General features: G+C 42.0%; 2 protein-coding genes across 5 annotated transcripts in view; one reads left to right on the top strand and one right to left on the bottom strand.

Moving 5' to 3' along the window:
• TLR2 (toll like receptor 2) overlaps positions 1–8246 on the top strand; it is a 10535-nt gene extending 2289 nt beyond the window's left edge. For all 4 annotated transcript variants that reach the window (XM_041737808.1, XM_041737809.1, XM_041737810.1 and 1 more), the window contains exon 2: positions 5859–8246. In XM_041737808.1, coding sequence (XP_041593742.1) covers positions 5859–8232 — 2374 coding nt within the window. In that variant the 3' untranslated portion in view covers positions 8233–8246. The remainder of the gene's footprint in view (positions 1–5858) is intronic.
• A 4675-nt stretch (positions 8247–12921) lies between these two features.
• Positions 12922–66142, bottom strand: RNF175 (ring finger protein 175). The gene is made up of 11 exons (XM_041738733.1): positions 66055–66142; positions 65414–65572; positions 65092–65354; positions 50136–50173; positions 46809–46950; positions 30652–30806; positions 26565–26672; positions 23679–23799; positions 18710–18843; positions 15562–15663; positions 12922–13042 (listed from the first exon to the last, which is right to left on the bottom strand). Exons 1-11 carry the CDS (start codon positions 66140–66142, stop codon positions 12922–12924), a joined length of 1431 nt encoding a protein of 476 aa, XP_041594667.1.
• Between the last annotated feature and the right edge of the window lie 5947 nt (positions 66143–72089).

Here is a 72089-nt window from a genome sequence, read left to right as displayed (position 1 = left end):
GTAGAATTTATGATTAAAACAGAGTTGTGGGTATGATCTTTTTATAAAGATTTCCTAATAGATGTAAGTTGTATTTACTCCTCATCAAAACACTTGCTTGGGGGATCCCTGGGTGGCCCAGCGGTTTGGTGCCTGCCTTTGGCCCAGGGCGTGATTCTGGAGTCCTGGGATCGAGTCCCCCGTCCGGCTCTGCACATGGAGCCTGCTTCTCCCTCTGCCTGTGTCTCTACCACTCTCTCTCCTTCTCTCTCTGTATCTCACGAATAAATGAATAGAATCTTTAAAAAAGGAAAAACAAATTTTGACTTGCTTGTCAAAATTCTGTTTACTCCCACATCATATAAAATTTATATTCCTTTTTCCTCATACTGAAAAGAAATGCCTGAGCCTTTGAATGCTGTCTTCTTTCTTATTAATTATTAAAATTAAAAAATGCAATCATTGCTTCTTGCTGCCTACTCTTACCAGGTTTATTCTGCAAATTGCTGAAGAACATATGTTTTGGGGTACTTCTTTCAGTGATAGACTAGGGCTAAAAATTCTTTTTTTTTTTTTTTTTTTTGTTTTTGAGTGTCTGAAAATGCCTACCTCACTTTTACTCTTGAATAATAATTTCAGTGGGTATTGCCATCTAGATTGGCAGGTGTGTCTTCTTTGCCCTTGGAGAATACCATTACATTATTTTTTGGCAAAGTGAGGAATTTTTTTCTTTTTTTGCTGGAGATTCAATATTCATTTAAATTTAGCACCTTATTTTTTTCCCCAATTTAAAAAAACTTTGAGTTACTCTGCCTTTTGATAGTTGGACCCGTTGCAGCATACAAGATAGGCCTGGAGTTTTCATTTCTTATGGGGGATTTCTAGTAGGTTGGCTTTCAGCCAGGGCCAGAGGGCAGAGATTTTTTTTTTTTAGATCCTTATTCACATTAGGGGCAGCTTTTTCCCTGCCTGTGTACTTTCAGTTCCTGACTGCGCATTGGGCCCTGAGTCCCTTCTCCACTCCTGTTTCACCCAACCATCACAGCCCCAGCCCTGATGTGGGTATCTGGTCGTGGTTTTGCTGGGGGCCACAGGGCTTCAACTTCCTGTCAGTTCTCAATCAGTAGATGTGCACAGCACAATGCCAGGCTTACCGGTCAGACTGCTGTCTTTTGCTGTCTTTTCCTGGATCTCAGACCAGTAATGCCTCAGCATTTTGTTACTTTTCTGAATTCTTTTTTTTTTTTTTAAGATTTTATTTATTTACTCACAAGAGACACAGAGAGGCAGAAGGAGAAGCAGGCGGCTCCTTGCAGGGAGCCCAATGCGGGACTTGATCCCAGGACCCTGAAATCATACCCTGAGCTGAAGGCAGACACTCAACCACTGAGCCCCAAGGTGCCCCAATTTTCTGAATCTTTAAGCAGATGATTTTATATTTTGTCTAGACCTACCACCCTCATTAGGTATGACTCCATTCAGTCTAACTGGAGCCATTGCTCTTCTGTTTCTCAGTGCCATGCCACTGCATAGAGGGGAAATGGCAGGAGAGAGATAAGACTCTCATCTTCAGTGTAAGATTGGTAGTGGTAGTTTTAATATCATTAATAATTAATATTTACTGAAAAGTTACCATGCAGTAGGTACCATGTAATATGTGGATGAACATAGCCCAAGATCCCTACTCTGATTAATTTTACAGCTTAAAGACAAAAGGCTAGGAAAAATTTAAAAATAGATTTATCTGACCTTTAAATATTAGCTGGAAGCTTGTATAGATTTCTTAAGATTTGTGCTATTTATTACAAAATGATCAAGTAAATTTTGGTTGCCCAGTACAGTAATACTAAGATGATTTTTTTTTTCAATAATGGATTCAGCAGAAAGACAGTGGGATAAATATAGTACCAAACAGTATTCTTATCTCATCTTACCCCTGTCACTTTTAGAGGTGGGGACAATGTTGGATCTATGTTCTTTATGGGTTAGTTTCCATTGCTTGCTATTTTTTGCTCTTCTCCTGGTCATTATTTTGCTTCCTTGGTTGGTTTTTTTTTTTATGGTGTACCGGACATTCACTTTGAAACATTTTTTGTAGGAAGAAATTTGAAGCCTCAAATAGTAGTATTCTCTTCTAGAGAAAATTTCCCTTTGTTTCTGCAGGTATCTGAGCACTAGAATTCCAGAAATCATCCTAATCCTTTTTCAGAGCCTGAGACTGCCTGAGCCATCCAGATAAATCAGAACTGTGCTACAATCTGTGTAAGGGCTCGGTTTCCCTTGGTTCAGTTCTGCCTTTCCATCTGTGATTGCCCCAGACCTTAACCTTACATATACTCTGTGTCCTTCAGCCTGTCAGAGTGTTGTATGGCCTATTGGATGAGGCTTACTATATTCAAGGTGGTGGAAGACAAGATTGAAAATATTGGCTGAGAACTGGAAACTATAAAAAATGACATACAGATGGAGAAAAGAACCAAATAGAAGTTAAATAGGTGAGAATGGCAGTAACTGCAAAATATAAATGCTGTGGCTGGATCTAACAGTAGATTAAACACAGCTGAAGAGAGGAGAATAAACTGGAAAGTAGATCAGAAGGAAATATCGAGACTGAAACTTGAAGAGGTGAAATATAGAAAGAACAGAAGAGAAGGAGGCCTGGAAAATAGAGCTAAACTAGAGCTTAGATGAAAATTTATGACCTTAAATGTATATATTAGATATGAAGAATGGCTGACGATTAATGAGCAGGTGTCTACCTTAAGAAATTAGAATAGGAACAATAAAATAAATCTAGAGGAAGCAGAAGGAAGGGAATAGTAATTTAAGAATAGAAATTCATGGAATAGAAAGAAAATAGAGGATCTATAAAATGAGAAGCTGGTTTTTGAAAATGCTAGTAAAAAATGATAAACTGCTGACACTGAAGACAATCATAAGGCACAAAAAACTCATCTAAGTTACAAGATAGGACATTAAAATAGTAAGATGAAATAAAATAAAATAAAATAGTAAGATGATATTCTAAGTAACTATGTCAGTAAATTTGCAAGTTTAAAAGAAAATGTTCAATCCCTTGAAAAACACAATTTACCAAAGCTGACAGATGATGAAGAAGAAAATATGAATAGTTTCATAGCTGTTAAGTATATTTAATGTATTTTATAAAAACAAGATAAATATACAAATAATAGCAATACATCTTGCAGGTTCAGAAAGTGGCATTGGTGAATTCTACCCACAGAAAAGAAAGGTAATGTAATTTTACTCTGAATATAGATGCAAACATTCTAAAGGAAATATTAGTAAACAAATATACCCAGTAAAATATAAAAAAGGAATAATATGTCCAGACTAACTTGGGTTTCTTCTAAACAATTCAACATTGTCTCAACACTAAATTGATTAATGTGAGGAAACCTGTGTTATCTCAATAGATATAGGAAGAGAAAAAAATTTAATAAAGGTCAACATTCAGTAATCAAGAAAACAAAATAAAGGTATACGGATTGGAAAAATAATAAAGAGAATAGCTTCATGATAATATAAAAAAAGGCTTTTAAAACAGACCACAAAATCACTACTAAGAAACAAAATAGAAAATGTTTAAGAACATCTGTTCATCAAAAGATTCCACCAAGAAAGTGAAAAGGAAAGCCACACAGTGGAAGAAGAGAGAGGCATACCTTTTTTTATTGCATGTGGCAGATACTGTGGTTTTTTGTTTTTTGTTTTTTGTACAAATTCAAGGCATGTGGTGACCCTGTGTTGAGCAAGTCTGTTGCTGTCATTTTTCCAACAGCACTTGCTCACTTTGTATCTCTGTGTCACGTTTTGGTAATTCTGGCCGCATTTCTAACTTTAGTATATTCATTATGATGATCTGTGATCAGTGATAATGACTCACTGAAAGCTCAGATGATGGTTAGCATTCATTAGCAATAAATCCTTTTTAAATGAAGGCGTGTACTTGTTTTTGGACGTTGCACATTTAACAGACTACTGTGTAGTACAAACATAGCTTGTGTGTGCACTGGGAAACTAGAAAATTCATTTGACTCTCTGTATTGTAATAGCCATTTTATTGTGGTGGAGCCAGACTCACAATATCTCTCAGCAATGCCTGTATTTGTAACACATGTATCTTCCGTTTTGAGAGTATACATTTTTATTTTCATATGTATGTAATATCTATAATAATTATTATGTTATAATAGCGACAACCCAATAGAAAACAGTAGGCCAAAAACTGAAAGAGGCACATTACTACTGAGAATTCCAAATGATCATACGCAGTATGATCCTATGTGCAGATGTTCAGGCTCATTGTCCAGGAAATGAAATTTAGACAACAGAGAGATTACACTACCTACCTACCAAAATCACTAAAATTAAAAAGACTGGCAGTACTAAGTGGTAGCAAGATAAAAAGCAGTTGGAACTCTCATACAGTGCTGATGGGAATGCAAACTATGGTTTATCCATACTAGGAAACACTGTGATCCATTGGGAAAGAATCAGAAAAGTCTCTATATGTGAACGTAGAAAGATGTCAAGTTACATTGTTAGGTAAGAAGTGAAAGTCTAGAATAATTATGCATGGTAGGTATGGCCCCATTTATCTAAAAGAGACAGGAGGGGTGCAAAGCAGTTGCATTGGTGTGGCCATAAAGATTCTGGCTGCAAGAGCTATTAAATTTCCAAACCAAGTATGTATTAATATTATTTGTGTTTTAATATCTGTTCCTACAAATTATACAGCCTAGGCCTTTATAACCTCAGATTCTGTGGGTGTGGGAAATTAATTTTACCCATAAAAAGTTTTGTTCTTGGGGTTACATTTTTTTAAAAAAAATTTGTACAGTTTATGTAGTGAGCAAATACAGACAAAGGAGTACAAAGCATAAGGAATGAGAGAGCTGAATAGAGCCAAAGAGGGATACAGGGCCCAGAAAGAGGGCAGAGTGAGCGAGCGAGCAAGCAAGAGAGCTGGATTCATGACTGGAAGGAAACCAGCAGTGGTGGAGAGCGTGCAAACAGCTTTATCTCCCCCTCATTCATCTGAATAGCCCATCCAGACCGGGGCACTGCTTTCTGCACTTCTCTGCAGGAAGAGAAGGTTCTGATGGTTGGTCTGATTGTCCCTCGGCCCAGCAAACCACCTTGCTCTCTCTGGAGTTCCCAGCATCCCTCCTGCCTGCTAGTAGTTAAGTGTCAGACAAGCTGGAGGAGCACGGGAACTTTTTCTTTTGCCACTGGAGCTGTGTTCAGTGAATAGTTGTCCTGCAAAAGCTGTGGTTGGGCTCTGTGACATCTCTAACTCATGGGGGCACCAAGGCAGGGAAAGAGTATGCTTATATCCAAGAAGGCTTGAAGCGCAGGAGTAGGTGATTGTAAATCCATACGGTTAAGCCTAGCTCATTTTTTTTTAGATTTATTTATTTATTTATTTGGGAGAGGGAGGGAGAACATGAGCATGAGTGGGAGGTGGGGCGAGGCAGAGGAAGAGGGAGAGAAGCAGACTCCCCGCAAACCTGGAGCCCAGTGCAGGGCCTGATCTCAAGACCCTGAGATCATGACCTGAGCCAAAGCCAAGAGGTGGATGCTGAACTGATTGAGCCACTCAGATGGTATAGGGCTTCTAGGTCTTGGCACAGGAGCAAGATCTCTGTGCTCATGTTGCTGGATGCACCAGGGAATCCATTTTTTAATCCCCATGCATACATTCCATTTGCCTTTCTGTTATTTCCTGGTAGGTAGGTGTGTGTGTGTGTGTGTGTGTGTGTGTGTGTGTGATGCCTTACAGAACATTTCTCAGGAACTGGAATCATGATAAACTGTCAAACACAATCACTCATTTGAACCTCTTTTATTTGTAGGTTGGATCACTGGACAATGTCACGCGTTTTGTGGACAGTGTGGGTTTTGGGGGCTGTAACCAACCTCTCCAAGGAAGAGGCCCCTGACCAGTCTTCTTCTCTGTCCTGTGACCCCACTGGTGTCTGCGATGGCCGCTCCAGATCTTTGAACTCCATGCCCTCAGGGCTCACGGCAGCTGTGAGAAGCCTTGACCTCTCCAACAATGAGATCACCTACATTGGCAACAGTGACCTTCGGGGCTGTGTGAACCTCAAGGCTCTGAGGCTGGAGTCTAATAGAATTAACACAATAGAGGAAGATTCTTTTTTTTCCCTGTGGAGTCTTGAACATTTGGACTTATCTTATAACCTCTTATCTAACTTATCATCCTCCTGGTTCAGGCCCCTTTCTTCCTTGAAGTTCTTAAACCTACTGGGAAATCCTTACAAATCACTTGGGGAAACACCTCTTTTTTCTCAGCTCACAAATCTAAGAATTCTGAAAGTAGGAAATATCTACAGCTTCACTGAGATTCAGGATAAGGATTTTGCTGGGCTAACCTTTCTTGAGGAACTGGAGATCGATGCTTCAAATCTCCAGAGGTATGAGCCAAAGAGTTTGAAATCGATTCAGAACATCAGCTATCTGGCCCTCCGTATGAAGCAGCCTGTTTTACTGGTGGAGATTTTTGTAGATCTTTCCAGTTCCTTGAAACATTTAGAACTGAGAGATACTCATTTGGACACTTTCCACTTTTCAGAGGCATCCATCAATGAAACACATACGTTGGTTAAAAAGTGGACATTTAGAAATGTGAAAGTCACCGATAGAAGTTTTACTGAGGTTGTGAGACTGTTGAATTATGTTTCTGGAGTGTTAGAAGTAGAGTTTGAGGACTGTACCCTTTATGGGCTCGGTGATTTTGACATACCTGATGTGGACAAAATTAAAAATATAGGTCAGATAGAGACACTAACAGTACGGAGGTTGCATATTCCAGACTTTTACTCATTTTACGATATGAGTAGTATATATTCACTTACAGAAGATGTTAAAAGAATCACAATAGAAAGCAGTAAGGTCTTTCTGGTTCCTTGCTCACTTTCACAACATTTAAAATCACTAGAATATTTGGATCTCAGCGACAATTTAATGGTTGAAGAATACTTGAGAAACTCAGCCTGTCAGCATGCTTGGCCCCTCCTGCAAACCTTAATTTTAAGGCAAAATCGTTTGAAATCCTTAGAGAAAACTGGAGAAACTTTGCTTACTTTGAAAAACCTGGTGAACCTTGATATTAGTAAGAATAATTATCTTTCTATGCCTGAAACTTGTCAGTGGCCAGAAAAGCTGAGATGTTTGAACTTATCCGACACAAGAATGCAAAGCATAACCCGTTGCATCCCCCGGACACTGGAAATTTTAGATGTTAGCAATAATAATCTCGAGTCATTTTCCCTGATTTTGCCACAACTTAAAGAACTTTCTATTTCCAGAAATAAGTTGAAGACTCTACCAGATGCCTCCTTCTTACCCACCTTACAAATTATGAGAATCAGCAGAAACACAATAAACGCTTTCTCGAAGGAGCAACTGGATTCCTTTCACAGGCTGCAGACCCTGGAGGCCGGTGGCAACAACTTCCTTTGCTCCTGTGAATTCCTGTCTTTCATCCAGGAGCAGCAGGCCCTGGCCAGGCTCCTGGTCGGCTGGCCAGAGGACTACCTGTGTGACTCCCCTTCCTACGTGCGGGGCCAGCGGGTCGGGACTGCCCGGCTCCCGGCTTCTGAGTGCCACCGGACAGCTCTGGTGGCCGCCGTGTGCTGTGTCCTGCTCCTGCTGGTCCTGCTCACGGCTGGGGCGTGCCACCGTTTCCACGGGCTGTGGTACCTGAGAATGCTGTGGGCCTGGCTCCAGGCCAAAAGGAAGCCCAGGAAAGCCCCCTCCAGGGACGTCTGTTATGACGCCTTTGTGTCTTACAGTGAGCATGATTCCTACTGGGTGGAGAACCTTCTGGTCCAGAAGCTGGAGCACTTCAACCCCCCGTTCAAGTTGTGCCTTCACAAGCGGGACTTTATTCCCGGCAAATGGATTATTGACAATATCATTGACTCCATCGAGAAGAGCCACAAAACCATCTTTGTGCTTTCTGAAAACTTCGTGAAGAGTGAGTGGTGCAAGTACGAGCTGGACTTCTCCCATTTTCGCCTCTTTGATGAGAACAACGATGCTGCCATCCTCATTCTTCTGGAGCCCATTGAGAAAAAGGCCATCCCCCAGCGATTCTGTAAGCTGCGGAAGATAATGAACACCAAGACGTACCTGGAGTGGCCCACGGATGATGCTCAGCAGGAAGGGTTTTGGTTAAATTTGAGAACAGCAATAAAATCCTAGATTCCTTCATGAAAGGCTAGTCTGGGCCTGGCCTTCATATCACTGGTTGTAGCTAAGTCCGCCCTGACACAGTTGTCTCTCAACTACATGAGCGCACTGTCCTTTACAGACTTGCTTACTAAAGCCACTACTGCTGTTCATATTTTGTCTAGAGTGCTGTTTTATAAAAACTACCAGATGGGAAAGAAGAGGTTCTTGGTTTTATCCTTATCCTATGAGATAATCATGATCCAAGTCCACTGTTGACATCAGAATTATCTGTAGTCATTGGCTTAGTTCATCAGGAAATAGCACCAATCAGCAGCCTTGCTGATAAGATAAACAGCCGATTAACACACATTTTGTATATGATTATATATGGTATTCTTATTTAGTCAGCTAGAGAAAAGAAAATATCATTAAGAAAATCATAAATCTGGGGATCCCTGGGTGGCTCAGCAGTTTAGCTCCTGCCATTGGCTCGGGAAGTGATCCTGGAGTCCCAGGATCGAGTCCAGGGATTGAGTCCCACATCGGGTGCCCTGCATAGAGCCTGCTCCTGCTTCTCCCTCTGCCTGCGTCTCTGCCCCTCTCTCTCTCTGTGTCTCCCATGAATGAATAAAATCTTAAAAAAAAAAAAAATCAAATCTGCATAAATAGGCCCATGCGGTTGAAACCAGTGTTGTTCAAGGGCCAAGTGTAAATAAAATACTCAATTTAAAGGATTTCCAAAGAAGCTCCCACATCCCTGAGCCTGATCTTCCATCAGCATTTAACTCCATGTGAAGTTCTGATTAGTTTTGTTACCCCGTCTTCTAATCTATTTCCTCTGAAGCATCATGCTTCTTCTGAAAAAGTCTTATTTGATTCTAAAAAAGGCTCCTTTTCTCCCTCTGAACATTTACAAAAGCGCATGTGGGCTAAATAAATTTTTGGACGAATATATACCCAGTGATTCCTCAAAATGACCCAAAAAATAGTGGATACACAATAATTTAAAGATAGATAGTACTTCCACGTGTTAATCTTTATGATCTAGAGTTAAAACTACATTATATTTAATGCAATTAATTAGGCTAGAGCTATTTCCTGATTCAACGCAAATTTCTTCTTAAGCTGGGAGCCACCCGCGACAGGACTGGAACTTCCTCTGACCTGCTCAGTTTGTAGACAGAACTGCGTCTGTGTGGTTGATTGGCCTCTCAGGTCAGAAAAATCTGGGTCAGTAGAAGCATATCTCTGGGCAAGTCACTTAACTGACCCCAAATATTTTTCTGCCCTTACAGCAGGAACACTAATATCTACATCATGTGGGTGTGAATGTACAGTTGTGTAGGCTAACCACTGAGTGCGTGCCCCTCACTTACCATTCCCTCTGGATGGGTGGGGAGGGCGGAGGGACCAAGCCTCTGAGAATAAGAACCGTGGATGATGCTCACGTGGGGTAACAGCAATGCCTGTAGTAGGTGTTTGCTATTATTTTTTTTCCTGAGATGCGATTCATCTTTTTATAGATCATAGTCTGTGAATGTAGAAATTCCTATTAGGGGTACAAGCTTTGCCACAGGGACCCTGTTTTTCACAGAAAAATATCCCAGGGAAATAAGCGCATAGTTTCTGGGGAAAGTCAAAGAGTGTTTCTTCTCTCTCATACCAACTCCTGGGAGAGTGTTATGGAGGAGATAGTAGCCAGCCTAAGAAAAACAGTGGACGAGTTCAGGGGAAGGAAATGAGGTGCTACAGAAGCAAACGACAATAATGGACTTTTTGCTTTATTTCTCTATATCCTACATTTAAGCACAATGTTAATTACCATGAGAACCAGACAAATTTAATATGAATTTGGTCCGTAGATTTAATTTAAATAATTTAGACAGCAAGAGAAAGAGCTCTGTAGTTGGTTGGTAGATTGAAAGTAATGTTATAAAAATAATCTTTTTCTCATCACAGATGTTTTCTTTTTAAAAGATTTATTTATTCATGATAGAGAGAGAGAGGCAGAGAGAGAAGCAGGCTCCATGCCGGGAGTCTGATACGGGACTTGATCCCGGGTCTCCAGGGTCACGCCCTGGGCCAAAGGCAGGCACTAAACCGCTGAGCCACCCAGGGATCCCCTCATCACAGATGTTAAACACATTCACTGTAGACATTTTGGGAAAGAGATAAGAGCCTATAAAGAAAGAATTATTCTTATCCCTTCACCTTGGGATAACCACTGGTAACTGTAGTATATAGCTCGCCATAATTTTTCTACATATATATATATATATATATATCTTCACGAAATTGGGATTAGATTTTAAATACCTAAACTATAAATAACATAGCATCTTTATTTTGCGTGTTTGAAGTTGTTTAGGGATTATCCAACATTTCTGAACTCCAAGGGTCATTCAGAACTCCATGCAGATACATACTGGTTTACCTGCCCAGAGTTCTAAAGGGTTCTAAAGGCTACCCTCATGCAGTTGCCGTCCATAAAAGATAAATGGGGAGGGGTGTCTGGATGGCTCTGTTGGATAAGCACCCAACTCTCGATTTTGGCTCAGGTCATGGTCTCAGGGTCATGAGATTGAGCCCCATGTTGGGCTCCATGCTCACTGCAGTCTGCTCGAGATCCTCTCTCTCTGTCTCCTTCTACTCCTCCCCCCATTCTCTCTCTTAAAAAAATAACTGGGAAATACATCAGAGATCAATTTAAGGGCTCCTTCTTTTATAGAAGAAAAAACATGTTAGCTCATACTTTAGCCAACAATGAGGTCTTTTGTCAGTAAACTATAAGCTCAGGGATCTTGTTTTATCTCCTTAAACCAGGGTTAAATCTAATAATCTAGATCGTGAACCAATCATAATACTGAAGCATTGAGCAGTTTCAGGAAGGCAAATTACCAACAGGTAAAGATCTTAGCATGAGTTTTCTTCATTACAACTGTGATAAGGCTTTGAATAGCATTAAGTGCATTGCCTGTGTTTTTGACAATAGGTGTGCTTCCTTGTCTACTTCCTGTAAGTGTAATGTCTCCAGGTAACGAGAACAGATGTCTGATATTAGGCATACAGTGGTGGCTGTTTAGTAACTCGCCAGCAATTAAAAACAAATACTTTTGGGGGAGGCCAATGTATTGTTCTTAATTCTTTCTGACTGTTCTTTCCTATTTTATTAATTTTGTCCCTTCCTGCTGGATTAATTAATCAATCCATTCTCTTTTTTAAAAAGATTTTATTTATTTATTCATGGGAGACATACAGAGAGAGGCAGAGACACAGGCAGAGGGAGAAGCAGGCTCCATGTGGGAAGACCGATGCGGGACTTGATCCCAGGACCCCCAGATCACAATCTGAGCCAAAGACAGATGCTCAACCCCTGAGCCAACCAGGCGCCCCTAATTCATTCTTTCAACAAATATTTATTGAGTGCCTATTAGGTAACAGGCACTACTCTGAGTGCTGGACATAAAATAGGGAACTAAATAGATCAAATCCTCTGCCTTCATGGAGGGGAAGACAAATAAAAAAATAAATGTATGATATGATTTCAGGTAATGATAAGTGCTATGAAGAAAATAAAAGCAGAGTACAGCAAGAGAGTGATGTCACGCATGTGTGTGTGTGTGTGTGTGAACGGAGTGGCACAGAAGAAGAGAGTGGTTCTCCCCTTCTTTAGTGCAGCCCTTGGATGGGTCAGGTGCACTTGGCAGGCCCAGCAAATGCAGTGCACGTCTGGCTCATTGAATGGGCTGTGGCACCTAATGCCAGACATTTCCAGAATAACACCCTCCATGCCAAAGGGCTTTATGTCACCAAAGCTGCCACGCGGTGACAAGCAGAGAGCAGAGAAGACCTTATCCTTAAACTGTAGTTTACATAACAACTCTGCCTACTTCTTTTGAAGACGTTGAATTGATCAGAAGATCCTAGTTATAGCTAAATGCTGGAGTAAGAAGTACCTTATCAGCCACATTAGAGATAGCAGGTCCATGGTGGGTTTAACAAATGGGCTGTATGCCTGGATTAGAAAACGATCACAATGGGAAAGATGCAAAGGTTTATGCTGTTGCTCACGTTAAAATCAAACACAGAGACCAGACTTAGAAGTCCCAGAGCAGACAAAACCAGTTTTTAGTCTCACAGGCAAAGCTTGATTTAGCTTACTTTGCAAGACAAGTGAGGGTAACTTGCCCCGGGTGCTTTTTGCTTACGCCTCTGAAAATCATAAGCAAAACTTAAATTGTTTCCCCAAAATTGATATGAGGTGATCACTAATCAATTCCCTTTCCTTTAAGAAAATTCCAATACTGTAACCAATCACTGTGAAGAATAAACAGTCACCGCCTCCAAACTAGATAAGCGGTTGTGTAACCTATACCTCTGAGCTTCCTTCTGTGTTTTGGTCTGAGTGCTCCTGGTTTGCAAACTATCTTTTTGATATGTGCATAACAAACTTTTACTAATTACTACTTTGCTGATTCATTGGTTTTCTGTTTTTTTTTTTTTTCTGAACTTTTGACATTCAACTTCTCTTTTAAATTCTTTCCACATAGGCAGATTGCCTTTTTTGTAGGGTCCTGAGTTTTATCCAGTTCTCAAAACTCTTGCGCTTATCTCTGAAATTAAAAAAAAAAAAAAAAGAATATCAATAATAAATGTAGGATCAAGGATTTAAAAATATTTCAACATGCAACTCGTTGCTTCTGGAGTAGGTCTGCTGTACTACTCCAGCCCTAGTGAATAATTAATGCCTTGAACTATTCCAATCACCACGGGTTGCCAGGCCACCAAATAACGAAGCCAATCAAGGATTTGTCCATACAGAAAGTGTGTGCGCTCCCAGCTAAATCTCAGTTAAGGAGGTTGCTCTACGTACAGTCAAGTAGCAGACATATTCACAAATCTCATTTGCAAATACAATAAGCAACGCCATGAGAGGGTATTTCCTTTCTCGTTAATTCTACGTGCTCATTTAAAAGCCCCTTATGTGATTGTTATAGCATTTCGTTATCAGTGTTAGTTACACTACACCAAATTTCCCAAAATAAATCAAAACAGTTTAGAGTAAAATCCCGAACTATAAAACAAGAGCTAAAGGCAAGGGTCAATACTAAAAGACAGTGGGAAGGGGAAATGACTGCTCTGAAAAACCAAGGCCCATGGAGGCTTTTGTAAGTGAGCCAAGACAGCCTTGGGCTCTCGCGTAGTTGACTCAGCAGAGGGAGCGTGTTGTGTATTAAAATGAAAAACATCACAGATAAGATATACTTTTCCTGATTTCTTTGATAAATTGTGCTAAAGGGACATAATTAATACCTAATATCTCTGATAGCAATGTTACACACATAAAGGCACATACTCCCCAAGTAGCTTGCTTTTCTGAGTCTCCAGAGTACATGTAATAATATTCAAAAGTTACAAGAGTACATGTAATACTTAAGAGTTTCTTCTCTCAAGACTGTATAGAGTAACCCATTGCCCTTTGTTATTTACACAATCATTTAAGGTGATATTTATGATCATATTACCACCAATTTTTATAACAAAGATGTATATCCTTTAGCTTCATAAGGTATTAACCAGAAGTGGTTCTCGACTCGGTCTGCCCATATTAGAAGGGACTTCAGGGCAGGTGCGTGAAGAGGAGGGAGGGAGAAGCTGCACACACCTTTAGCCTCGGTTGTGCTTCAGTTACGCTGACTCACTGAGAAAGGCCAGGGCCGTAGATGGAGCTGGTGGCTGCACAGGTGCTCTGCTGCTGTGGCCCTAAGACACAGCCAGCCACGGTGCTGCATCCCCTGCTACCCTAACAGCAAATCTTCCCTTGATTGGCAATTCTCAGAGATGGACGCATTGCTGCCAACAGCCATCGTTAAATCCATGTATAGGGTTGGGGAAGAGTAGGGGAGCAGGGAACAAGGGCGGTATCTCCGTTAGCACTGTAAAATTTAGGTGACTGGTACCTAGAAAGTGTAGTGGCTCTTAGGCGAAGAGAGAGTACTTGGCAGGTTGATGCTGACCTCTCAGTGTTTTCTGCTTAGGGTTGGGATATGTTTTAATCCCATGTCCTAGAGGACATTAAACCTAGAGGTTTAATAGAATATAAACCTAAATAGAATATAAACCTTTTACCCTCCTAGAGGACATATACCATGGTCTTGGGCCAGTGGGGTTGAGGACTAAGTCTTTATAGTCCGCTCTGGATGGGGCCATTGAGGCTTCCTGTGGCCTTAGTTGGAGAAGCATGGTGTCTATAAAAATCCTAGTTGTTGCCATAAGCTGTCTGTAGGTCCTCATTTTCTTTCTTTTTTTAAATTTATTTTTATTTTTTTATTATTTTATTTTATTTTTTTTTCTCATTTTCTTTCAATATTATTATCCCTTGGGTTTAGCCTAAGACAAGATGAGGCATGGTAAGGAATTTAAAAGGCCAAAATACATGGGGTAAACAACTCTACTCATTTCTGGAAATAATAAAATTTAGTACACCTTCAAAATTCTTTTCCATATTCTAGTTCACATTTGAAGCTTTTGAAATTTCAATTCCAGGGGCACCTGGGTGGCCCAGTCAATTAAGTGTCTGTCTTGGGCTCAGGTCATGATCTTGGGGTCCTGGGAGGGAGGCCTGCCTCAAATCCCACATGAGCTCCCCGCTCAGCAGGGAGTCTGCTTCTCCCTCTACTTCTAGTCCTCCTCCTCCACCCCTGCTCCACTCCCTCTCATGCTCTCCCAAATAAATAAATAAACAAAATCTTTTAAAGAAATTTCAATTCCAGTCTACATATTTATCTACCCACCTACTCATCCCATCCACCCATTACCTGTCATCCATCTATCTGCCCATCCATCTATCCATCCATCCATCCATCATCTATTTATATATCTATTATCTATCTATCTATCTATCTATCTATCTATCTATCTATCTATCATCTATCATCTATCTATCATCTATCTATCTATCATCTATCTATCTATCATCTATCTATCTATCATCTATCTATCTATCTATCATCTATCTATCTATCTATCTATCTATCTATCTATCTATCATCTATCTAATCCTTCCATATATTTACCTATCTCTTGCAATATCCCATCACATTTTCACTAAAGCCCTTAGGGTGGAACATATGGAATATGGAGAGCAGAATGTATCTTTTTTGGCACTTAAGGTCCTAGCCAGAGTATTAACATAGGCACAGGGGAGAAGAGAGCAGTAAGTCATTTTGAAATAAATGGCTAGGGAAAACAAACTTTTTCTGCTAAAACTTTCATGAAGGTAATGAAAATTTTGATTAAAGAATGCATTACCACAAATATTTAAGATAATACTTCACAACTTTTTTAAAAAAAGGATACGGGTTACTGATCATCCTCTTCAAATCAACCTTCTCTTTGCAGTAAGGGCAAGTTTGCTTTTTACCAACTATACACCAACCGCGGATGCAGAATTCATGAAAGCTTAGGTATCTCGTTAGGGAAGTTTCTAGATATTAAAGGGCAAGGTCTGCTTCATGATGGCATAATGGAAATGACCCCATCTGCGGGAGGTGGAGGGGGGAGTAGAGGATGAGAATGGCTGTCAGTCATGACTTGATTGTGTGAATCACTATTTAAGGAAGATTCGGCAGGACCACGGAACCCCCAGGGACTGGGAGCTTGCATCAGAGCTGCTATAGCTTTAGGACCCTTCAGAGTTTACATGGCTCCTTGGTTTTGTTCTTGCTTCACTTGATTCTTCCAGGATTTAAAGTAGATAAAGAATATGAAAGTGCCTTTCTACAGTAATACTTTATGTAAATGTATCATGGTGTTTCCCTGCCTCGCTCATCGTGTGTTTCTCATGCATTTACCATAGCACCTCCCTATCCTACTTTTTGGGCATTACTCATTACCTACTGTACTGTGGAATCAGCCTTATCTTAAGGACTTAGGCAAGCTTAGGGAACTTGAAGTCATAAACCGCAAACTTACAGATATTTCTATTAGCTTCATAGTCCTATCTCAAGTTATTTGTTACTGATAAGGAGCCACTTATTTTTAATTGAATATAAACCTAATAAAATTCTGAAACCCTAGGCATTTACAAACTCATTTGCATATATCTCCCTGTCTAGAGAGTTTGGCCCTTTGCCCCTAAAGTTGAGAGCACATCCTATGTTTTCCCACAGCATCAGGGGACCGCTCCTATTAAAGCTCTTATCACATTGTATCATGACATTCAATGAGCATACACGTCTCTCCTGGACTGCATGCTACTTGTGGGACCAGGTCTCATTCTTTTGTTTCCTCAGCACCGTAAACAGTGCCTGAGGGCCTATTTATTAAATAAATGTTTGAATGGATCACTCAAAACCAATTGCTTTTGCAAATACATTTTCTCAGGTTTGACAACATTGTAGATTTGAGCAAAGTGATTAACAGTAGTGAGATCCGTCCTATTGATCCATCCTAGTGGTTTATTTTTTTCTACAGTTGTTGATCTCACTGTGGCTCTCTGGATCCAGATCACAGGACTTTCTGACTAGTCCGCTGTCACCCATGTGAACAGCAATGATGTGGAGGTCTCCTCTCTAACAAGTGGAGGACTGTGAAGTGTAGACAAGTGGAGGCCGTGTACGTAGTTCCTCAATATTAGATCTTCACGCAGCTAAGAGGTTCCACTATTTTATGTTCTTGGAGTTGGGTCACCTTTGCAATAGGCTTGGGTTTATATAAAGTAGTGTACGACAACAAAGATTTTAAACCAAAACCCTTACAGCTCTATATTCAAAAGGGCTGGAGGATGGCCCCATCTTTTAGAGAGATACAGAGTTCAGGGGTCCTAGAGACAGCAGTGAAATGTCCACCTCCTCTTTAATAATCTTGGTCTCATCTTCAAAATCTCGATGCTGTAAAGTCTCCAAGCTGTCAGAATTGCTGCAGAGCAATATTCTGATTCTTTCTCCTGCCTCACGTTATTAATATAACTCACATTTGCCTGCTCCTTGCTAACGTGACTCATGCCAAAGTGGGCCATTAGTAATACTCCCTGCAAAGCAAATTCAAAGGTGACTACATTTTAGAGTACATACGCACACATGTACAACAATCCCTAAGTGCTTTTAAAGGTGGAGAGAGAAAATATTTCCACTTGCAAATGGCAGAAGGGGCTCTGTTCCAACATTTGAAAAGTAATCACATTTAAAACTAAGGCCAGATTTGGAAAATTTCTACCAAAGAAGGATAGTTTTTTGGGAAAGTGGTCACACTGAAAAACCACCACAGAATTCTATATGGGTTGTCTTTGTATTTTTTAATCTTAAAATAGTAAGGCTTAAATGTTGGAGTGAGGGCTCCGAGTACGTTTCAGATGCATTTAGTCCACTTTTTAACTCTCGGGATTGAAAAATTGGAATCTGTCCAGATGAAATAGAACGGGATCAGGGGCACTGCACGTCTAGAGTATTAGCGAGCTCGGTGGGCTTCAGAGGCAAAAGATAGATGGTTTCACCACCTGATAATGCCAGAGGTCTGAACTGGGTGTAGAGCAATATTATCAAATTGATATTGTAGCATAAAATAAAGAAAAATGATACCTTCCCCCCCCCCCCCGTATTTAGAAAAGAATTAAAATACCGACTGTCGGCCAACCCACACACGACTTTAGTGTCCAGAGTTCCATGCTTAGGCAGCATAAGCTGCTTCGCTCAGGGATCTTGAGCCCAGTGTGTTTCTGCATACTGAGGGCTTCCTCAACAGTCACTGGAATCCCCAAAGAATGCTAGTTTCCAGCCCCAGGCTTGTCTGGTTCCTAACACCTAAAGATCTGTCAGCCACTTGGGGTGGAATTCACAGGCAGAGGAGCCAAGTGGTCCAAGAACTGGGTGTGCAAGTGTTGGTCCCTCTTTCCTACTGCCTGTGGCACTAGACTCTTTCTATGACCAAAGCTGACACCTGGTTGCCCCCCCACCCCGCAACTGTTGATACAAGCAGGTTTCTAGGATTATTTCTAAGCAAAGCACACTTTGTTGCATTCAGTCCTGTGAGACTCAGATGCAGACTCCACCTGGATAGTCCTGAGTTGTTCCCTGAACCTGAAACTCCACTTTTTCTCATCCCCAAACCTTTCCCTCCCTGGGCCTTGATGGCTATCTGTCCGCTTACGGTTTGCAAACTTTCCCAGCCAGCATCCGGGCAGAGGATGCAGTTTTCCTGTCCATGTGGCATTAAGATTCATTTTTATAAAGGAAATTACTGGGAGAACTTCACCTCAGTTAGCATTCATTATTCAGCAGGGATTATCAGAAAGTCTCAACAAGACAGGTGGCAGAGGATAAAGGCCTGGGGTTTGAGGATGGGAGTTGAGCAAGCAGAGGAGATGGTGAGCGGGGAGGAGAGGAGGGAGGAGGAAGGGATGAGACGAGCTCCCTGACTTGCCATCTGCCATGACCAACACAGATTCTTTGAAAGTGGCCTCCCATCACTGGCTTGATGAAGCCCATACGGTTTCCTGTGAAAAGGATACACATGATTGCATGAGAGCTGGTAGGTGTTTTCAATGAGTCCTTCCTCATCGAGCTCCACAATGATCTTCTGCCCACAGACGGCGCAGACGTTATCCCCCAAGCTCCTCGTGGGCATCCCACTCATGCTGTAGAACTGTTGGGGGACATGCACAGAGCGCTGTTGGAAAGGCGAGCACGTGCCATGCATACTCCGAACACAGGGAAGCCACTGCCAGGTTTTGGGACAGAGTCTTTACTGCTTCTTCATTGGTCTAGAACTTGAAACACTCTTCCCCAAAGGAATGCTTCAGTGGGGCCAGGGTCTCCAGGCAAAAACCTACTCAACCCCAAGTGGACCCAAGGCACATGGCTAATTATAACTTCCAATTTAATCTTCCCATTGAGGAATCCTTCAAGGGGAAAGGTTTTAATTGAACACCAATAAAAAATAAATTTATTAAAAAAAATAAAAAATTAAAAAAAAGGGGGGGAAAGGTTTTTATCCAGGGCTATAGTTCAGAGTCACACTGGAAGCTTTTTAAGCTTACCCATACCCCGACTCTTCCTCTTATTCTGGAGATTGATTCACACACAGATCTGGGGTAAGCTGAGGCATCTCCATATTTTTTAATTCCCATGTGATGAGAAGGAGCACACAGATTAATCCCACTGGGAGGCGATGTTTTTAGAGTTCTAACTTGGGATACCTCTATCTTTCCAGTACTGCGGATGAAGAGTGATTATTGCTTTTTTAAAAGATAAATATTCATTTAATATTTGTTTTAAATAGAAGATAGGAAGATAATACAAGTCCCCATATACCATGTACCTTGTTTCCCCTATTATTAACCTCTAACATTAGTATGGTACCTTCATCACAATCAATGAACCAACATTGACACTAATTATGAAATAAAGTACATACTTGATGCAGATTACTTAGGTTTTTTGTTGTTGTTGTTGTTGTTGTTAATCTAAAGTCTTTATTCTGTTCCAGAATCTCATCTAGGATACCACTTAGTTGTTATGTTTCCTTAGGCTCCTTTTGGTTATGGTGGCTTCTCAGACTTTGCTTTTTTTCCTATGACTTTGACAGTGTAGGGGAGTATTTGTGGAATGTCCCTCAGTTGCAACTTAACTGGTGTTTTTCTCTTCATTACACTGAGTATGGGTTTTAGGGAAGGAGACAATAAAGGTGGCATTCTTATCACACCACAGCGAGGTACATGCTATCGACATGACTTACCACTGTTGCTATTAACTTTAATCACCTGGCTTGTGGCAGTGTTTGTCAAGTTTCTCCACTAGCCACTCTTTCTTTGACTCCTCCTTGTTCTGTACTCTTTGGAAGGAAATCACCATGAGCAGCCCATTCATAAGGAGGGGGTCGGCTATGCTCTATCTCAGTGTCAGTGAGGTTTCTCTAGAAAAAAGGAACCCATGGTGTGTGTGTGTGTGTGTGTGTGTGTGTGTGTGTGTGTATCTAGACTAGTGTTTGACTATTTGATCAGACAATTGAGCACCATAACCTACCCAAGCTGACACAAAAAACTTAACCACACAACCTTCTTATGGTTGGAGTATCTACATAAATTATGTGGAATTCTTCTGAATAGGAGATTTGTTTGTTCTCCTCCATTTATTCATTCATGTCATATGGACTCTTGATATTTATTTTATACTTTGTTATAACCCAGTGCTGCTGCTGCTGCTACTGCTGCTGCTATTTTGTTGTACAGATTGTTCCAGCTTTGGCCATTGGGAGCTTTTTCAGTATCTCTTTGACTTTCCCTCATCTTTGTGGGTTTTTTTTTTTTTTTTTTTTTTTTTTTGTGGTTTGGTTTTTTGAGCACTTCCTTAACTTCTGGAAATACAAGATACTCCAGGTTCAATTGAATGTTCCTGCCAAGACCTAGAATCAACTATTTCTCCAGGAAGCCCTGGTTCCTTTTATTGTACAATGGTATTAGAAAAGATCTGGGCACGAGGTGTGCTCCTTGTTACTGGGGTGTCATTGCTTTAGGGCTTCTTAGCTAACAGAGCAAGGAAATATATATGTATATACTAACTCATGTTTATAACATAGCAATAGACAGTCCTTTTTGTGTCCATCTATGTTAAGACACATATAATCTATATTAAGCTAAACATGAGTTCAGATTGAAGTCTTTAACTCTTATCCATTACCACATGGATCATTCTAGCCTTCTCTCCTTACCTGTTTGGAACCCTCTGGAGTGAGAAACATAGCTCCCATTAAGGCCTCTCCACTTACGTAGCCGTGCAATTCCAGAATACATGTAGAGCAGTGTCAGGATTGTCACCCATAGTCACCCATAGCCCTGAGGGAAACCACTGTATGAACTAGAGTACAGAGCTTATGTTCAGTTCCTTTGCTTTTAATCTTAGATTTCTGCTCATTTCAAAGGTACTCAGATCTGCACTTTCTTTTCCTACTTCCTTCACTGTGGTTATTTCATGTATTTGTAATACACTTAGATTCCTTGGTCACAGTCTACATTCTTTCCTAGAATTCTCTTACATCTTAAATGGTTTTCTGGATTTGTATACATTGTTTCCCCCTCTCTGCTTCAAAATACTATTGATTTTGACAAATGGATAGTGTCGTGTATTTACCATTACAGTGTCATACCGAATAATTTCACTGCCCTAAAAAATTCCTTGTATTTCACCTATTCAACACTGCTCCCTCCCTAGGCCCCTGGCAACCACTGACCTGTTTACTATCTCCGTAGTTGTACCCTTTCCAAAATGTCATATAAATGGAATCATACTATGTAGCCTTTTCGGACTGCCTTCTTCCACTTAGCAATATGTATTTACAGTTCATCCGTGTTCTTGCATGGCCTGATAGCTCATTCCTTTTCCTGAGGAGATTTAAATTTTTTTTTTTTTATTATTTATTTATGATAGTCATACAGAGAGAGAGAGAGAGGCAGAGACACAGGTAGAGGGAGAAGCAGGCTCCATGCACCGGGAGCCCGATGTGGGACTCGATCCCGGGTCTCCAGGATCGCGCCCTGGGCCAAAGGCAGGCGCCAAACCGCTGCGCCACCCAGGGATCCCCCCTGAGGAGATTTAAAACAAAGCAGATGCATTGGCTCCACTTCCAGAGATTCCGACTTAATTAGTCTGGTGTGGGGCTTAGGCACTGGTGTGAGAATGGAAATTGTTCCTCCTTTGCCTCCTCCTTACCTCTGTCATAGGCCTGTGTACAAACTTGCACACGTGTGCGCGCACGCACACACACACACACACACCATTAGTTGAAGTCAATGGTGGTTATGCCAATGCTTGGAGCAGTGGGTTTTATATATTTGGTAGATGGAGTTAAGATGACAAAGGATGACAAGAAGTTGAAAACTTCTGAGGTGGGATCAGATGAGAAGTCTCCAGAAAGTTAGTGCTTAAAAACTTGTCTTGGGAGGTTGAATCTCTTCTTCCTGGCCCACTGGAGGACAGAGGACATACAACTCTTCTCCTTGTCTTCTGTCCATAAACAAGTACAAGAGGCTTTGGGGATTTTTTAAGGAGTATGGCTTTTCCTTTTGCTGGAGGAAGTAGGAGTGGAAATATTCCCTCCCATGCGCACCATAAACATTAGAAAAAAAAAGGCAGTTGTCCCGTAGATGACACATGGCAGAGGAATCCCAAAAGGCATTTTGTTCCAGCATTTCACCACAGAAGTCGTATTCCAGGCTATCAGAAAAGAATAAGAACCTACAGAAATGGAGAAGGGCAGATGTGATGGGAATGGAGTTTGGGTCATGTCTACTTAGTCTCACCCCATAAATGGAGAGAGAGAAGAATAGTCCTTGACACTCACACTAGCTTTTCCATTTCATATCTGTTGTGTACCAAGGGACCGGTTGAGGACAGAGACATGAAATTCTTGAAACCACTGGGTCATCCCTGGAGCCCCTGTAAATTTTAAGGAGATATGCATGTCTCAGACATAGATGAATGTTGCTAATACCTGAATCTGGAATACATCTAACCAGAAAGTATGTCTATTTGGAGTTTTAATCATAAAAGAGTATTTAAAAAAGATGTTAGGGATATTTTTAAAATTCTAGCGACCAACATACAGTCAGAATATATTTAGCAGTTTTTGTATCTTCTACTTCTTCTAATGCTATATGATGATAACTGATCTTTATGAAGAGTAACCCGGAGGCACTGATTGATTCCAAAGTGCTTTATGTGCATCAAATATGACTTTCTGTATTAGGCCCATACCAAGGTTTTTGTTATTATTGAATTTTTACTAATCCTTTCTTTCTTTTCTTCTTTCTTTCTTTCTTCTTTCTTTCTTTCTTTCTTTCTTTCTTTCTTTCTTTCTTTCTTTCTTTCTTTCTTCTTTTTTCTTCCTCTTTCTTTCTTCTTTCTTTCTTTCTTTCTTTCTTCTTTCTTTCTTTTTTTCTTTTTTTTCTTTTTCTTTTCTTGCTTTCATGGAACCCAGTCTCACAACTGTAAGACCATGACCTGAGCTGAAATCAAGAGTTGGACGCTTAACTAACTGAGCCACCCAGGTGCCCCTACTAATCCTTTCAATATTGACAATTGGAGTATGCTACATAAGGTTGCTTTCAAATAATTATTTTATTTAGTAAGAGGCCTTTGGGGGCACCTGGCTGGCCAACTCAGTAGAGTATGTGAGTCTTGATCTCAGGGTTGTGAGTTTGAGCCCCACGTTGTGTGTAGAGGTCACTTAAACATAAATAGATAGATAAATAAATAGATAAATAAATAAGATGAGATGCCTTGTTTCCCAATCACTTTATAGAAATAAGAAGTATATTTTCTAACACATTAGCAAAGATAATTTTTGGTGCCAGGAGAATCAGGGAGCAGTTGGCCTGGGAGAACCAAAAAAGACATGTATTTCTGAAAACGGATACAAATATGTAAGATGAGACCAAATCTCCGTGTGCTGTGGTGGTTTCAGAGAATGAGAACAACACTTACCCCTATTGTAGAAGCCATATAATCCGAACAGATCTCTGCAAAATCTCTTCCCATTACTCCATAGTAGAGGCCATAGAACAAGGACACAATGCCAAAATCCATGGAATCTCTAGCCTTGATTCTATTGAAAACAAGAGTGTAAGGAAATAAGAATGTGGGATTTAGGGGGCTCGGGAAGACTGCAGCTTAGAAGAAATTTCCTGCCATAGTATCTAACAGAAACTTGGGAGTGATTTTTTTAATGGATTTTTAAAAATCCACCCCCCGCCTTTTTTAAAAGAATTTTAAAATTCTCTAAATTCCCCTGAAACTTGACTACTTAGTGGTAAGTGGACAAAGTAATTCTTGAGAGGGTCTTCTAACTAGTGGTTCTCAAGCTGAGCTATGCAAAGAAAAGCCTGGGTAGCTTGTAAAACTGCTCATCTGCCCCTTGCATCCCAGGCCCATGACATCAGATTCTCTGGGGGTAGGGCCTGTGCAGCAATATTTTTGGAACCTCTCCAGATCCCAGGTGACTCTAGTGGGCAGCTAACATTAAGAACTTCTTTAATAGAGCAGTGGTTCTCAGCCCTAGATATAGACTAGAATTAACCTCGGGGAGATTTAAGACTCCACTGATTAGGAGCTGTAATGTAAGTGGCTTGGGGTGGAGTCCACACAACAGTGCTTTTTAGAAACTCTTCAGATTGGGATTTCTTGTTATCAAATTTAGATTTTACAGACTGTTTTCAAATACTTCACTTACCTAGCAAATACTTGAGGTAGATAAGATTATCCTCATTTTGCATTTGAAAAAATGGAGATTTAGAAAAAAACGATTTGCTTATCATGACAATTGGTACAAAACAAAACCAGGGATCCAGCTCCAATTTTGAGGCCCTTCGCTACTGTGTCATAGTTGCCATATATTAATTAGAGAAAAAATTTTGCAAGTTGGATCATATTTCAAATACGGTAGGATTCTCTATGATATACCCCACCTCATTTTTAAGGGCAATATTTCTTTCTTTTTTTGGGAATATTTCTTTAAAAAGTGAATAATCAGCCCCTAATTTAATTAGCCCCTAATTTAATGAATCTTAATCATAGTACATATGGTTTGCTGTATCTGTCAACAGTTTCAAATATTACCCCTGGCCAGATCTGATTGAGTCAGGCAGTGAGTAGGGAGTGGAGGGGAGCTGGGTAGCCCCTCTCTGGACACTATCTGGTTGTTTTGTGCTCTGTTATTTGAGGAGGAAGGAGTAAAGGCAGATTGCTTTGTAGACTTAGAGGTACAGATCTTTTGGTAATGTGAATTGGGAATTCCAACACAAATGGTGGCTTTATTCTTTCAAGATTTGTCTGGGTTTATTTGAGAACTGGGGCAGTGGGGAGGAATAAAGATTCTCTCCAGGTTCGGAGAAGGATGTATTATGATCTTACTGATAAAAAGTATAGTGACAGATTTGTGGTTCCACAGAAAATAATTTTAAAACAGTGATAATCAATAACAGTAAAAAACAATTCCTTGCCAGACTGAAGGGTTAAGTTCTTGGTAAACCTCATTGTAAGAGGAGTCATGGCTGAGGATCTTAAAATCTTATGGACAATAGTCTTGGGACAACTATAGGCTCAGTGATTTCATACAGCCCTTATAAATATTTTTACAGTCACTAATGTAAAGTTATGTAGACAGTACGCTGAAAAAAGAATTCAGTATCTTTCTATATGCAAAATAATATGGAAATCATAGGTGTGTACATTTACTTTCTATCCCTTTCCCGCTAGAAAAGGGTGGGAGCTCCTGCTCTGAAAGTGTCATGAAATGCTTATAAAATCAGTAATGTTGCCATAGAAGAGTCTTTCCCCTCAGAGCTGACAACCCCATCCAACTGCCTTCCCTATTTTATGAGCTAAGGGTCACCGATCTGTGCCCCTATATTTCTGTTAAGTTCCCAGACACTTAGAGGAACTTCAATGTGAGAGCTATTCTGAGGAATTTTTTATTTGAGCTGCTTTCCATAGCTGGGTGGTAGGTCTCAAATCCCCTTTTCAGACCACAGGGTGATGACACAGCCATTGCTCTGCCCACGAGTACCTCATCCGCAACACATCAGTAACCAACTTTCTAGTGGGTGCTCTGTTCTGAGTTATAATTATCCTGATTTCCTTGATTGCTCCCAAGACGAAATTTCTTGCTCTGTTATCTCCTTACTCCTCATTCAAGTTCTAAGCACTTAGTTTTGTCCTTTTCTGACTGCCCTAAGCAAAAGGGATTTCATGGGTAGCAGAAACAAAATTCTAGAGCAGTGCTGTTCATGGCAATATAGAAATCTAGATTAAAAATTTCCTAGTAGTCACATTAGAAAGAAACACAAAATAATTTCACTAATACATCCCAAATGCTGTATTTCAACAGTCAATATAAAAAATTCTTTTTCATACTTTGACATGTGTATTTTATAGTTACAGATAATTTTATTTCATAATTTAGGTGCTCAACGATCACACGATCTATCGTATACTGCACCAGACAGCGTAGTTCTAGAGGTTTTAAGGAAGAAGATATATACAAGGAAATGATGCTTCAGAATTTTATGGAGGCGAAATTTGTAGTTCAGTCAGAATTACTCTACCACAAATGTAGCCTGCTTTTAATGGTGATCTTTAAAATATGCCTATCAAGTATGGATTTTCTTTAAAGCTTACAATTTTTTTGAAAATTTTTCTTCTCTAGGGTTTCCTCTTATACTTTTCTAGCGGTTTCCACCAATGATGTCTACTACAAACAATGTGGGCCTGGAACATCACAGGGCCAAATGATTTCAGATACAGAGAATGCGACCAGGTGAATGTTGCAAACGAGGGCTTGCAGATATTAAGATCTTAACTAGAGATACTTACTTGAAAAATAAATTGAATCCACACATCGTGAACATGATAGCCAAATAGCCCACAACACCAAATGCATAGCTGAGTTTGTAGATTAGAAGAAACCATTTGTAGACCAATCTGTGGAGTGTAAAATGGGGAGAAAAACAGAACATGATACATTAGAAAGTATTTTATCTTTTTCAAACATTTTTGTAAGTCAGTTTTTAATTTCTAGAATTCTGTTTATTATGTAATATACATAGCATAGATTATATCAGCTAAACTCAATAATAATCTATAGTTTTAAAAATTTTTTATTTATTTATTCATGACAGACACAGAGAGAGAGAGAGAGAGAGAAAGAGAGAGAGAGGCAGAGACACAGGCAGAGGGAGGAGCAGACTCCATGCAGGGAGCTGGACGTGAGATTCGATCCCGGGGCTCCAGGATCACACCCCAGGCCACCGGGGCTGCCCAATAATCTATAGGTTTAATGTATCTGTACTATATACATAGTATGCACGTGCAAATACAGTTTCATTGTAACTTATCTGTGTTCCTCATGTAAGAGTGGCCTTCGGGGATGGTTTCTCTGCCTGGGACCCCGCCTCCCCTTCTTCTCTTGTTTGGCCCCAGGGTCAGCTTAGAGTGGTTTTGGCAAGAGTAGCTTGGAGGTAAGGAAACGATGAGCAGAGAAGTCAAGGGGGGGGGACCTCCTCCCCCAGGAGTTTTTCTGCACAGCTGCACCTGCTGCCCCTCAAACCCCAGCCCCAGGGCAGATGGCAGCCATGGTGGGCTCAGCCTCATCCCAACTCCCCCCACTCACACAGCCCCTCCTCCAGCCCCGGGGTGGAATCATCAGTGAGCCTCAGGCGGGGTTTCTCCTGCTGTGTGCATGGGGCCTCTGTGCACCCAGCAAGTACCATGACCACTCTTAAAGGCTTTGCCTTTTCCCACGGGCTCCAAGTGAAGAAGTGGGAGATGGGGATAGAGAGGAAGGGTGTAGATGATCTCCAAGGGAGCCGCACACCCTGTTTGTTTCCCTTATCCCTGGTGGTAAGAGCCCTTAGAAACACCCCAGAAGGGGCCGCGTGGCTGCTGCATGCCTGGGAGCATGTGGGGGAGGCTGGGAGCCCAGATCCATCCGTCCTGTGCCCACGGAACAAGAAGGGGGGTGGAGAAAGGAGCAGCTGGATGCCGTCCTGGTGCTGGGAGAGAAGAAGAGGGGTGGCTGACGGCTGCTCCTGAGCAGGTCTCCCACCATCCCACTTCTTCCCAGGGGGAGCCGTGCTCCCAAGGCTCACGTTCTGGGGTATTGCCCAGGTAAGGTCTCGACGTTAGTTTAAAAGATCTACGCCCCACTTCATTGAATTCTGGTCAGAAGGGACCTTCTGGAACACGGTGCTTTAAATGGGGGTTCGCGGGCGGGCCTGAGACCTGGGTTGTCAGGCACCTCGCCCTGGGAAAGGCTCCCCGGGTTGGGGGCCGCGCCTCCTGCGGCAGGTGCAACCCCGCCGGGTGGGGGGACCCTGCGGCCTGCGGGTCAAGGCGCTCCTGGCCGTAGTCCCCTCCACGGGGGGGGGGCCTTTCTGCCCCCCAAGCGACTCCCTTTGATCCGCAGGCGCTGGGCCGCTGGCTTGCTGCTCGGGGCAGCCGGCCAGGGCTTGCTGTCGCTAGAAGGGGGGACGGGGGCAGCGCCCCGGTGGGGGTCCCCCGACTCCACGAGCCCTCTGCCCCCGGAGGGGCTCCTCTCAAGGCTATGCCGGCGCCTGGCTCTTCCTGACTCTACCTGCGCCGCTTCTCTGGGCCAAGAAGCCACCTGTGAAGTCACGAAGGCCACATCAGTATTTTTTTTTTTAAGATTTTATTTATTTATTCTTGAGAGAGAGAGAGAGGCAGAGACCCAGGCAGAGGGAAAAGCAGGCCCCATGCAGGGAGCCCGAAACGGGATTCGATCCCGGGACCCCAGGATCAGGCCCTCGGCTGAAGACCGTGCTAACCGCTGGGCCACCCGGGCTGCCCGGGTCACATCATTATTACAGACAGGCTAGATACTCCCAAATCCCCTCCACCCCCAAATCCTCCTGCCTACTGGGGGCACAGGTGTCCAGGGCACTGGGAGCCCAGAACTCCCTCACTCCCCAGATTATAGCCGGAAGGTGAGCGCCTCAGAGCAGCCTCCAGAAGGACAGCTTGGCCTGGAACTGATGGCACCAAGCTCAGCTCTTTGTGGCCAGCGTGTGGCCTGTTTGGGGGCCTGAATCCTGCTGCAGGAGAGAAGAAACTCACTCCACTTCTTTGTTATTCTGACCCACAGCCAGGGGGAGGAACAGCTGGTTTTAAACGTGGGGGGAACCACTCCTCCTGGGCTTGCTTTTGCACCTTGCCGATTTGCTCGGATCAGTTTTCCCAGCCTGTAATGAAATCTTGTTCCAAATGGAAAATCGCTAAGAAGTGACTTACCTATAATATGATGATCAAAGAAAGATCCATAAAGATCTTTAGGGCCTGCTACCTCTCACAAACAGGAGCTTCTTTACCCAGAAGAAATAGGGTCCTAATTAGCCTTTCCCATTGTTGGCTCTTCACATGGTGGCTAGGTCTTTCTTTAAGGGTTAATGAGGTGTGCAGGCGGGGGAAGCTGACCTGGGTAGACTGTGGGCCCCAGAAGGAGACGGCCGGGCCCCTGGCCATCTGAGGTAAATGAGGCATGGAGTGTAACAAGGCAGCAGTTGGATATTTCTTGCCATGAAGTTCCTCTGCACTGAATGAGCTGACATGCACAGAAATACTGTGTTTAACTAGAACAATTCATTCTACAGTGGAGAAGCAAACTATTCTCACTGAAATACAATATAGGTTATATCTAGGGAATGAAAACAAGTACATTTTGAGTCATACAAAATTTGGATTACTATCACAAGTCTTAAATAACTTACAACATTTTTTAAGAAGGAGAAAGTGTTCTGTATGTCCATGTGCTGATGGGGAGACTAGGCCATACAAAGGCTGTCTAAAACCCCAACTTGGCTAGTTTAGGAAGTCTCCTAACACCACCCCAAAGCTCTTCCCATAATTAATTAATTAATTAAATTAATTTTAATTTTAATTAGTTAAAATTTAAATGAAAATATCAACCTGAATTCATTTACTTGAATGTTAATCTTTTCTTTTAATTATTTTTTTAAGCAAGCTCTACATCCAACATGGGGCTTGAACTCATCAAGAGTCGCATGCTCTTCTGATTGAGCCAGCCAAGAGTCCCTTGAATATTAATCTTTATCATTACATTTATTTATCTGATTTTTCTCACTGCATATTTTTTCTTCTCCAGAGTGGAAGGAAAAGTTGGTATTTGTCTCTCCCACTCTTTTAGAGGATTAAGAATGGCCAAATAATCATAAAAGCATTTCACAGGAGCTTATGATTTATTCTTCAACAGAGATCAAAATTTGACATTGTCTTATTACCATGTAACACTTTGTACATTTTTCCCTTTATCCTACTTCAGGTTTATCTAGATTCAGATTCAGATCTTATCTACAGGACAAGGAGAGTGAAAGCAAACTGGTGGGTACATTATGAAGTTTGTAAGCACTTTGGAAAGATTTGTAGATGATGTGATCGAATCATAGCAATGTCAAGAGGTTGGCAACGGTAATTAAGATGATCACCGGAATATTAAAGCATCATTTGTTATGAGAGGAATAAGTTGTCCATTACTTATGATTTATCTAACATAAAATACATACATAGTTGTTAGAAATATAAGCATCTAACTCTCGCTCTATTATAACATGTGTGTGACCCAACTTATAACAAAATGCTGAGCTAAAAATAAATATGCAAACAGTGTTCTAGAAGGTTTAATCAATACTTTCACTTCTCTTTCTTCTGGCTTTTATTAGTAGCTGATGTAATATATTTTACCTGTATGTCTGAATCGTCATTAAATAATGAACATCATCCAACAGCAGTATAGCTAATATCCAGTTTTGTTACTGGAGGCAAAAAAGTGTAATCCCCTCCTCTCCCATCTGGGAAAATGGAATTAAAGCTTACTTCTTAGTGCTTACAATAAGAAGGACATCAAGGAAGGAGGAAATGGAATACATACCGTGGTGTTCTCCCTGAGAGGGGTTTTCGGGTAGCTCTGAAGAGGATGTAACTGGTAATAGCTGAGAACATTCCCCACATAGACAGAAACCGCCACCAGTAAAGTTTTATCGTGAAATACAGAGGGACAACCCACATCTGCAACAGTGTCACCAGCTGTTGGAAAAATGAACAGAAAGTCTCTTTCAATGACTGAGGGCCGGGAATGTTATGTCCACTATTAAATGATTCAGAAGCTACTCTTGGGGGGAAACCATCCTCACCATCCCGCCTGGCACATGCAACTGGTTCACCATCCAGCTATGAGCTCTTCTATACATGCAAAGTTTTGGAGGGACTTGGTGTGATCATCTGAACATTCATATGGGAAAGAATCCAAAATATTATTCTTTTTTTTGTTTGTTTTTTGTTTTTGTTTTTGTTGTTGTTGTTGCTTCTTTTCTCCTGGATAGTTCAGGTGAAAACAACTTTGGGCTTTAAAAGCTATGTGATTTTGAACAAATGAACCTCACTTTTGTTGTAAAATTGGAGATAAAAATGCCTGTCCTGCTTGCTGGTACTGACAGGTGGGGAGTGCTCTGGAAACAGTACTGTAATATGTGGAGCCAGGGGGCTGTTGTTTCCATCATGTGCACATGTATGGATGCAGGGATGGCAAAGAAGGAATGGAGTCCCAGTATCTTCTGGGACCTCTTTTGCTTGCTGCCTCAGTGCAACCTGCAGGGTTCAGTACAGAGGCCCAAGGGTGAGGCCCCCTCACCCCTGACTAGTGGATATGCAGCCCACCTTTATGCTTCTTATCTTCCCTTTTTTAAAAAATAGATTTTATTTATTTATTCATGAGAGACAGAGAGAGAGAGAGAGGCAGAGACACGGGCAGAGGGAGAAGCAGGCTCCCAGTGGGGAGCCCGATGTGGGACTCGATCCCAGGACCCCGGGATCATGCTCTGAACCGAAGGCAGACGTTCAACCACTGAACCACTCAGGCGCCCCTCTTGTCTTTCCTTTTTAGTTACTGGTGCCTTTTCCAGGCAGGCCAAGATGCAGATCAAACTCCTGCTCACCTGTGTGTAACTCTTCTGTGACCTGTGCCATTGACCTGAGTGCCAGTGGCCTGCAGAGGGTTCTTTAAGTTGGGTGGCCCCAATCCCATGTAGCAGAAACAGGATGGATCGAGCTGCAGGGTTGTCGGTCAACAACCTGATATGGTGACCACAGTGTCACTCTTGTTCTTGAAATCAGGCCAAACACTAGCTATGACCTCTCTTGTGAAAAGAAGACAGGTTTGAATAATAGCCAGAACCTCTGATCGTTTATGTTTTATCACATGCAGACTAACCACCTATTATTTGCCCAGCACCAATGGAAGAGGGGGATGGCAAAGGGGTTTTGTCTCAGGTGTGGACCTTAAGTAGTGGCACCTGGCAATGCTCTGTTGAGGAGGATGCTGAGCCTGGGTCTTGGTGTAGAGTATCGTGATGGGTTAATTATGCCTGCCAGTAATGCAGAAGCAGTGGTTGGAGCATGCATTTTATATATTTGTCATCTGAGTATAACAACTGCTGATGTCATTTGTTTGTTTGTTTGATTTTATTTATTTATTTTTTACTTTCTTCATGTTGGTCATAAAAGGAGGCAGCTTGGAAAAAAAGTTTATGGATATGTTTTTGGATCCTTTAATATTTTTTCTTTCCTGTTTTTTTTTTTTTAAGATTTTATTTATTTATTCATGAGAGACACACACAGAGAGAGAGGCAGAGACACAGGCAGAAGGAGAAACAGGCTCCATGCAGGGAGACTGATGTGGGACTGGATCCTGGGTCTCCAGGATCAGGCCCTGGGCTGAAGATGGGGCTAAACCGCTGAGCCACCCAGGCTGCCCATGGGTCCTTTAATAAGGTCTCAGTTGTAATAGCCTTAAGGTCAAGAGCCAAAATTATCTGATAAGACTTTCAAATGTCCATGAAAAAGGCAAGGCCACAGCCATTCCTCTTTCCACACCAAATAAGAAGACATTTCCGAGGCTTTTCATTTCTTTATTGCTTCATTCCCATAAACAATGTGATCTAAAGTCTTCTGAGAGTTGCTCTAAATCTTTGAGAGAACACTAGGGTTGTTGTTATTGAACATGTGCACTTCACCAAAAATACACATGGAGCCAATCTGAAGTAACTATCTGGAGAGTTTTGGGGAAAAATATCCTTATAACCTCCTTTTTTTTTTTTTTTTTTTTTTTTTTTTTTCAAATTCCAGGCAGTACTTTAAGGGAAGGGTATTCTTTACTCTGGCCTGAATTAGTCAGATACAGACCTGCCTCATTTTATTGAGCTTTGAAGATACTGCATTTTTACAAAGTAAAGGTTTGTGGCAATCTTATGTCCAGAGCATCTATTGGCGCCTCGTTTCCAGCAGCATTTACTCACTTTGTGTCTCTGTGTCACATTTTGATACTCTGGCTATTGCCAAGAAGTGTGCCAAGTATGTCAAGTTTTTCATGATGGTATTTGTTACGGTCAACTGTGATCAGTGATTACAACTCCCTGAAAGCTCAGGTGATGGTTAGAATTGTTTTAGCAATATTTTCTAATTAAGGTCCATACAATTTTTTTTTAGACGTAAGGCTATTATTACACACTTAATAGACTACTGGATAGTGTGAACATAGCTAAGATATGCATTGGAAAACCCAAAAATTCATTGGACTCGCTTTCTTGGGATACTTGCTTTATTGTGGTGGTCTGGAACCAAACCTGCAGTGTCTCCAAGGTATGCATGTAATTGCTTTAAAAAAATTTTTTTAAAGGTTTTATATTTATTTATTCATGAGAGACAGAGGAAGAGAGGGGGGAGGCAGAGGGAGAAGCAGGCCCCTGTTGGGAGCCTGATGTGGGACTCAATCCCAGACCTCGGGATCACGACCTGAGCCAAAGGCAGACGCTCAACCACTGAGCGACCCAGGCGTCCCTGTAATTGCTTTATTTTTTATTTTTATTTTTTTTCCTGTAATTGCTTTAATTTTCCATCCTAACTCATGAGTGTGGTTAGAGTAAATACATGAGTTAGCACCTTTACTTACAAAGTCAAGATGACTATAATATCTAAACAGGACAAACAGGCTTTACTTACGGAAGTAGAATGTGGATCCTGAGAGCCAGAAACCATGTACTAGGTAAGACACAACGGAGGCCTACTTTGGCACTAGCAACTGTCACCCTCTGCTGTTGAAAGTAAAAACGGGAAACCCCAGTATTTTGGTCATTTATTTCCTGTAGCTGATTTTGGAGATAGTTACCTATGATAAATGATAGGTCTTCTGGCTTTTTTAGTTCATGACTTCTGATATTAAAAAGGAAATGGACATGAACTCCATTTTTCAAAACCTGATCATCGATCTTTTGCATTTTTTATCTTTCTGTCTTAACAGTTTGATTCATCTTGAGCTCTGGAGGTTGTATGTAAGTGATGAACTACTGAATTCTACTCCTGAGACCAACATTGCACTGCATGTTAACTAACTGAGTGTAAATAAAAATTTGAAAAAAAAAAAAAACACAACAATTTGATTCATCTTTACATTTCTCCCATAAAAATGGTGAATTTTTAAAAAATAAGTTAACAGTTCATTTTAATTTAGCAAAACTACCATGCCTGTATACTTTTATACTTTAGGTCATAAGCCAAAATAGACAAGACTAATCCATTTCTTCAAATCCATGGAGTTATTATAATCTATAATATTTTGAAGCAATGATTGGATTACATTTTTATAACACTAGTTCTCCTTGTGAATCTATAAGTGCCACCCATTTCTAGAAGATCCCAAATTTCTCTTTTTTGATACCTGGGTTTAATTGAATAACAATGTTCAAATGTATAGACACACTACTTTGTAAAAATAGGCCTTAGAGATCAGAAATAAAAGAAAAGCAAAAAAATCATTATATCAGGAATGCAAATATTTAATTTCTTAACTATCTTTATTTTTTTTTTTTTTTTATTTATGATAGTCACAGAGGAGAGAGAGAGAGAGAGAGGTAGAGACACAGGCAGAGGGAGAAGCAGGCTCCATGCACCGGGAGCCCGACGTGGGACTCGATCCCGGGTCCCCAGGATCGCGCCCTGGGCCAAAGGCAGGCGCCAAACCGCTGCGCCACCCAGGGATCCCCCTTAACTATCTTTAAAGTGTATAGCCAGTGCCGTATTTTCTCATCATATAAGGGGAAAGGTCAGAAATTTACATTATGAATTCAGTAACTGTAGAGGTCATTTTGAAATGAAGGCCACATTTTGTATCAATTTAAAAGATTCTTTATCAATATCCAGAGCAGTTAAAACTTCTCATTTTTAATAGCAACTGCCACATATGAAATGTAGGAATTTGGTGCCTCATAAATAAATGCACGATATATGTGAAATCGAGGTGCATGCATGCAAAGAAGGCGGCCTGGCAGCTGGGACGCATTAATAATGCCAGAGGGGTCACCATCTGGGCATGTGCATATAAAACACAGCTGCATTACTGGCGGAGGGCGCCCGGTGCATCTGGATCACATCACCCAATGTTCTCCCCACCCACACATTGTGGCAGAAGGAATTTCCTGACGAATCAGATGCTGCCCAAAGGTACCACGTTTTTTTTTTTTTTCTTGTAGCTATGCCCATAATGAGTCTGAAAAGAATAGCAAATCAAGTCAAAACAAAGATATCTTTTTATTTGCCTAATTATACAGAATGATGAATGGACCACACAACAAGAGAGAGAGAGAGAGAGAGAGAGAGAGAGAGAAGGAGGGGGGGCGGAGAGAAGGAGAGAAAGAAAGAAAGAAAGAAAGAAAGAAAGAGAGAGAGAGAGAGAGAAAGAGAGAGAGAAGGAGGCAGGGAGGGTGGGAAGAAGTTGTGTGATGCTCATTTCCTTTTCACGGCAAATCCCAGAATATTTGCAGCTGTTTGTACATGTGTCTGTGTGTATTTGTATAGGTGGAGGTGGAGCAAGAGCAAGGGGATGCCAGAGGTAAGCAGAAAATTATCATATAAATAAATGACTCCAGGCAATGCTGCTGCTATTATTAGTACAAAGCCAACGAAGGAGGACAGAAATCAGACAAGTAAAAGTACGGAATCTTGGCATATGTAGGGCTCTTTGAAATTCCCTTGGTCCTTACTTCTATCTTCAAATCAATTCACACTGCTAATTTTGTTCTTTAAATTCTTTTTTTTTTTTTTTTTTTTTTTAAAGATTTTATTTATTCGTGATAGAGAGAGAGAGGCAGGCAGAGGGAGAAGCAGGCTCCATGCACCGGGAGCCCGACATGGGACTCGATCCCGGGTCTCCAGGATCGCGCCCTGGGTCAAAGGCAGGCGCTAAACCACCGAGCCACCCAGGGATCCCCTGTTCTTTAAATTCTTAAAGGAGATCCTGCGATGCTATGTTTGTGTGTATGTATTTGTGTATTGCCTCACTTTAAAAAGATTCAAGCAGGCACAAGGCTTCATTGGTACAGTAATATGTTCTAGTGTTTCACAGCTATTAACGGGCAGGAAGTTGATTTAAATAGAGCAATGTTTCAATCTGTGGCAAATTATTTGCCCGTGTGCTGAGGCAAGTTAACAGTGTGTCCCAAGCCCAAATTCTGTGCATGGAGTCATCAGGCCTTCTATTGATTTGAAGGGAAGTAGAAGGATTCTTTTTTGGCACCTTCCCCCCTATTTCCTGCAGATATGAAAAGCAGGATATATAAAAGAAGGTGGAGAGGGTGGTGTTGAATGAAATTTCATTTTTAATTAAATGCCGTTTAAAAAACGCTGTTAAAAGCATTTGGAAATGATTTAACTTTGAAGCTTTGCCACGTCTACACCGTATCAACACCATCAGCTCGAGAGAGAAAAATTCAAATTCCCAGATGCTCTGCCTATATGGTACTAAAAATGTGGCTATTTGGAAACATCCAGGTATCTATTTATTTATTTTAAAGATTTAATTTATTTATTTGAAAGAGGGAGTGAGAGAATGAACAGTGGGGAGGGGCAGAAGGAGAGAGAGAGAGAGAGAGAGAGAGAGAGAGAGAAGCAGACTCCCTGCCGAGCAGAGAGCCCCATGCAGAGCTCGATCTCAGGAGCTGGAGATTGTAACCCGAGCTGAAGGCGGCCACTTAACCGATTGAGCCATCCAGGTGCCCCAGAAACAGCCAGGTATTTAGTAGAATTCCAAACAAAATAAGAATTTTCCACTTCCTATCTACTTCCACATTTTGACATCCCCTAGGAGCAATTAATGTTCTATTTTTTACACTTTGTTTTCTAAATAACACGTTTCCTTTGCTTTAGGTATTTATAATATAAGCTGATGGGACATATACCGCTCCTACAGACCATAGAACAGAATTTTTTTTTCTTTATTATAGAACAGAACCTAAGACAACGGTGACTTCAGAAGACAGACATACTTCTTACCAGCTGCAATCTGAAAAAGTTTTGAGTGTTTTGGATTATTATTCATGAAATAATGTGAAAATAATAGTATTTTATACATAGCAAAGAATACCCTCAAGGTGTAAATAAATAGGTAACCTGGTTCCCACCATCTGTCATCTATTTGCTTGATTGTTCCACTCCACTATCTATAGAGAGCAGTTCTATCAGCTAGGTACAGAGCGCATGTGCAAGTCCTATCGCCTCAATCTTACAGACTCCTCTGATTTCCAAGGTACTTAGAGCAGCACCTTTCTCCCAATTCCCTTCAGTGAAGTTGTTTCACAGATTTGTAATGCGGTTAGATTCTCTTGTCACCATCTGCCTTTCGTGGGGATTCTTCAGTCTCCTAAATGAATTTTTAAAAATTTGCATGCCTTGACCTCTACTCTGTGTGCTATGCTGTTCAGTGGGATTTGATAAATGCATACAAGCTTGTATCCACAACTACAGCATCATATGGGCCAATTTTACGGCCCCAGCATCCCCATTTCACTTGTTTGTCCTTCCCTTTTTTCCTCCTTGAACCACTGGTAGCCACTGATCATATTACTGTCTCTATGACTTTGTATTTTTCAGAATGTTATATAATTGGAATCGCACAGCATGCAGCCTTTTCATATTAGCTTGTTTAATCAAGTTTCTTTCATGCCTTTTCATGGCTTAACAGCTTATATCCTTTCACTGCAGACTAATATTCCATTGTATGGATATATCACCATTTGCTTATTTATTCCTTTTTTAAAAAAGATTTATTTATTATTTATTATTTATTATTTATTTATTTATTATAGACATAGAGAGAGAGAGAGAGAGAGGCAGAGACACAGGAGGAGGGAGAAGCAGGCTCCATGCCAGCAGCCCGACGTGGGACTCGATCCCAGGACTCCAGGATTGCACCCTGGGCCAAAGGCAGGCGCCAAACCGCTGAGCCACCCAGGGATCCCCTATTTATTCCTATTTTAAAGGAGATTTTGGTTGTTTCCGGTTCAGGTTAATTATGAATAAAGGTGCTATAAATATTTGCATACAGGTTTTTGTGTGAATGTAGATTTTCAGTTCAACTGGGTAAATACCTAGTAGATTTATTGCTGGATTATATAGGCAGACTATGCTTAGCTTTGTGGGAAACTGCCAGACTGACTTCCAAAGTGGCTTTACCATTTTGCATTCCCACCAAGATTCCCTGCTCTCCGCATCTTCATCAGTGGTTAGCATTATCAGTTTGTTCAGATTCTAGTCATTCTAATAGATATGTATTAGTATCTTATTATTGTTTTAATTTACAACTCCCTAATAATATATGATGATGAACAGCTTTTCATCTGTAAGCACTTGCCATCTGTATATCCTCCTTGTTGAGTTCTCTTTTCAGACCTTTTGCCATTTAGCTTATTTTCTTATGATTGAATTTTTTAGGGTTTTATCTATTTGACAGAGAGAGAGGAGGGAGGAGAGAGAGAGAGAGAGAGAGAGTGCATAAGCAAGGGGAGCAGGAGAGGGAGAAGCAGGTTCTTTCCTGAGCAGGGAGCCCAATTTGGGGCTCAATCTCAGGTCCCTGGGATCGTGACCTGAGCCAAAGGCAGAGCCACCCAGGTGCCCCTTATGATTGAATTTTAAGTATATTTTAAGTATAACTGTCCTAAAATGGATATTTGTTTTACAGTTATTTTCCCCCCAGTCTGTGGCTTGTCTTTTTCTTTCATAGTATCTCTCGTAGACCAATTTTTAATTGCAATAAAATCCAACTTATCAATATTTTCTTTCATGGACCATGTTTTTGGTGTTGTATCTAAAAATTCATCACCAAACCCAAGTTCGCCCCTATGTTATCTTCTAGAGGTTTATAGTTTTGCATTTTACATTTAGATCCATGATCTATTTTGAGTTAACTTTGAGTGAAATACATGTTCTAGATTTTTTTTTTTTTTGCATATGGGTGTCCAGTTGTTCCAGTGTGGGACCCAGGAAATCTAACAAAAATCCCCTACCCCTGGACAAGCAGAGCAGGACTAACTCCATTTTGTGCTACACCCACCATCTCATGTAAACCCCGCCCCCCCACGACCTGCCTATTGTTTAAGGCACTCCCTCACCCTAGTTTAGCTAGTAAGCACACCCTTATCAGAAATTAACACACATAGGAATGCGGGATCTCTGACCTTTAACCAGCCAAGGAATGAAAACCCCTCTTTTTCCCACCAAACCTGCGCGCCAATTCTAACTAGAATAATAGGCTAGTTCAAATGGTCACTATAGGGTGAATCATAATTCAATTAGCCACCTGCGTGTGGACTGACATGACTGTGCAACTTTCTACGTATGTTACAATCTCATTGGCCACGACCCCTATAACACTACTATGCTTTTTAGTCTCGGGGTCCAAGCCCTTGCTCTGCTGTATGGAATATACTTGGACCCAAGCTCAAGCTCGTAAATAAACCCTCATGTACTTGCATCGGTGTCGGCTCCTTGGTGGTTTCTCGGATTCGCAATCTTGGGCACAACACCAGCACCATTTGTTGGAAAGATGATCCTTTCTCTATTGATTTATCTTTGCTCCTTTGTCATGGACCAGTTGACTTTATTTGTGTGGGTCTATTTCTGGGCTCTCTATTCTATTCCATTGACCTATATGTCTCTTCTTTCACCAATATCACACTGTATTGATTACTATGGCTTTATAGGAAGTCTTGACGTTGGGTAGTTCAGTCCTCCAACGTTGTTTTTCTTCAGTAGTGTATTGTCTATTCTGGATCTTTTACCTCTTCGTAAAAGATCCAGATTTAGTTTGTTGATAGTCACAAAATAGCCTGCTATGATTTTGATTGGGATTGTACTGAATTTATAGCTCAAACTGGGAAGACCTGACATCTTAGCAATATTGAATCTTCCAACCCATGAATATGGATTATCTTTCCATTTATTTTAAGTCTTCTCCGTTTTTGCATATACATCTTATACATAATTTGTCAGATTTATGCCTAATTATTCCCTTTTTAAGTGCTATTGTAAACGGTATTGTGTTTTAATTTCAAATTCCAGTTGTTCATTGCTAGTATATAAGAAAGCAATTGACTTTTGTATATTGACCTTGTATACTCTGTTACTCTGTTATAATTAGTTATTGGTTCCAGGGTTATTTTTTTGTTGTTGATTCTTTGCAGTTTTCTATACAGTCATGTCATCTGCAAACAAAGATGCTTTTATTTTTCCTTCCTAATCTGTATACCTTTTATCTGCTCCCCTTTTTCTGTCCTATTGCAGTAGCTAAAACTTACAGTACAATTTAAATAGGAGTGGTGAGAGAGGACTTTCTTTTAGTCTTCTTTATCTTAAGGTGAAAACATCCAGTTTCTCACCACTAAGTATAATGTTAGCTGTAGGTTTTTTATAGATATTTTTAATCAATTTGAAGAAGTTCTTCTCTATTTCTAGTTTGTTGATAGTTTTTATATGAAAGGCTGTTGGACCTTGTCAAATGCTTTTTTCTACATCTATTAATATGATCATATGATTTTTCTTCTTTAGCTTCTTAATGTGATCGATTATATAAATTGATTTTTAATTGTTGAACCAACCTTACATATCTGGAATAAATCTCACTTGGTCATAGTGTGTAATTCTTTTTACACATTGTTTAATTTGATTTGCTAATATTTTGTAGAGATTTTTACATTTATGTTCATGTTAGATATTGGTATAATTTCTCCTTCTTGCAATGTCTTCATCAGGTTTTGGTATTAGGGTAATGCTGGCCTCCAAGAATGAGTTCTGATGTGTTCCCTCTGCTTCTAGTTTCTGAAAGATTGTAAAGAATTGGTATCAAAAAAAAAAAAAAAAAGAATTGGTATCAATTCTTCCTTAAATGAGTGGTGGAATTCACCGCTGAAAGTATCTGGAGTGGTGCTTTCTTTTTTAGAAAGTTGCTGATTATTGACTCAATTTTCTTTCTTTCTTTCTTTCTTCTTTCTTTCTTTCTTTCTTTCTTTCTTTCTTTCTTTCTTCTTTCTTTCTTCTTTCTTTTCTTTCTCTTTCTTTCTTCTTTCTTTCTTTCCTTTTTTTTAAAGAGAGAAAAGTGTGAGCAGGGTTTGGTAGGGGAGAGGAACAGAGAGAGAGAATCTTAAGCAGGCTCCATGCCCAGTGCACAGCCCATATGTTATTGGTAAGACTCCTGGTCAACAGTAGGCAATTAGTAGTTAAATTCTTGGGATATCAAAAGTTATATGCAGATTTTTTTTAATGCAGATTTTCAACTCTGTCAGCACCCTAATCCTCCTGTTGTTCAAGGGTCAACTGTACATTGTTACTATTTCTACTTTGAAAAAATAGCTATCTATTTGGTTAATTAATAATAATAAATAAAAGATTTTATTTTATCTACATTTATTCCTTCTCTGACACTCTTCCTCTCTTTATGTAGACTTGGGTTTCTGACCTATATAATTTTACTTTTTTCTGAAGCACTTCTTTTAACATTTCTTGCAGGTCAAGTCTACTGGTGATGAATTCCCTCATTATTTTTTTGTTTATCTGAGAGAGAAGATACTTTTCACTTTCACTTTCACTTTGAAGGTTAATTTCTCTGGATATAGAATTCTAGGTTGGTGGATTTTTTCTTTCAATACTTTAAATATTTCACTCTATTCTCTTCTTGCATATATGGTTTGTGAAGAAAAGTCTGATGTAATTCTTATCCTGTTCCTCCATAGGTAGGTGTTTTTCCCCTCTGGTTGTTTTAAAATTTTCTCTTTGTCTTTCTGCAGTTATAAATTGGATATGTCCAGGTATAGATTTATTTTTTAAAAATATTTTTTCTTATAATTTTCTCTTATGGATTTTCATTTTTCTTTTTAAAGTTTATTTATTTATGAGAGACACACACCGAGAGAGAGGCAGAGATACAGGCAGACAGAGGAGAAGCAGGCTCCATGCAGGGAGCCTGATGTGGGACTCGATCCCGGGTCTCCAGGATCATGCCCTGGGCCAAAGGCAGATGCTCAACCGCTGAGCCACCCAGGTGTCCCCAGGTATAGCTTTATTGATATTTGTTCTGCTTCTTCTTGGAGTTTCTTAGGTCTTTGGTTTGGTGTCTGTCATTAATTAAACAAAAATCGTTGGCTATTGTTACTTCAAATATTTTTTTAGCTCCATATTTCTTTCTTTTCCTTTTGGTATTCCAAATGTGTATATTATTTTTCTGGAATTGTTTCACAGTTCTTTAATATTCTGGGTTTTTTAAAATATTTTTTTCCTTTTTGTATATTATTAGTCTGGGGGAGATTCTGCTAATATTATCTTCAAGCTCCTTGATTCTTTCATCAACCATGTCTACCTTATTGATAAGCATACTGAAGGCATTCTTCATTTCTATTACAGTTTTCTTTTTTAATTTTAACATTTCTTTAATTTTTTTTCATAGAGTTTCCACCTCTTTGCTTACATCACACATCTATTCTTACATGTTGTCTACTTTTTTCCATTAGAGTTCTTATCATATTAACTATAATTATTTTACATTCCTAGTGTGATGATTCCCAAGTCTGCAGTATCTGGGCCTGGTTCTGATGCTTGCTTTGGTCTCTTCTGATTGTGTTTTAGTCTTTCTTTAGTATGACTTTTCAATTATGGTTGAAAGGTATACATAATGTATGGGGTAATAAGAACTGAGATAAATAGATCTTTTGTGTTAATTTGGCTAGGGGTTGGGCTATGATCAATGTTTGCTGTAGGTATCAGAGGCTTCAATTTGCACCAGTATACTTGTTTGTGTCTCCATCTTTGTCTTTGGGTTTCCATAAAAACTCCTTGTATAGCATCTGAGTCTTGCAGCTCTCTCAGCTATAATCCACTGTTATATTGGACACCTGTTGATGTGGTGGTAAGGCATGGGGACAGTTCAAGTATTCTATCATTCTGTGATTAAGTCTTCGTGTCTTTGTGAGCCTCTGTCTCTGTGGCATGACTTTCACAAGTGTTTTTAAACTTTTGTTTTCCCTTTAAGTGAGGCAGGAAGTCTCTCGGAGGTTGGGGTGGGTAATTTTTCTTCCCCCACATTGGAGAAGGGTCTGCTTTCCATTGCTGTATAGGTCTTTGTTATGGGGAACACTCTGCATCTAGAGTGATTACTTTCTCCCTCCCCCAGTCAGAAACACAAGGATTTTTTTGTTGGCCTTATATCATGGGAATCTACTAGGGTTCCTACAGCTAAAACCTAAAAAAATATGGAAAAGCCCCTAAGACTGTGGCCCCCAAGAGTTTACACTCTTACACTAGTCTAAACTCTACTTCCAGGAATTCTTCAAAGTTATCCCCTAAGTGTTTCTACCATTGTGTGGCTCTTACAGCTTCTGCTCCCAGTCAGCAGATTTTGGTTGTGATTCCCTGCATTCTCCTGTGTTTCTCGATTTGAGGTGGTGGTTTTCTCACTAACCTCAGTTCTCAGATAGATCCAAGAAAGCTTCTTGACATGCAGTTTGTCTAGTTTTTTCTCATTGTAAGATGGAGTGATGACTTTCAAGCTTTTTACATGTCAGAGTTATGACCAAAAGTCCTTCCCATTTAAAAAAATTCCATCATTTGAAAGAGCAGGAAACTGAGGCTCACTGTGGTTATTAAACGAGTGGCTAAAGTCTTCTAGCTCCTAAGCTGGTGCTCTTCCCTTCACCATCTTGCCTCTGGTTGCTATTAATACCTCTCACAAAATCAGCATGGAGAACCCTCTGCAGGTAAAGCATATGGTAGAGCAGAGGGTATGGCAAGGCGGGAGAAAAAGGTGTACTGCTTTGAAAAAAACAATACATTGAAATCTCCTAAAAGAGAGTGCACACTAATAACTGAGTGTTCACTTCAGCTTTACAAAAGTGTTCGGAAAATTATTCTTTTATTACTAAACTGGTTTTATAGTGTGTGTTTAAATTTGTAAAACTGTTACATACATCAATCTCTCTCTCTCTTTTAAAGATTCCATTCATTCACTCTTGAGAGACACAGAGACACAGGCAGAGGGAGAAGCAGGCTCCATGCAGGGAGCCCAATGCAGGACTCCATCCCAGAACCTGGGATCATGCCCCAAGCCAAAGGCAGACGCTTAATCACTGAGCCACCCAGGTGCCCCTACATCAGTATCTTTTGAATGCAACTATTAGTTGACTGGCTCTCACCTTGAGCCAAAGATTGTCAACAGAGACATGCAGGGGAGAGGGGCTACTCCACCCATTCCTTTGGGACATGTGAAAATAAATATAGATGGGCAGCCTGGGTGGCTCAGCGGTTTAGTGCCACCTTCAGCCCAGGATGTGGTCCTGGAGACTTGGGATTGAGTCCCACGTCGGGTTCCCTGCATGGAGCCTGCTTCTCCTTCTGCCTGTGTCTCTGCCTCTCTCTCTTTTTCTCTGTGTCTCTCATGAATAAATAAAATATTTAAAATTTTTAATAAATATAGATGTACTGATGGGCAAAGAAGTAGAAAATAGTCTAAAGGCCAACCATGTCTAAGAGCTAATCTAACAGAGTCCCAACAGGGCCACCATGAGACCCAAATCTGTCCTTGACCACTGTGGAGTAACTTCATCTAGGCTCCTGGCTTTGTTAAACTGCCGGGTAGGATCACTCTAAGAAAAGACACTATCACAGGCATCTGGCCACCTCCAAGGGGATCCTTAGGACCACAGAGTCCCTCTCAGTAGCCATAAAATAGAGGAGCTGTGTGACAGAACACAGAAACAGCAACCTTGGGGAGCTGAAGTGCGGTGACTAAGGGAGACCAGTTGTACGTGAGGTATAGGGTGCAAGCAAAAGTAACAAGCCCACAGAGTTTTTTCAGGCAGCACAGCTTGTGCAGTGAGCAACAGGAAACAATTTGAGAAGATCACTCCAGCTAATCAAGAGTTGTTAAGCTCAGAGACATCTATCTACCTGGTTCCAATGTCGTCTGAGTTGTCAAGGGTTAGAACCTCCAAAGGCAACAAGTCCTTCAAGTGGCTTTGGACTTATGAGCAGGTCTATGAGGCAGGTAGAGCCAGGGTGTTAGCTCCATATCGAGTTGGTACAGTGATATACATCTTCACAGGGTTGACAAAGGGGCAATTTCTTCAAACACAAGACAAGGACAGATTCTTTTTGGCATAAGCCACCCCCCAAATCATCAAATACATCAAATACAAATGGCAGAGGAGTTGTGAGACACAGTGTAGGTCAGTTGGTGCACAAGGCATTTCCTTGCAAGGGCAGGGGGCTTTCTATGCAAAATCTACCCCTGCGTTGCCATGGAAACTGAACAATGTTTTTAAAATATCTAAACCAGAGATTATTATCAGTTAGCGTTAGGGATGATGGAACAGGGATATGAATGGTTTCCTTAGGAAGCCAGTGTTCTTCCTACTTAAGGATTCCAGAAATTCTGTATATTAGGTCATTTCCGTTTTGCAGATAAGAAAACCATGATTAAGATATATTTAAGGAGATTTTTTTGATATTAGTGAATAACTAATGCAGTTTTACTTTAGTCAAAACAATTTGTTCAAGAGCAATATAGAAGGTGTTTAGTTTAATTGGCAAGACATTGGAGGCAAGGCAGCAAAAGAATGTGTTTGCTTAAAAAAGCAAAGAGACAAGATTTCCCTTTCTAAAGAAAACACTCCAATTGTCTAAACTTAAAACATTATACAGAATTCAAAAGAATTCCTTTAGATCCTGTGCTAGACAGGGAATAATTTCTATGATGGGTAAAAAATAAAATACAGTAAAATACTGGTCTAAGCCAGCACTTCCTACGTCTGTGACATTATTTATACAATGACCAGTCCAAGACCCAGAGCCCTGCGGAGTGTTAATTGAAGACGTTCTTTCTTTGCAACATACTCAAGTCTAAATGATTCGTTCTCCAATGTGGTCTCAGATCGGGCGCACCTGCACCACCTGGGAACTTGTTAGCCATGCAAATTCTTGGGCCCCTATTGAATCAGAGACTTTGGGGGTGGGACCTGGGAATCTGATTAACAATCTGATTCACCTCTCCAGGTGATTCTGATGCACCTTAAGAATTGAGAACCACTGCTCCAAACATGGCAATGGCAAGGTCTCATCCAAGATGGCCTTGGCTGTGATCTCAGGATCAGGCCCTGAGGTGGCAAAGTTCCAGTGGACATGCTCAGGTGGGATTGATCTGTGCAAATGGGATCACGCTCTGTGTTGCTGAGGTGAGCACAACGTTTGCACTAACACATTTCCATAGATATGCAAACTATGATGCCAAGAGAGTTTCTTGCTAACAAAAAGGAAGTTAGCCTCAATCTTTTGTTTCTGCTGTTCCAAATCCTCCTTCTCCTAGGCCATTGGCTGAAGTTGTTCAGGCTAAAGGAAAACTGATTTACTTAAACCACGGTCTCTTAGTCTTGTCACTATTGATATTTTATCGCGAGGAGCTGTCCCGGGCATGTTTAGTGGCATCTGTGGCCTCTACCCACTTGATGCCAGAAGCAATTCCCATCCTCTTCCCCCCGCTCCCACTAAGGCATGACAATCAAAAATGCTTCCAGATGTTGCCAAGTATCTCCTGCGGGTGAAACTGCACCCTGTCGAGAACCACTGACTGAAACCAAAGCATTTCCTTCAAAGTGGTGAGAAGGGAGGGATGTGGCAGGAGGAGGAGCAGGCTCCCAGAGGCCCCGGGGCGGGGGGGCAACTCACGTTGTAGGACTGGCCGTGCCTCTGTCTCCACTGTACCAGCACTATCTGGGCGATGACCAGGGTGCAGAGGAAGATTAAGATCATCTCCACGTGCATGGACTCATGGCCGCGGTGCATCCTGTACATCTTCTCCTGCTGCAGGCTGCAACCAGTAAATGAGGTCATCTGAAAAAGCCTTCAACCCTTGCACAGCACATTTAGGGGGAAAAGAAATGTCTGGGCTCGTAGAAAGCCATCGGAGATTTCAAACATAGGGGGTTTTAAGCTTTGATTATGGTTTTCCTAAGTTTTTCTTGGTTTTTCCTTTACACCCAGGCTTGAGGAGGGGGAGGCAGAGGGGAGGAGCCTGAGTGCAGCAGGGGAACCAGTTCCTCTCAGCCTTAGCTAGCCTGTGTGGTTTTGGTCTCAGCCTTGTCCTTTCACGTTAAGTGATGGGTAAAAAAAAAAAAAAAAAAAAAAAGGCAGGGATGGGCTCTGGAAAGACTGGGGGATACCAGTCCCTGATCTGCTATGTCATTGCCACACAGACCCATGGAAGTCACTCATCCTCTCGGCACCTCAGTATCCTCCTTTGCAAACTTAAAATATGATCCCTCTGTATTTCATGAGATTGTTCGAGAACTGCAACATCCATGTTATTTTATTTGTTCTTAAACAAAGAAGCATAATAATTACTAGGTTAAAACATGAAATTGCCATGTTTGAAAGTCAAAATACTAAAATCATGGTAATTTCAAGTAACCTTTAATATTCTGAAATAAAAGGATATCCTGCAGATGGTGCCAATGGACCGAATATTACCTAAAGGGCTCCAGAAAACTCCTGAAGGAGCTGTATACATTTTTATTTTATTATAAGGAGAAAGAAGAAGCCTAACTATTACCTTAGGCAGGCATAAACGTTTGGAGGATGGCTGAGTATCTCAGTTTTTAGTTGGACTCTGGGTCTGTATAACGGTAGAGGAGACACTATAGCAGTATGTCACCTGGTTTAAGTTCCTATAGCAGAGGTGGCTTCAGATAAAGCTGAGAGCAGTGGTTCTTGATGTTGGCTGCAAATTGGAAATCACTAGAGAGCTTTTTTTTTTTTTAAAGATTTTATTTGTTTATTTGACAGAGAGAGAGCGAGACAGAGAGCGTGCAAGCACGAGCAGGAATGGCAGGGAGAGGCAGAGGGAGAAGCAGGCTCCCCTGGAGCAGGGACCCTGGAGCATGACCTGAGCCGAAGGCAGATGCTTAACCGACCGAGCCACCAGGCACCTGTCACTGGGGAGCTTTTTTTTTTTTTTTAAAGATTTTATTTATTTATTCATGAGAGACAGAGAGAGAGTGAGAGCGAGAGAGAGAGAGAGAGAGAGAGAGAGAGAGAGAGAGGCAGAGACACAGGCAGAGGGAGAAGCAGGCTCCATGCAGGGAGCCTGATGTGGGACTGGATCCTGGGTCTGCAGGATCAGGTCCTGGGCTGAAGGCGGCGCTAAACCGCTGAGCCACCCAGCCTGCCCACTGGGGAGCTTTTAAAAGTCCCACTGTCCAACCTGTGCCCAGATCAATCAAATGACCGTTTCTGCATATTCTGGGCTGAGCTGTGCCCACCTGAATTCATATGTTGAAGCCCTGACCCTGTTCCTCAGGTGACTGTATGTGGAGACAGGAATTTAAGGAGGCAAATAAGGTGAAATGCCATCACTTAATGGGCCCTAATCCAATCTGACCCGTGTCCATTGAAGAAGAGGATATTTGGATAGAAACTCACACAGAGGGAAGACTGTGCGAAGATGCAGTGAGAAGGCAGGCATCTGCAAGCCAAAGAGAAGTGTCAGGAGAAACCAAACCTGGGACACCTTGACCTTTGACCTCTGGCTCCCAGAAAGGTGAAAAAATAAATTTCTGTTGTTTAAGCCACCAGGGCTGTGGTACTGGTATGGCACTTCAAGATCCACATGTGAGTTTTAGGTGCAGCCAAGATCGAGAACCACTGGGCTACAGGAAGACCCAGCAGTCCAGGGTCAAGATTAGGGACAGTGGGAAAATTATGAATGTTGCCAATCAAGTACTTTATAAATAGTGGTTAGCATTATTTTTCACCCCAGTGGGGCACCATAGGTCACAAAATCTCTTGAAGTTTCCACTTACGACTGGCTATAGTGTGCATCTAATGTACCGATTAGAAAACACTGCAGGGTAACAGTCTGTGCTATAAGACTGTGGCCTTTTAAAGGCACTCATTGGGTCTGCGGTTGGGTTCTCCCCCTTTACCAGTAATTTATCCAGCTGCTCTAAAGAGTAAAGTACCAAGTGCCTCCGAAAAGGGCACTGAGGGTGCCCCCTGCTGGAGATGTGTGGAAATGAGCCTGCGGAGCCTAGTAAATGATCCTGCCTGAGTTGAGCTTCTTTGAGATGGAATCTTAGAGCCTTAATGCTGGAAGGTACACTAGATGTGCTGAAACCCCTACGTTTATCAAATGAAGAGGCTCAAGTCCGTATCAGGTAAGCAGTCTGAATAAAATTACATTGTTAACGGTCTGTGTGTGTTGGAAGCTGAGCTTAAGGGACAAGACTGATTTTCAGAAGCTCATTAAAAAATGCACTCATTTCTCTGAAGAAATGGGAAGTGAAGAAAAACAAAAGGTACAAGCACTTATAGTTTTTACAGTCCCTAACCCAAAATAGCTATTTAATATTCTTTTCAGTGAATAGACTTTCAACTTATGCCATGTAGATAGAAGAGTGAATTTATCATCGGTCTAAAATGGACTTGCATGGATATAAAACAAAATATGCTTTTTGACATTCATCTCTTTTGTGTATATATAATGAAAACACATCTCAAATATGAAATGGTTAACCTATGTGGATGTACCTTGCAAAGTATAAAGTAGTATGCAAATATAGTAAGTGTTTCCTATTTTGATTAGGAATACATTCAGAATTGATTACCATCATGCAAAAAAGGAGGAACTTTTCATTTATATTTCATTTCATTTGGTGCCCAAGGGCCCTAATGGCCCCGTAGTAAGTACCAGAACACAGGGGAAATAGCATATAAAGAAAACCATATGGATCTTGTGCCTAAAATAAATACTGACTTGACACTGCCTTATTTTGAAGGACATACAAATCCAGCTTTGTAGGACTGCATGGAACACACTGTAGGAAACATGGAATCCCTGTGGTGTTGGTTTATCTTTGCCCATACATGCTATGCTAACCCAACTTCTGTAGCTCAAGGTATTTACAAATAAATCATGCTTTGTTTAATTTCTCAAAATGCTAAGGTGGAAATGTAATTTTTAGTATAACAGCTGTAAAAAATATATTAATCACTTACTTCCACTCATCATCCACAGAAAGCTTTGTTTGAGAGATCTGAAAGAAACAAAAAGAGCCCTTCTCAAAATTTCTTTGTTTTTGCAGCTTGTATTTTACAGCATTAAATGGAAAACCCAAACCATGAAAAATAGTGATGTTTTCTAGCACTAGAATAACTTAAGATGATAGCCCTAGTAGAATATTTGCTTATGGAAGTAACACACACCCACACACCCCAAAACAAAAGGGTAATAAGATTACTATTAATAAATATTTGATTCTGCTCCTAAGTCAGAGAACCGGACGCAGCTTCATTTCTGTAGTTTACCTGGCAATTTAGTCAAGGTTGTAGAGCGTGGCCTCCCAATAGGCAGCGTCACCCTGGCTTTTGAGATATATGTGAATCCCAGAGAATCTCTCTTGCTGGTGTCCCCAGTGATGTCAATGAATAAATATCTCCACATTCAAGGTTTTGGAGACAGAGCTGACCAGAGGCTCTACCTGTTTAGAGCATTTTTTTGTGTCCTGCTTATTTAATTTAAGGCCTTGCCCTTGCAGACTGAGCTGGAGAGCATAGAGACTACCCTAGGAAGTGCTTTTGTAAGACCTACAGATTGTAGCCACAGGCTGCCTGCCTCCCCTCGATCACTGCTAATCCACTACATTTGGTTATTTGGAGCATTTAAGGCAATCCTTGAAAAGGTATAACTTATAATTTTTATGGAGAGCACAGAGAGCTTAATCCCTAGTTCTATATGTTAAAAGCTAAGATCCCCAATGATGGCAAAGAAGGGAAGGCAAATATAACATTTGTTACACAAATATGATACTACCTAGGTTTTTTTCTATATATTTTTTCAAATGGCATCAGCAAGTTTGACAAATGGGAAAAAACAATGCCATTTATAGTTCAATCTAGGTTTCTCTGGCTCTGGTAAAGATTCCATAATAAAATCTGTGCTTCTGCCAGAGGCTTGAGGGATTCTCTTAGAAGAGAGAACAAGACTTCAGATAATACAGCTAAGTAGGGGCTTGGGCAATATTTGCACAATGCCAGGACTTGCCAGGTTAATGCCAGGAAAGAGGAAGTAGGGAAAGCAGCAAGTGATGCTGGCAGCTTCTCTATGGCTCCCTGCTCCTGGATGATCCCATCAGGTGGTCCCTGATATTCAAACAGAGGTCAGAACAGCTGGGCTTCATGCTGCCCTCTAGGAGCAAAGCCTTAGTGGCAACCCTTAGGGAGTAGCAGCACCTGAGTCCCTACCTGACAGGTCCCTCTCTGCTGATTGGTGTTTTGGGGTAGAGAACATTGTTATGGGTTTAGAGCCATGAATGATGCACCCATTTAGCACCGCCAGCACTGGACGTTGAGCTAACTCGTTCCTTGGGTAACATTGGGCACATCAATAGCCTGTGATTGTCTCAGTTTCCTTATTAGAAAATGGGGATTGATAGAATAGCTCCTCTTGTTAGCTTTGCTGGGACTGTTGTGAGTATAAATAAGATTTGTTGGTGCTCAACCCAAGGGCCAATTATCTCAATAGAAGTTATAACTTACTACTTCTACTACTCTCTTCTACTTCTCTTTTTGCTATTCAGCATCTTGGGGTTCACAGTGCTTCTTATTAAAATCAATTTTAAAAAGGGAACTGAGTCTTTAGTTGAGAAGAAAAATTACTTTTGCCTATGACTAGTTATATAGCCCTGGGCATAAATGTGTAACTATTCACCAGATTACAAGTCATTTTTAATGAAGCATGATAAATTATTCTACTGAAGACCAGGAAAGCTTAGGGAGTAGAAATTATAGCTGAAAAGATTTCTACTAAACACAAGTAAGAACTTTGTTAGATCAAGTATACTGAAAAACACTCATTTCCTGGGGATAAAGTGAATATGATGATGATGATGATGATGATGATGATGATGATAATGATATTTTTGGAGACATCTCTTTTCTAGTAATAGTCCCCCGTAGTACAATATTTTTTTTCTAGGGTGGAGTGTACTTTTTGACAAATTTTTTTCTGCTATGCTATTATGCAAGCCCATTCAATATCTTATGAGGATTTATTTTGGAAATTAAAATGATACTAAAATTCATCTGGAAAGATGAGCATGTCTAAGGATAGTGAGGAAAACTCAAGAGAAGAGTAAAGACTGGACATTTGGCCTGCCAGGTACTGAAATGCACAATAAAGCCACAGAAATTAATTAAAAGTATTACTGGTCCAGGAACAGATCCAAGTACGCATGATAAATGAGTCACTTCAAATCAGCGAGAAAAAAAAGTGGATTGTTCGACAAATGTTGCTGAGACAACTGGTTAGGCATTTGAAAAAATATATATACAGCTGGATCCACACTCCACATCTCAAAATAAATTCCAGATGTACCAAATATTTGAATGTAAAAAAGAAAGTCTTAAAAGCACTAGAAGAAAATATGGGTAAATGTTTTAGTAATCATTTAGTGGACAAAATATTCTTAAGTACTGGAAAAATTTTATGGAGAAGGGTAGACATGCAGATCCCACAGGGTCAAAACCGCATTCATAGGGACTTGCCTTAGCTGCAAACTAAATATTTAGTTGAGGAAGTCAGAATGCAATTATTACAAGTAAAGACGCTAGGGATACATTGATAATTAAGGTTAATATTATACTTATTACTACTTTTCAGGGTTTGTCTGAAACTAATTGATTGGAAGTCAATTGTACTAGCTGATACTAAAGAAGTAGGATCCTCATCAGTAAATAGAAACTATAGGAATAATCAGACTACATCAACAAAATGTCAGTAACATGCAGCAGCTTCGAATCCGAAATGGTGGTTGGATGTAAAATGGAAATATAATTGTTGAAGGAAACAGACAATGAGGAGAGTTGAGCCAATAATTACATGTAATCCGTGGAATCCTGTGGCTATGAAGAAGGTAGAGCCATAGACTCCATCTGAGATAGTAAAAGATGTTTTGTAGTATTCTGAAGCTTGAAGAAGTGTAAAATAAACACCTAGGTAAATAGTGATGAATAGGGCTTGGAGTCTGTGTTTGCGGTTTCCTTCTATAAGGCTGTGGTGGGCTCAGGTCACCGAGACTCCGGAGGCTAAGAGAACAGAGATGTTGAGTAGTGGAACTTCTAGGGGATTAAGGGGAACGATGCCTGTAGGCGGCCAGCAGCCCCCAAGTTGGAGGGTTGGACCTAAACTAGAGTGGTAAAAAGCTCAGAAGAATCCCGCAAAGAAGAATACTTCTGATACAATAAATAAAATTATTCCATAGCACAGTCCTTTTTGGACAATGGGAGTCTGGTATCCCTGGAATGTACTTTCTTGGATGACATCTCATCATCATTGATATATAGTTAGTGTGTTGGTTGTCAGCCCTAATGCTAGTAGGGCTATTGAGTTAAAGTGAAATCGTATGATTAAGCCTGAAGTCATAAGAAGGGCTGAAAGAGCTGCTGTTAGCGGTCATGGGCTTGGGTTTACTATGTGATAAGCATGAGTTTGGTGGGTCATTAGGTGTTATCATGTAGATATAAACTCACTAGCAGGGTGAAAACATAGGCTTGAGTTAAGGCCATGGTGAATTCGAGAATGGTTAATAGGATTAAAATAATAAAGGTAATGACAGCTGTAGTAGTACTAATATTTATTAAAGCAAGAGTAGTTCCTCCAATAAGGTGAATTAGTAGGTGACCTGCAGTAATGTTACCTGTTAATCGTACAGCCAGGGCTATGGGTTGAATAAATAGGCAGATAGTTTTGATAGTTACAAGTATTGGGATGAGGGGGAGGGGTGCAGTGTTCCTTGTGGCAGGAAATGTGTAGAGATGCTTTGGATTTGTATCGAAAACCGGTAATAACTGTCCCTGCTCATAGAGGGATGGCTATTCCCAGGTTTATAGATAATTGTGTGGTAGGGGTAAATGAGTGGGGTAATAATCTGAGTAGGTTAGTTGAGCCAATGAATAGTATGAGTGAAATTAGTGTAAGAGCTCAAGTTCATCCTCTTTGATTGTGGATAGCTATTATTTGCTTTGATGTTAGTTGAATTAATCATTGTTGAATGGAGATGAGACTATTGTTGATTAGACGGTTAGGTGAGGGAAATAGGATACTTGGAAATATAACAATTAAGATTACAATACAGAGTCCTATTATTGTTGGGGTAGTGAAAGAGGGGAATAAATTTTCGTTCATTTGTTTTCTCAAGGTGTGGACTATTTTGATGGTTTTATTGATTTTAATCCTGGATTTTGGATAATAGTGTTTTGAAATTTTTAGTTGAAATATAATGAATGGGGTTAAAATTATTGAGAGAATTGTGATGAATCAAGTTGATGTATCTCATTGTGGCATTTCATTGAGGAGAGGCTTAAACTCTGTCTTTAACTTAAAAGGTTAATGCTTTATAGCTTCTCAATGATTATATAGCATTAAGGCAGAACAAGTTTCGAAATATGAAAGTGGGGCTATTTCCAGAACGATTGGTGTAAAACTATGATTGGATCCACAGATTTCGGAGCACAATACAAGGCCTCAAGTTTAATTATCCAGCAAATTTCTTCAAATTCTCCAATCTCTTAAGCTATTATCCTATCATCATACGCCACTTCACACCAAAAATAAACCTATTAATAAGCCAAAAATCAGCATTAATACTCCTAGGCATAATCTGACTAGAAAATGTATTACCCAAATCAATTTCTTATTTCCAAATAAAATCCTCCCCCTTAATTTCTAACCCAAAAGGCCTAATTAAATTATATTTTCTCTCTTTTATAATTACTATAGCCCTTAGCCTACTAATTCTTAATTACCATGAGTAACTTTTATAATCACTAAAACACCAGTCAACAATGATCAACCAGTAACAATCACCAATCAAGTTCCATAACTACATAATGCGGCAATTCCCATAGCCTCCTCACTGAAAAACCCTGAATCTCTTGTACCATAACTTAATCACCTATTCCATTAAATTTCAGCACGACCTCAACCTCATCATCCTTTAAAATATAGCAAGCAGTCAACAACTCAGATAATAAACCAGTAATAAATGCAGCCAATACAGCCTTATTAGAAACCCAAACCCCAGGATACTGCTCAGTAGCCACAGCAGTCGTATAACCAAAACCCATAAGCATACCCCCTAAATAAATTAAAAAGACTATCAGCCCCAAAAAGGATCCTCCAAAATTCAACACAATAGCAGAACCAATACCTCCACTAATAATTAGTACAAGCCCACCATAAATAAGAGAAGGTTTCGTGGCAAAACCCACTAAACTTATTACAAAGACAATACTTAAAATAAAGACAATGTATGTTATCATTATTCCTACATGGAATCTACCATGACTAATGACATGAAAAATCATCGTTGTGGTTCAATTACAAAGAATATTAATGACCAACATTCGAAAAACTCACCCACTAGCCAAAATTGTTAACACCTCATTCATTGATCTTCCTGCACCATCAAATATTTCAGCATGATGAAACTGCGGATCCCTACTGGGTTATGCCTAATCCTACAAATTCCAACAGGACTATTCCTAGCCATACACTACACATCAGACACAGCAACAGCCTTTTCATCAATCATCCATATTTGCCGAGTAAATTACGGCTGAATTATCCGATATATACATGCAAATGGAGCCTTCATATTTTTCATTTGTCTATTTATGCACAAAGGACGAGGATTATATTACGGCTCCTACGTATTCATAGAAACATGAAATATTGGAATTATCCTCCTATTTGCAACTATAGCCACGGCATTCATAGGTTATGTCTTACCATGAGGACAAATATCTTTTTGAGGAGCAACTGTCATCACAAACTTACTTTCAGCAATTCCCTACATTGGAACCAGCCTAGTTGAATGAATCTGAGGTGGTTTCTCAGTCGACAAAGCAACCCTAACATGATTCTTTGCATTCCGCTTTATTCTCCCATTCATCATTGCTGCCCTAGCTATAGTTCACTTACTGTCCCTACATGAAACAGGATCCAACAATCCTTCAGGAATTTCATCCGACTCAGACAAAATCCCATTCCACCCCTACTATATAATCAAAGACACTCTAGGAGCATCAGTCCTTATTCTAACATTAACATCACTAGTCCTATTCACACCTGACCTACTAGGAGACCCGGACAACTGTATTCCTGCAAACCCTCTTAACACCCCTCCACATATCAAACCTGAATAATATTTTCTATTTGCCTACGCTATCTTACGATCCATCCCCAATAAACTAGGAGGAGTGCTCGCCCTAGTATTCTCCATCCTAATCCTAGCAATCATCCCCTTACTTCATACATCCAAACAGCGTGGAATGATATTTTGACCACTTAGCCAATGCTTATTTTGATTAACAGCAGACCTGCTCACATTACATGAGTTGGGGGACAACCACTAGAACATCCCTTTATAGTTATATAAGTGATAATTGGTCAAACAGTATCAATTCTATATTTCACAATCCTAATCCTAATACCAAGCACTAGCATTATCAAAAACAACCTCCTAAAGTGAAGAGTCTATGTAGTATAATAATTATTTTGTTCTTGTAAACCAAAGATGGAGAATAATCATTTTCCCCAAGACTCAAGGAAGAAGCATCATCTCCACCATCAGCACTCAAAGCTGAAATTCTTTTTTTGAACTATTCCCTGATAGACAAATCCTACCCAACAACTTTCTCAATTCATATATTGCTATAACTCTAATGTGCTATGCCTGTATGCCTAAAAAAGCTTCCATTCCCACCTACCCAACCAATACAAAAGTCAGCATTCTTGAACCCTTTCCTCTCTACCATAGCCCTACATCAATGGCCCATAGTCTTCGACATCCCTACGTATGTTGTGCATTAGTGGTTTGCCCCGTGCATATAAGCATGTTACATGTTATTATTAATATTAATATTATATAAGGACATACATTCAATCACTATTTCTCTTCAACTGGAAATGAACTATTGCTCTTTATTTAGTCCAGTAAGGGCTTGATCCCCAAGCCTCGAGAAACCATCAATCCTTGTGTGAAGTGTTCTTCTTGCTCTGGGCCCATTTCCACGTGGGGGTTTCTAGCCTGAAACTATACCTGGCATCTGGTTCTGGTTCTTACTTCAGGGCCATGTTCTCCTTTACTCCTATCCTATAATCCTCTCAAATGGGACATCTCGATGGACTAATGACTAATCAGCCCATGATCACACATAACTGTGGTGTCATGCATTTGGTATCTTTTAATTTTTAGGGGGGAGGGGACTTGGTATCACTCAGCTATGACCGTAAAGGTCTTGATGCAGTCAAATAATGTGTAGCCAGGCTTAATTAATATCATATACCAGCATCACATAACTATAAGGTGCAATTCAGTCAAGGGTCACAGGACATATGAATTTTCAGGGATCCCTGGGTGGCTCAGTGGTCTAGTGCCTGCCTTTGGCCCAGGGCGTGAACCTGGAGACCCGGGATCGAGTCCCACATTGGGCTCCCTGCATGGAGCCTGCTTCTCCCTCTGCCTGTGTCTCTCTCTCTCATGAATAAATAAAATACTAAAAAAAAAGGACATATGAATTTTCGTATACATATGCGCATACGTACACACATACACTAAGACATTAACTTAACCAAACCCCCCTTACGCCCCATAAACTTATATGTACACAATATACTTATTTGCATCCCACCAAACCCCAAAAACAGGACTAAGTAAATGCAACATATATATGCTAGTATCCAAAATTCATACAACAAATTTAACACCTTAGCTAATTCAGGAAAACAATTACAACCCTTAAATCTGCAATCTATAGATAGGCCTTCCTTGACTCCATCCTTCCATTTAATATATAATAAATTCAAACTTAACATTTACATAAATTTGTGCCAATATAAATATACTTGTTAATGTAGTTTAATAAGTAAAGCAAGACCCTGAAAATGCCTGGATGAGTCATAAGACTCCATAAACACAAAGTTTGGTCCTAGCCTTCCTATTAGTCCTTAGTAAGATTACACACGCACCCTCCACGCCCCAGTGAGAATGCCCTCAACATCACCGATGATTTAAAGGAGCGGGTATCAAGCACACTCATAAAGTAGCTCATGACACCTTGCTGAGCCTCACCCCCACGGGATACAGCAGTGATTTTAATTTTTTAAGCCATGAACGAAAGTTCGACTAAGCTCTATTAAAGACAGTTGGTAAATTTTGTGCCAGCCACGAAAAATTTCTGGTAGAGACCAGAAATTATAGAGTTAAAAAAAAAAAAAGGCAACAGTTGTTTTTTGTTTTTGTTTTTGTTTTTCCTGGGTAGAATGAAAGTTAGAACTTTACTTTGGGAGTGAAAGTGGTTAGCCAGGAGGAGCTCAGGGTCAGAGCCTTGTCCAAAGGGATGGTTTAAAACCTGTGGGACTTTGAGGGGGATTTGGTTGGACCAGAAACCAGGTTGGGGTCACACGGAGAGCCTCAGGGGGTCCACTGAGAGAGCTAGTTGAATCTTTAGATCCCAGAATCCCCCAGCCCTGCCTTCTCTAGGACAGTGAGGTGACTGGTGGGGCCAAGGGGCAGGCAGACATTGTAGGGGAAAAGGTAGGGGGGTTGTCCACTCACTCCAGCCGTGGATGAGTCCATTCACTGCACCTCGCCCACTATCCCTGACCCCACATCCAGGGCGACAGGGAGGTGATGTCACTTCATTACTGTGGGCAGAGGACCCAGGGTGCCTGCCGCCTGGGGGTGGGGAGGTGGGCACACGGGGTGGGCTGGGAGGTGGCTCCTGCACTCTCTTGCTTCTCGATGTCCCCTATTGCAGGGCTGAGAGTGAGAAGGTCATCCCTGGGGTTGGGGAGGATAAGTCCCTCTGAGCACTGGAATCTTCTGTGAGCATGAGAATGCTGCTGCCTTGGTGTTGAGCCCCTGCCTGCCACCTGCCAGGGAGGGTCCACTACCGGTTCCTGAGAACAGTTCAAAGTTGTTGCCTCTGGAGAGTGGGAAATTAGGAACGGGAAAGAGTGGGGTGGTGATGGGGTCCCATTGGGGTTTTTTGTTTTAAGTCTGGTAGAACTATTTGACTCCTTAAAATGTGGGCATCCATAGTTTTAACAAAAATTAACATTAAAAAGAAAAAAAATGTCCATAACAGTAAGACATAATTTTCATTTAAAAGGGAAAAACGTTTAGTGCTGTCATCAGCCAGTGCTGTTGAGGAAAATAGCCTTCCTGTGCCCTTCAGGTATGAGGTGTACATGAAGACAGTTTCTCTGAACAGAAATTTGGCAAGGCCTGTCAACATTTTAAGTGTTCGTTTATCCTATGTAGAATGGTCTAGGAATATTCTCTCATGAAGCGAAGAGGAAAACACAGGGAAAGATGACACAGGTGTTCTCATAGTTTTATTTATGATATTGAGAAACCACCTATGTGTCAACCCCCCTATGTGGGGGATCAGTTAATTGGTTATGATACATCTATAACAAAGGAAATCTATTGGCTCTTAAAATCATTGTGCATATATTTATTTATTTATTTATTTATTTATTTATTTATTTTAAAGATTTTTATTTATTCATGAGAGACAGACAGACACACAGGCAGGGGGAGAAGCAGGCTCCATGCAGGGAGCCCAAGGTGGGACTTGATCCCAGGTCTCCGGGATCAGGCCCTGGGCTGAAGGCAGTGCTAAACTGCTGAGCCACCTGGGCTGCCCAGATCTATACTTATTGACACAGAAGCATCTCCATGACATTTTAAGAGAAAAAACATGCTTAAAAAACAGTTGAATAGGGGGCTCAGTGGTTGACCATCTGCCTTTGGCTCGGGTTGTGATCCCAGGATCAGGGATCGAGTCCCACATCAGGTTCCCCGTAGGGAGCCTGCTTCTCCCTCTGCCTGTGTCTCCACCCCTCTGTGTCTCTCATGAATAAATAAATAAAATCTTTTTTTTTTAATAAATAAAATCTTTAAAAAAGTTGTATATAATGTAAACCTATTAATGTAAACATATAGTTACGTAGAATAAAGAAACATTGATGTAAAAAAAAAAAAAAAGAATAAAGAAACATCGAGAAGAAAGAGATGTCCAGAATGGTCACCCAAGTGCTGACAGGAATGATCCGTGAGGGCTGATGTGTACTGGAATACTTACTCCTTTTTAATACTTGTCTATATTGAATATATTCTGCATGAACATATGTCATTTAAAAGAAGAAGTTATTCTGATGCTGCTTCTCCTTTCTCCTCCTTGTCTATCGGTTGCCTAGTCCTTTTTCCCTATTTACCTTTCCTCCCCTTTTAGCTCACTTTTGAGCTTCAGATTCTTCTCTCCAAGTGCCTTCCACAGATCTCCACTGGGATGTCCCTCAGACACACAAACTCAGCCTGGCCCACACTGAACATACCAATTTCCATCCAACCTGCTTCCATCTCAGTGCACCCCTTCTCACTCAATAGACCCACATCCCATCTTTCAAAACACAACTGTGGGGCACCATTCTTGACCCTAACCCTCCACCCCCAACCCAGTACCTCCTGCCATTTCATTCATTCAACAAACATCTACTGACTACCTCCTGGGTGCCAGGCACTCGGGCAGGAGCTGGCATGCAATAAAGGTGAGTAAGACAGACAAGGTTCCTGTTCTCATGAACTGAGCCTTGTGTTCTAGACAAAGTATGGACAATAAACAAGGAAAACAAAGACCGAATGTGGTCAATTCTCTGAAGAAACTAAACAGGTTGTGTAGTTAAAAAAAAAAAAAAAAAAAAAAAAGGCAGCATGGGGAGGGGCTGTTACTCTCTAGACTGGTTGGCAAGGGAAGGCCTCTCTGAGCCCGCAGAGAGATCCAACTCAGCATGCAGAGTGTTCTTCACAAGGGGCTCTTGCCTTCACTTCTTTTCTCCCTTCGAACAGGGAGGGTGATCCAATGAAAAGCAAACTGATGCCGTTTGATCCCCTGCTCAAAAGCCAAGTGGCTGCCCTTGTCACTAACATGGCTCCTGGGGCTCTTTCCAGCTTCATTTCTCTCCACAGCCCCTGCATACCCTTCGCTCCAGCCAAGTAGTACCTTCCTTCCCCTGAACGCTTTTCCTCCACCCCCAGGCATCCTTTGGGGATGCCCTGGATTCTTCTTCCTCCAGGAAGCCTTTTGGGTTAGGCCTCTCCAGGAAGCCCACTCTCCAGGGAACATTGCTACCACACTGCATGGTCACTGGTGATTTAGTACCTGTCTCACCCCACCCTGAGTACCCCCTGTCTGGCACATCATGTACTCAATCCATATACAGTTGATCTTTGAACAATGCAGGGGTTAGGGGTGCAATCCAGTCCCCATACAGTCAAAAATCTGCGTATAACTTTTATTGCCCAAGGCTTAGCTAACAGTCTGCTGAGGACTAGAAGCCTTCCCAGTAACATAAACAGCCAAGCAACACGTATTACATATGTCATCTGTATGACAACTGTGTTCTTATGAGAAAGTCCGCTAAAGAAAATGTTATGAAAATCAGAAAGCGAATGCATTTACAGTACTGCACTGTACATAACCTGCATCTAAGTGGATCCGTGTAGTTCAAACCCATGTTGTTCAAGGGTCCGCTGTATTTGAAGATGCCTGTCTCCTAGGGCCAGCGCTCACCCTTTCTCACCTCAGCTGTCGCCTCCAAATTGGTGTCCCCACTTTGAATGATTCCCTCACAAAAATCCATCTGTTATGAAAATCTTGCTAGAATGTGTGGAGAAACCCGAATAGTCAACTCAAACTACTGCTGTCCCTGGGACCTATGTGAGGGAGGTAGGGACGTGTTAAGCTTGGAGAGATGTGTTTAATGTAATGGAATCCATGGCACTGGGTGAGGACAAAACTTCCATGGATGGAGGGGGAGGGACCTGTTGTGTCTGGCCTGCTCCAAGGCAGAGAACCGTGTTGGGGCAGAGGTGGGTCCTCTGAGGAAAATCAGACGCTGCCAAGCAGAAGAGGGAACTGCTGGATCCACCCTGTCTGCTCTCTTGTACCTCAACTTTGAGGAGCCTTGGGAGTAGACAGGGTGTGTAGCTGGATCAAAAGACCACAGGGGGTATAGCTTGCGGGTGGGGGGGGTTGGAGGATGGGGAATAGGGAGATGTTGTTTGTCCCAAAGAGGTATACAGGAAGGTGGGCAGATCATGAAGTTGTAGGTTTATTATTTACTCACTTATTTGTCCAATAAACATTTCCTGAGGCCCTGTCATTTGCCAGGCTCTGTGCTGGGTTCTGGAAATACAGTATCCAGCAAAGCAGATCAAGTGCCTGTTTTGCTGGAGCTTCCAAGGTGTTAGAGATTCTCAGAAAAACATATAGACATTCTTCAAGGGGTAATAAGGATGATGAATGACAATAAAAAATAGGGGAAGGTTTAGAGTCAGAGGGTCCTGTAATATACAGGGGGTTCAGTTAATTCTTATGGGGTTGGGATGGTCAGTAATCATACCTATGTTTCTTTCATTATCCTCAGCTCTTATAAAGTCTATTTTAAACTAGCACTTTGGGGATCCCTGGGTGGTGCAGCGGTTTGGCGCCTGCCTTTGGCCCAGGGTGCGATCCTGGAGACCTGGGATCGAGTCCCACGTCGGGCTCCCGGTGCATGGAGCCTGCTTCTCCCTCTGCCTGTGTCTCTGCCTCTCGCTCTGTCTCACTGTGTGCCTATCATAAATAAATAAAATTTAAAAAATATATTTTTTAAACTAGCACTTCTCCAACTTTGATGTGCAGTCACCCAGGGGTTTGGTTAAAATGCAGATTGGAAGCCAGTAGGTTTGGGGTGGGGGACTGAGACTCTGCATTTCTAATCGGTGCCACCGATTAGGTCAGGTGACACCTTGGCTGTTGTTTCCTAGACCACATGGCTCTGCTCTGGGGGATTAAGGGAAAAGCTCTGAGTTCCTCCCAGGGCAGCATTAGGACCATGCCTCCTGAGGGCAGTGGGCAAGGCGGTGACAGCAGCCTTAGGGACAGCAGTCCTTAGCTGCAGAAGTGACTCTCCCAGTCTCCGGCCCTTCCCAGCTTGCAGACTTCTTCATCTGAAACCCACAGTGAAGGACTTGATTTGGGTTTGAAATCAGCAAGTAAGTCATGGAGTTCCCTTGTAGCTTCCCCATTTTTAGAAAATAAATCTCCAGTGCATACTACGGTACAAGACTTGTCACTACTGGGATGCCTGGGTGGCTCAGTGGTTGAGCATCTGCCTTTGACTCAGGGCATGATCCTGAGTCCCGGGATCGAGTCCCACATCGGGCTCCCTACATGGAGCCTGCTTCTCCCTCTGCTTGTCTCTCTCTGTGTGGCTCTCATGAATAAATAAATAAATAAAATCTTAAAAAAAAAAAAAAAGACTTGTCACTACCAAGCTTTCCCCTCGGACTAGGCTTCACGAACCCTGAACCCTGGATTTCTGTCCAGGTCACAGTGAATATCCACCCCCACCCCACCTTTCTCCATGCTCACCTCTCATCTCCCAACAGTTTTTTTCATCTCCACGTAGTTTTGGTATTTCTGTTTCTTCCACAGAGACCTCTCATCTCCCCTCCTGGCCACATGGAATCTCATCCATCTGAGGCTCAGCTCACAAAAGCCACGCCATCTCCTCCCAATCAGCCAGCCTGTGCCCACCCTCCCTGCCAGAAGCAATTCCTTGCTTCCTAGAAATCCTACAAAACTTCACTTGAACCTCTTCTGGGGACAGTAATCCCTTCTACCTTCGATGAGTTATTTTATCCTTGTTACACTTTCTTTCCAGGCTGTGAGCTCCCAGAGGAAAGGTCTACCTCTACCTCCCCGCTTACCCTTACCCACGAGCAGCACAGTTCTTGGCATGTGATCATGGCCTAAGACTCGTCTATGAACGAAAAATAGTAATGACTTAGATTTGAAATCACGAAAGGGCGTGGGTGGGGAGAGCCTGGGGGATAGAAAGTGCTGGCCCCGGAGTTCTGGAAACGTCAGCATTAGCCCCTCTGGTAATTAATCAGACTTCTAAGGGATGGCCAGGTACTATCCCTGAGTCAGGAACTGGAAACCCTGGGGGCTGAGCCCAACTATCTGCTTTTTATTTTTATGATTTTTGTAACCAGCTGATGGAGGGCTCTTTACATTTATTTATTCGGCGCCGTCGCCACTAACCAGCCTTCAGAGAGGGACTCGATGCCCGCGCCCTTCCGGAGCCCACAGTCGAAGGCGCTGCCCACCCAGCACCCTCCAGCCGCCGCCCTCCGCCTTCCGGGGGCCCTGGGGCTCCTGCGGGGAGCGGGGAGGGGGGCCGCCAGCAGGGACCACGGGGAACAGCTAGGGATGCGGCAGGTGAGGCTCGGGAGGGGCCCGGGTGGGGAGCGGAGGGCAGGCGGGAGAAGCAGCAGGGGCCGGGAGAAGGGGGAGGGTTCGGCTCCCTGGGTGGGGGCGACGAGCACCTTCCGGGAGGTCATCCGCCCCGCCATCCTGCGCCCCGGCGGGAGGCTCGAGACCTGCGGACGCCCCGCCCGCGTGGGCCTGGGGAGGCCAGACCCGCGCCCCGCGCCCCGCACCTGCTCCCCTGGGGAGGCACCACCCCGCGCCCCGCACCTGCTCCCGCGGCCCCCGCGCCCCGCACCTGCTCCTGCTGGGGAGGCGCCGCCCCGCGCCCCGCGCCCCCCGCCCCGCACCTGCTCCCCTGGGGAGGCGCCACCCCGCGCCCCGCGGCCCCCGCGCCCCGCACCTGCTCCTGCTGGGGAGGCACCACCCCGCGCCCGGCGCCCCCCGCGCCCCGCACCTGCTCCCCTGGGGAGGCACCACCCCGCGCCCCGCACCTGCTCCCGCGGCCCCAGCGCCCCGCACCTGCTCCCCTGGGGAGGCGCCACCCCGCGCCCCGCGGCCCCCGCGCCCCGCACCTGCTCCCCTGGGGAGGCGCCGCCCCGCGCCCCGCGGCCCCCGCGCCCCGCACCTGCTCCTGCTGGGGAGGCGCCGCCCCGCGCCCCGCGGACCCCGCGGCCATGCCTCCGCCGCCCTGGGCCGCGCCTTCTCCGGCCGCGCGGGTGGGGCGAGTCCCGGGTGCCTGCGGCCCCCCGGGCCGGGCCCTGCGGGGACCCTGGGGCAGCCCGGGTGGGTCCCGCAGTCCCGCGGTGGGCGGGGGCTGCTGCGCGTCCGGGCCGGGCCCGCGAGGTCGCCAGGGGGCGGGGCTGCAGAGGCTGCGAGCGGCGCGGCGGGCTGGGGAGCGAGAGACCGGAGGGTGGTCCCTTCTGGCTGCTTCCTTCAGAAGCCTTTACCCGCAGGCAGGAGCTCAGGTGGCCGTGCGGAGCCCAGTGCCTTCCAGTCCCGGGCCCGCCGCCCCTTGTGCCCTGTCACCCGCAGTTTTAATAATCTAGACAGGTCCCCGGTGAAGTCACACTTGGCTCCTCCAAAGATGACAAGGGAGGGAAACTCAACTGTGGGGAGAGGGCAGGCCCTTTAGGCCTCTGTGCTGCTTTGCCCTGCACTCGCCCCTGGGAAATCACCCTCAGCTGGCCTTTGTCCCCTCCCTTGGGGACAGAAGGGTCCCCAGCAGAAGGCTGAGTCTGGTCTTTTTAAAGATTTTTTTATTTATTCATGAGAGACAGAGAGAGGCAGAGACACAGGCAGAGGGAGAAGCAGGCTCCATGCAGGGAGCCCGACGTGGGACTCGATCTGGGACCCCAGGATCACGCCCTGGACCAAAGGCAGACGCTCAACCGCTGAGCCACTCAGAAATCCCCGAGTCTGGTCTTATGGCTGGGAACAATCTGGAACATTTGGGGAGGCTTTGAGGAGTGCACTGCTAGGGCAATAGACAAAAAGGGAACATGTAAGTAGATGGTCTGACTTACAAAATACGGCTCGCTCCATTCCAGCTTGTGGTGCCTCATTGTTTTCAACACCTACAAGGAGCTACCAGTGGGGACTGACCAACAGACGGACACCTCCCGGCCATCGTAGACCTTCTGGTCTAGCCTGGTGTAGAGGCAAACATCCAGTGCCATTAACTGTGCTGAGTGCTTCCTATTCCAAGTACTTTACTCGGTGTTAACTCAGTTTTCAAAGGCCACCAGGCAGGGGTGTTACTACCTCCATTTTACACGAGAGGATTGACTCACAGACAGGTGCAGACGTTTGTTAAGTTTCAAACCCAGTAGGGGGTGCAGTGGGAATTTGCCTTTTAGCTTCAAGAGTGAGCAGGAGGTCTCAACTGTGATTCAAGACAGGGGGACCTGTCAGAAAGCTCTTGCTGTAGCTCCAGTTAAAGACAGCAATGACCTTGGTGGTGAATGTGCGTATGTGTAGGGATGGCGGGGAGGGGAAGGGAGGTGGAGAGACGTGGATGGAGCCAAGAGATTTAGGTGATAGACTACGTAAGATTTACGGATCCTCAAGGATGGCTCCCAGGCATGTGGCTTGAGCAGCTTGGTATTTGGGCAGAGGGTGCTGAGAATGGGAATATGGAAAGAGCAGCAGATTTCTGAGAACAAAGATAATGACATGTTGCCTCACTGTCTGGCTCTTGGCTTTTCTTCAGGTGGAAAAGGCCATTTTTCTCCTTCTCCACTCCAGGATGTCTCAAATTCCTCTGGATTCCTCTAGGTCAACTGCTCCTGCCCCCCAAGGTATGGATGGAAATAGACTTTTTCTATCCTATAAAATTCTGGTCCATTATCATTATATAAGTTCTGATTCCCTGGTATGAGTTTCTCTTCCCTGGATGACTGACACCAGGAACGTCCACGTGTTTCACTGGAGACACATGTAAGTAAGCACAAAGGAAATCATCTTCCTTCTGATTTCAGCTCAACAGTCATCAGGGAATAAAACTCAAAAGACCATTTCTTCCCTACTGGTAGTGATGGACTTACTCTGCTCTACTCTATCATATCTTGTTCCTTTAGTGACTCATTTCCAGATACAGAACTAATACCTTGTTTTCCAGAAAGTAACCACTGCTTTCTGGGGTGGCTTGCCCAAACCAAAGTTAGGTACTTTGCAACTTTGTTTCCCAAATCAAATGCTTGGCAACTGACTGCTCCAAATCCTGGAGTAGATTGACAGCCTTCCTGTTGCTTAGAGCTCATCTCTTCAGCATATTAGCCATAGCTCATGCATCTTCCTGTAATGTCTTGGTCTAGAGCCCTGAGGTGATTGTAATGATGTCATGAAAGAAATGAACTAATGTCATAAAGGTGTTTGGAAAAAAAGGTGGATTCAAGAATATCTAGAAAATTAAATATGCTGTTTGGTGCAGGAGTAGAGAAATAGACCCATGCATTTATGGGAAGCTAGTTTTGGGACAGGAGTGGCAAGTTGGTAGGGATGCATGGACTATTTAGTAGTTGGTTTGCCATGCCAAGAAAAAACAGGTGATTTAAAAAGTAAAAGTTTAAGAAGACAGTTTAAAAGAATATCTTTATCATCTCAAGATAGTGAAAAATATATTAAACAAAATTCAAAAAGAACAAATCATAATGGAAAAGATTAGTAAATTGGTCTATGTCAAAATTTTAAATTTCTGTACAATAAAAAGTTGACATTAAAAAGAAGCAAGCCATGGACCAAGAGAATGTCATTTGCATATATCTAGCTGTCAAAGAATGAGTGCTCAGAAGAAAAAAAAAAAACCAGCAGAACTGTTGGAAATTACTTTTTAAAAAGTTTAAATCAATAGAATGTGGGGATAGAGACCAATTTTAAGAAATAAAATTATGAGACGTTTCATAATTTTAAGGGAATTTATGTTTGCATTTTTATATATATGAATCAATCTAGAATGCAGTTCATAGGAATACCTTGTATTTGTTAAATTATTTACTGCAGAGTGGCTGCCTTCAGCCTTCTTATCCACTTCCTGAGTAGCATTCATTAATATTTCCCTTTTCTGCTGTCCTTCTCAGGACAACCCAACCGCCCTGGGATGATGGTACCACCTAATGGTAAGATCTTACAGAAGTCCTCTCTATTGTCTTACAAATGGTCTTTTTAAAGTAACTTTCTTTTTCAATTTACTCCTTTCCTCTACTCTCATGTCTTTTTCATACTTACAGATTATATATAATATACGTAATATATTATATATATTGGATTATATATATAATATATATGTATATATAATCCTTAGCTTCACAGCTAGAATGGGCGATTTTGAGCGATTTTAACCAGGTGCAGTATTGGTCATGTGGAGCAGGTGGTAGAGAGGAAGGGAGTCCAAACAACTGTGGGGCCTCCCCTCCCTGAAGGGGATGGCAATAGAAGAGTCAGTCTAAACAGGGGTAGGGGTGTCAAATTCAAACCATCCAGGTGATGTGAGTATCCAAGAGAGCTTGTCTGACCTCAGAAATCAGTGTGAAAAAGGCACCAAAAGTTCTGCACTTCTGTAATCCTTGGGGTCAGGGGCAGACTGGTTGTAGATGGGGGTTATCATGTCTAAAAGGGGAGGGACACTGAAGCTAGATCCTACCTTGGCTGATGAAATGGCTGCATAGAGATACTCTGGCTTTTTCAGTCCCCCTCCACTTGCTAACCACCTCCGCCCCTGGGTGTTAGGTTGGCCTTCAGGTGTAGATGTTAGTCTCTGAGAATTGGTAGAAATCTTGCAGGCTAGTCTGATTCTCAACTGCAGGGGTTCCTGACTACAGTCCCAGTGTTCCCTGGCCTCTCCACCTCACGGAATAGACCTTTTCATCCTCTTTTCATTAAATCTGCCTTTGTTTAAACACTACCCACTCAAGATAAATGAAAGATAGTCAACTTTATTATTTATCTCATTCTTTAAAAATAAAAAAGATTTATTTACCTGAGAGAGAGAGAGAGAGAACATGCACACACATGAGTGGGGGTAGAGGCAGAGGGAGACAGAGGGAGAATCCCAACTAGACTCCCCACTGAGTGGGGAGCCTACCGTGGGGCTTAACCTCACTATCCATGAGATTATGACCTAAGCCAAAAATCACGAGTGGGATGACTAACCAACTGAGCCCCCATTTATCTCCTTCTTTAATTATTAGTGTTGTAATATGATTGACCTCTACTCTTTCTTTGGCTAAAATGTGCAGAGCGTAGCTATATTATGATTACATGGAGTTTTGTGAGCTGGCATGTGGCCCTAATCACCATTTATAACATTGCTTCTTTGGGAAAGTGCACTCTGCCTTTCAAACCACAGCCTTCCAAATGCACATTTGGAACACAATCCGTTTGTGAGCTGGGAACCCTCTGTATTAATGTCTGTTGGCCCAGGGCAGCCCCACAACCAACTGACATGTGGTTTAAGGTTCATGTAACAGCCGGTTCATTTAAATAATGTTAGCTGGAGCTCAGTTCAGGTTCTCAGGTTTCTGGTTAATTTGGAATAGAGGAGGCAGCAGAGTCACAGTGTTCAAACAGCATGTGTAAGGCTCCCCACTCCCTGTAGAGGGATGGCACATTTCTGCTTTTCATGATTTACCCTGTAGGTTTTAGGACCCTCAGACCCTCTTCTGAGGGCAAGCTCTTTCGTTCTGTTGAACAACTCATCTTGAAAAAAGAACTGCTTTTAAAAACCAACTATACTTTCAAGCTTGGAAGTTCAGCTAGGGTCATTCTCATTTATTGAGTTCAGGGGCCCTCTCTTTAGAAGGGAAAAGCACATTTAAGTCCTTGATGGGGTTCCTTGCCCTCCCCCACCTTGTTTTCCTTTCCTGATGTCTCCTTTAAGAAGTCTCGGCTTGGGGACGTCAGGGTCGCTCAGTGGTTGAGGGGCTGCCTTCACCTCAGGGCATGATCCCCTTCCCCTCGGGGAGCCTCTTCTCCTTCTGCCTTTGTCTCTGCCTCTTTCTCTCTCTCTCTCTGTGTCTCTCATGAATAAATAAATAAAATCTTAAAAAAAAAAGTCTCAGCTTTAGTAAGTTAGAAGCCAGACAGCTTGTGCCAGACAAGCCAGTCTTTACTGTATTTACTGTAAAAAGGGTAAACATTTATGAAACACCCACAGTGTGTCCAGTGTGTCAGGCATTGGGCTAAGCACGCTATGTATCTGGTATCATTTCATCCTCAGAATGAGCCAGAGTGACAGGTATCACGGTCCACATCTCACAGATGAAGACATTGAGTTAGAAGAAGTTAATTGCTTTATCTGATAATGTTATAGCAGCAACCACTGCTCTGCTGGCTCCCCAATCTCTCCGTTGGATGGGAGGCCACTGCTTTACTGGGGGTGACCCCAGGAAACTCCTGGTGTGGAAGTTGTATTTGTCATTTCTTTCTTTTTTTTTAAAAAAAATATTTATTTATTCATGGGAGACACAGAGAAAGATGCAGAGACACAGACAGAGGGAGAAGCAGGCTTCCTGCAGGGATCCCGATGTGGGACTCAATCCTGGGATCCTGGGGTCATGACCCACGCCAAAGGCAGACACTCAATCCCTGAGCGACCCAGGTGCCCCATATTTGTCATTACCAATTGAGACCAAGGACTTGCCTTCCCAGTTCCTACACCTCAGGTTAATTGCCAAGACCATAACACACCTCCATTCTGCAAAAGTCACATTCTCATGGAAGAAAAATACTAATGTTCCTTTTTTTTCTCTTGAAGCCTGACATGGGGCTCAATCCCAGGACCCCAGGGGTGTGACCTGAGCCAAAGGCAGATGTGTAAGCAACTGAGCCACCCAGGCACCCTTCTCTTGAGTTTAGATATTTGTCCTACTTGAGGGCTTGAAACAACATCAGTTATAGGAGCAATGACAAGAAGACACAGATATTTTTTGCTGGAGTATAAAGCCTTCCAGTGAGTACTCCTGGTTTTACTACACTCCCTGCCCATGATAATAAGCTACAGCTTTTGATAGTGCCTACTAGGGCCAGGTACTTTCTTTATATTTAATCTTCAAACCACCCTCCAAGGTAGGTGTACTATTATTATCTTCATTCTACAATTAAGGACAAAGAAGGTCATTTTTGAGCCATCACTGCTGCTTATAATGCCCTTTTCTTTTCTCATTTCAATCTACGGAAATCGTTTTACCTCACCCCATCCGAGGGCCTGACCAGCTCTATTCTCTCATCAGACTCTCCCAAATCCCCAGTGGGAATACATTTCTTTCAACCCTATGCTCCACAGCTTTTGCATTTGCCTCTATTCCACACTTGTGCTCTAGGTGCTGGTACATATGTCTCTATGAGCCACCAATTGCAAACATGGGGAAAGCAGAGACTCTGTTCTAATCATCTTGTGCTCACTGCTGTATCTAGCACAATGGCTGGTCTGGGGCCAGAATGAATTGGTGTGGTCGGTCACATTTCCAGGTGATCCTGCTTGTGTCCTCAGCCTCTTCCTGGCTTATGGAGGGAGAGTGAAGGCAAGTGGATTCCCATAGCCCATTAGCTCCAGGAAGAAGGGGCTATTATCACCATAGCCTTTTGCTGTCTACCCATAACAGGACCATTGAGACTTCTGAGCATTGATATGGACATAAACTTAAAATATAAAAAGGGGCTTGACTTGTGCCCTTAACATAATCCCATGCAGTCCAGATGTGCATATATTACAATTTGTTTTATAATGTGTCATTGTTAATCAGAACGGGGACCCACGTTTGCTGATACTTAATGATGCTGAGATGTGGTTGGGAGAAGGAGAGCAGTGTAAAGGGTAAGACCTGACTCCACTCCATTCTACCTGTTATTCTTATATTGAATGAACATAAACTTTAGTGTTAAGCCACATAACTGCTGAGAATATGTTCCACACATTGAGTGTTGGTGATGAGTTGCTTTTCTGATTTATTCTATAAACTTAGTAGTCCTGAAATATTATATAAATAGTTGAAATAGTGCATGCATGGAAATAAAATACATATTTACTTTATTTTAGAATATTGGAGAAATGAAATATCAGTGTTTTTGGTTATTTGTTGTTGATTGCTATTTTTCTTTGGGAAGGATTTCAATTATTCTAAATTACCA

The sequence above is a fragment of the Vulpes lagopus genome, chromosome 23, assembly GCF_018345385.1.
Source record: "Vulpes lagopus strain Blue_001 chromosome 23, ASM1834538v1, whole genome shotgun sequence".
Taxonomy (NCBI): Eukaryota; Metazoa; Chordata; class Mammalia; order Carnivora; family Canidae; genus Vulpes; species Vulpes lagopus.
The sequence above is the reverse complement of the archived record's forward strand: the minus strand, read 5'-3'. Positions and strand labels throughout refer to the sequence as shown.

Coding starts and splice junctions, on each gene's coding strand:
- RNF175 (XM_041738733.1), bottom strand. CDS start 66,142: ATGGCACTGGATGTTTGCCTCTACACCAGGCTAGACCAGAAGGTCTAC. Junction 65,355..65,413: donor ACCTGAGCTCCTGCCTGCGG/GTAAAGGCTTCT, acceptor CTCGCTCCCCAG/CCCGCCGCGCCGCTCGCAGC. Junction 18,844..23,678: donor ATATGGCTTCTACAATAGGG/GTAAGTGTTGTT, acceptor GTCCCCCAACAG/TTCTACAGCATGAGTGGGAT.